General features: G+C 39.7%; 1 protein-coding gene across 2 annotated transcripts; it reads left to right on the top strand.

Annotated features, from left to right (window-relative positions):
* The first annotated feature begins 12462 nt into the window (after positions 1-12462).
* Positions 12463-45407, top strand: LOC137284671 (uncharacterized). Of its 2 annotated transcripts, none has more exons than XM_067816617.1 (2): positions 12463-12530; positions 40779-45407. In XM_067816617.1, exon 2 carries the CDS (start codon positions 40842-40844, stop codon positions 42063-42065), a length of 1224 nt encoding a protein of 407 aa, XP_067672718.1. In that variant the 5' UTR covers positions 12463-12530; positions 40779-40841; the 3' UTR covers positions 42066-45407. The 2 variants fall into 2 exon arrangements, with proteins under 2 accessions (XP_067672718.1, XP_067672800.1); XM_067816699.1 differs by lacking the exon at positions 12463-12530 and adding an exon at positions 13129-13190 and having other exon boundaries at positions 40779-45401.
* The last annotated feature ends 26682 nt before the right edge of the window (positions 45408-72089 follow it).

Below are 72089 nucleotides of genomic sequence, written 5' to 3'. Positions count from 1 at the left end.
TACGCATGAATATCTTTTGAAAGGTGAGGATCCTCCGTTCTGCGTCCCTTGTGATGAAATAATCACGGTGAAGCATGTCTTGCTTGACTGTGTTGAATATTCCATCACAAGGGACAATTATTTTAAATCAAGAACTATGAAGGACCTTTTTAGTAATGTAAGTTCTCATTTAATTATTGCATTTTTAAACGAATTGAATTTATTGACTGACATGTAAATAAATAAGTATTTTATGATTGGAAGTTGAATTAGCAACTAAGATTGTTAGTGGCTGTATCCTCGAAGGGGGTTGAAGTACCGTAAAATTATTGTCCTCCTGAGAGGGTACGTAAGTCCCAAAAGGATTTAAGTCAGATTCAATCTTCCACTTTTTTAATCGTAGAATATGTGTCATTTTAATTTGTGGCTAATCGAGCATACAGTCGCCAACAGCTGAGGGGATGGTGTAAATCCAGCCAGGGATCATGCAGGTAGCAGAGGTACTGTAAGTCCCCATGGTCCCTGGTATGGTGATCTACCCTCTTTTGTTGGCGATCCATGGCCTGTTTTCATATTGTACTGTCCAAATAGTTATACTATAATTTTTTAAGTTTCCACGCTAGTTTTAATACTAACTGTGATAATCTAGTGGTTTTACTGTCCTTCGTAGACAGGGTGTTCATAATATGCATATATATTCTTTTTTGTCATGTATATTCTCGTCACGATATGGCTGCAATATTGCCGATGTGACGTTAAATAGTAACTCACTCACTCACTCACTAACAGTAATTCAAGCACGTTGATTTCATGGTCTGGAGTCAAACATACACTGTAAGTCGAACTATACATTGTCTAACAGTAATTCAAGCACGTTGTTTTCATGGTCTGGAGTCAAACAAGTATTAGTTTAGAGCATAATAATGTGTTAATTCAAGCTGGGAGTATTTTGTATATCCCTAGTCAAACTAATGTTTACTCTTTAGTGTTTAGCGTATGTTCGTTTATTGTTGGGGTTTATTTTTTGTTTTTTTGTTTTGGGGGGTTTTTGTTTGTTTGGTTGGGGTTTTTTTTGTCTTTTTGTTTTTCTTTTTCTTTTTCATTTTTGGTGTCAGCATTCGTAAGTATTGTTTAAAGAAATGATTGCTGAACGTGTGAACGACCATATCACGAATTCTGAAAGCATCGGTGGTCTAGATGCACCGAACAGAGACTTGCCACTAACAGGTGCTTCCCTTGGCTATTTTGAGGTACGTCATTCCTCAAATCAATTAAAAAAAAGAGGTCGTACTATTCAGCTGGCATTTCAATGTTTAAAAATGTAATTTCTAAAATCATTGATATTTTATCATTGGAAGTTTGAATTAATCAGTTTGATTGTTAGTGGCTGTGTCCTCAAGGGAGGTTGAAGTACTGTAAAATCTTCCACTTTTTAGCTGTGGTATTGTAGTACAATTACCAGGAGTAAATCCAGCTAGGGACCATACAGGTGACAGAAGCACTGTAAGTCCCCATGGCCCCTAGTTTGGTGATCTACCTTCAGTTGTTGGCAATCTATAGCCCATTTTTATATTGTATTGTCCCCCAAAATACTTATACCTTTTTAGTTCTACTTACTAGTTTTAAATTCCTCTCTGTAATATCCTAGTTAGTTTTACTGTCCTTCGCTGACAGTTTTAAATGTGTGCCATTAATTACTATGTATCTTTATAATAACCTTCAGTTGTTGGCACGCAATAGCCCATTTCTACATGGTATTGTCTAAATACTTTTCTGGGGTTTTAAAAACATCCTACCTAGTTTTATCTCTTTTTGAGATACTCTAATTATGTTACAGTCCTTTGATGGCTGGTTCTTTAACTACTTGTATTTATTGTGTATCTAAAACATTTTTTGTCAGTATGTGGCGGCAATGTGCACATGTGGCGTTAAATATTTATGCATTCTTAGCATCCAGCTTAAGTCGTATTCTGTTAGGTGGTGGTAAAGTAATACCTATCAGTACGACCTGCATACACAGACAACATTATTTTAGTAATTGATAACACATGGTACATGCTTTCTGAAGACTTGCCTCACTGTATTCTACACGTATATTACAGTTACGCTACTTCACGTGTATTTTGTTTTCCAATCTAAAAAAACGTCTTCCCTTCCGTGTTTCCTTTGTAATTGTTTATTGTAAACGTATCCTTGATTCATCATGCTCAGTATATATTCATTTCCAAGCTTGTAATATAACATTTTTTATTAAATGTCATTTTTTATGCTTACCCGGTAGAACGCCAGTATTGCCCACTTGAGTGGCGCTTACTCAATTTCTCACAGTCTATACCAAGTAGAGACGCGAGGTCAACATACAGGCGGTAGGTCACGAGATGACCTATACACGTCAGCCCCTTACCCAGCGAGGCAGGCAAGAGGATTGGAGAGGAGGCTGGGAAATCCCTACTGTTGGCTTTCTACCAGGTAAGTATAAAAAAAATTACATTTACTCAAAAAAATGTTTTGTTTTTCACATACTTATCAGGTACGAAAGCCAACGTTGCCCAGAATGGCACAGAGACGGAGGGCGGATAGCGTGGACGCCCGTGCATCTACGGAAAGAAGAACCAAGAAACCTGAGGTGGACATCATGGCGGGCTCCTTCTGGAAGACGGGCTTGGTGTTCGCCAACCACTATTTCTCTCTCGTCCTAACGAGGTACCCAATTCACAGCTGGGTGGACTGGGACGCATAGTCACAGTACTTTGTCCAAGTTTACTGCACGTTGCTGTATCCGCAACTAGGTGTATGCACGTATTCATGCGGCCACCATCTGGTCATCTACTAACGGATTCGTGGGTTCTTTTAAGTGCACAGGGTTGTGTACAGAATCGCCAACTCGCGTTTCTTTACAAACAATGCAAACAAGGGAGGTAACTGTGCAAGTTAAAATTATAAACAACATAATAATGGTTCTATAACGTTCGTGTCTCGAAGCACTTGTACATGGAGGTGAATGACATAGTGAATATTCTACACGGGCCTCTGAGGACTCCTACACACATGTGTCACGAGAATCCAAAAGCGCACTTATCAATACTAATAGCGTCAGCTGCATATCTCATACCTTCTACGACGTAATCTGGTAACGAACTGTTGCACCCGCGGAAATATCGTCTAGTGAATGAAAGAAAAGTTAATGCATATTGTTGATTGTGTTTCTAAAATAACAGATCAATGGGTGATAGGAAGGTGGATGGGAACAGTATTGGAGCTTGTTTGAAGCTTGACCTATATTTTGTACTGAATTACCTTTTTCCATTACTTTTCACCAACTGACTGAACACACATATCCCTATAGATTAATACACGCTGGGGACTTCCCATCACATTGCATATGTGTAGGAGTTGTCTTAAGAGGCCCATGTAGAATATTCACTACACGTGCGCTGCACCCCATTCCTACAAAATTACTTCCAAGGTGTCTAGATATACTTTTGCCTGTAGTCACAATGATCGTGAATACCACTCTAGCCACTGGTACATTCCCAGATATATACAATCTGGCACTGATAAGACCACACATCAAAAAGAAGTCTTTAGATGTGCACAGCCTTGCAAACTATCGCCCAGTCTCAAACCTGACCTTTATGTCTAAAATCCTGGAGAGGGTTTTTAACCTTCAATTGGCAAAGCATATTCATAAGTACAACCCGGTGAATAAGTTCCAGTCAGCCTATCGTTTGAACCACAGCACAGAGACTGCACTCCTCAAGGGTTACGAATGACCTACGAGACTATGTGGACAAAGGTTTCATTGAATCTTTTATCCTACTAGATCTGTTGGCAGCCTTTGATACTGTGGACCATGCATGATATACGTACGCCAGTCAGTTATGATTGGTGATAATAAATCTGGAAATACCATGATACCTTGTGGGGTTCCCCAAGGATCTGTGTTAGGCTCAGTCCTGTTTGTGCTGTATACAGGTAGTCTCACCTCCTGTATCAGGCAGTATGGGATGAACCACCATGCTTATGCTGATGACACTCGGCTACATCAAGGTTTAAAAGCAAGTGAAGCAGTCAATACACTCGCAAGAACAACCGTTTGCACTAAAAACATGGATGACATCAAACAAACTAAAACTGGCAGATGGAAAAACGGAAGCCTCCTTACTCATTGGACCCAGACAGCGTGGTAATTACTCAATTAGTATTCAAATTACTAATCTTGTTTTATATTTTATATTAGTCTGTTTATATATTATTTTGGTGAAATTTGGTGCATTTCAAGTTACATGCACAACACAACACATTCTGTCACTTTACGATTTACGCAGACATTCATGAACTGATCACAGGATAAATCGTTATAAACTGGACACATTAGCGGAGTTGCAAATTTTCGCGTCCATGACAAACAGTCTGAGAAGTTGAATTTCTTGCTCAATTTTTATGTCAACTCTACAACATATAGAGCACAATAATATGCACTCATACCCACTCATATACACATATACTGGACAAAAATAATTGGGGATATATGTAAATTTTGAAATTGTGAATAATGGCGTACTTATTCATTGACATACTGTTAAAATATCAGTCAAAGAAATACCAGTACCCCTAACTTATTTTGTCCAGCATATTTATACATATATACATGCACACATGCATCAATAGGTAAAAAGTTGTATTCTTTTTCCCTTTGACTGAAACCGATGGGTGGATTCTTAATGCCGGCAATCATACACATGGCTAATACAATCCCGTGTAACGGAGTATATATAATTTTAGCATCCACTGGAAGGAGGGTTACAGATAGATATAGTGATTTCATTTATTCGTGCACAAAGGTCAAGCATTCGCATATAAAAATGTACATGTGTTTCATTTTGCTTGGAAGGTATGTTTACAGGAAGAGAGATCAGGTTTGTCAATTGTGCACATAAACAATGCAGTCATAAATATAAGTAAATTTATAATTTGAATTCAGTAGAAATATCCTAGTTCACCTAGTCGTATACTCGTATAATACAGCATATAAAATGCACATATTTTCCCCTTCTGCTGAAGGCATATTTTCCCACAGTTAGTTCAAATTCACCTAGTCGTGTGAACAGATACTACAGTCATATTACGACATATGAAGATTTTCCTTTCTGCTGGGAGGTATGCGTTTTAGATGGGTAATCAATGGTCACCATTTGGGTACACAAATATTTGTCGTATTTGTAAAGATGAACCTTTATAATCATAATGTCCTCCTTAACCATATATCTCGTAGAACCAGGGATAATCGTAGATGTTTTCTAATCGTGAGAAACTCATTACTCCATATTGTTCTCTTAGGGAGAGATATGAAGAAGATTATAATCATCTGATTTCCTTTCAAATAATTTGTGAAAGGATGAACAAAAGGAGACAAAAAAGTGCCATTAGAGCAGGTTGAAGAAAAGCTGTATGTCTGTGGGTTCATAATATTTTATCATTGTTCTTTGTGCGGGGTTAAAATGTATAGTTTTACTTTTCATGCATTGGTTTAAAATCGTCTGTTTTACTATCAGTCACACAGTCACACATTTAGTGGGTTATTATGTTTTTCGTGAAATACTAGGAGTATGTTTTCTGCATTGAATGTCATTTCCCCTTCTGCAGTTTTTTTTTTCAGCCAAGTAGTAGACGTCCATATTAGCAAGGTTAAACAAAACATACACACAGTGTACTCCTCCATCATACTGTCTAAAAAATAATAAGACTCTCTGGTCTCCAGTTTCGAAAAGATTGATGAAGCATAACGATTGATTCAGCAAATCCTTAATTTCCAGCTGTTTATTTTCCATTCAGCATTGTCTTCTCGTAGTCGTTTTATCCAAGATATTTTTAAGCACAATTTACTTCCTTTATAGCAGGTACATTCGGTCGTCCATACTTTGGTGGGATGCTTAGGGCTTCTCTTTTGATTCTATCTGGTTTACCTCTCCACGTGAATATAAACATTTTGCATGAAATGATTTGAGTATCTTACCAGGAGGTCAATGTATGGAGTGAGTGAGTGAGTTAATATTTTACGTCACATCGGCAATATCTCAGCCATATCGTGACGAGAACAACTAATATCAAAATCAATTATATGTCTACTATAAAACCTGTCAACGACGGACAGTAAAACAACTAGAATATCACAAATGGAATTAAAACTAGCATGGAAAGTTAAAAATAACATCATCATTTGGACAATACACTATAAAATCAGGCTATAGATCGCCAACAACTGAAGGTAGATCACCATACTAGGACCATGGGGACTTACAGTATCTTTGCTACCTACATGGACCCTAGTTGGATTTACACCATCCCTTCAACCGCTGGCGAGTGTACAATATGCTAGCCACAATTAAAACAACAGGAATACTACGATTAAAAACAGTGGTAGACTTAAATTTACTATCAATGTTTTTGGACTTACGTACCCTCTCAGGAGGACAATAATTTTACAATACTTCAACCCCCTTTGAGGGTACAGCCACTAACAATTCTAGTTACTAATCCAAACTACCAATTATTAAAATACATCTTTTACAGAAACATATTGCTCAAAGTTCAGTCAAAAAATCAATTTCTTTTAAAAAACCAAGAATTAAATGAAAACTAACGCTGCTAAAAAGATCCTTCATTGTTGTAACTGAAAAATACATATCCCTTGTGATGGAGAATTCAACACAGTCAAGCAGAATATGCTTGACTGTAACTCTCTCATCACAAGGGATACAGAAAGGAGGATCCTCACCTTTTAACAGGTACGCATGAGTATATCGAGTGTGTCCAATACGACATCGTCGTAGAATAACCTCTTCAAATCTGGACTGACAACCCAAGTGGGTATAACCAATGTAAGGTTTTATATCATGTAATTTATTCATACCCACTTGGGTGTCCCACTTCTTCTGCATCAGATCACGGATATAACATCTAATCGTGGCTTTGTAATCACTGTAAGGAATAAGCAGTGATGTCACAGATTTGTTGAGTGCTGCTTTAGCAGCAAGGTCAGCCAATGTGTTACCAGAGATCCCTACATGGCTGGGTAACCAACAGAAGACGATGTCGTATTGGCCAGTAGCAAGATCATTATACAATTCAATAATTTCTCTTAAAAGTGGATGTTTACAAGAAATATTTTTAATAGCCTGAAGGCAAGAAAGAGAGTCGGAATAAATTATATATTGTTTGCGTTTAGGGTGTCTTTGAATATATTTAAGGGCTGTTAATATGGCGTTAGCCTCTGCGGTAAAAATAGAACTATTATCGGGTAATCTAGAAGATATTGTTCTGGATCTAATGACAGTGGCACAAGCTACTGCGCCACCGTCCTTGGATCCATCTGTAAATAAGGATTTATAACTGCTATATTTATGTTTCAATTGATGATATTCTTGTTTATACTGTAATTCATTAGTTTCTGATTTTTTAAACCTCGTCAATGTTAGGTCCACTGCGGGCCTAACCAACTGCCAAGGAGGAGAAGAAAGAAGACGGGAAGGAGCTATATTTTCCAGCTCAATGCCGGCAGCAGCAAGAAATGGTTTAATTCGTAAACCAAGAGGCGGTACAAGCGAAGATTTCATATTGTATAAGTCCTCACACAGAGGACTGAAAACACAGTTATATGCAGGGTTTGACTCACTGGAATATAATTTTGTTACATACTGTAAAGCTAATTTGATACGTCGCTGCTCAAGAGATAGCTCATCGGCCTCAACGTACATGCTGTCAACAGGTGAAGTTCGAAAGGAGCCAAGACAAAGTCTTAGACCTTGATGGTGAACAGAATCTAAAAGTTTCAGGTTGCTTTTACAGGCTCCACCATATACAATGGAGCCATAATCAAGTTTTGACCGGATCAGTGATCGATAAAGTTGCAGGTCCCCTCCCCATTTAGAATTTGAAACGACTTTCAACAAGTCAAGTGCCTTCAGGCATTTAGTTTTGAGGGATTTGATATGTTGTAGAAACGTTAAATGTGAGTCAAAAATTAATCCCAAGAACTTGGCCTCCTTTACAACTTTGATGGGAGTGCCATCTAGAGATAGTTCAGGGTCCTTATGGGGCTTATATGTTCTGCAAAAATGTATACAATTAGTTTTGGACTTCGAAAATTTAAAGCCGTTTTCAAGACACCATTTATTTATTTTGTTTAAACACAACTGCAGTTGCCGTTCAATAGCATGCATATTTTTACCTCGGCAACAAATATTAAAATCATCCACGAAAAGCGATCCATCAATTGAATCGTTTAAAACTTTTGATAAACTGTTGATCTTGATGCTAAAAAGAGTGACAGACAAAATACTGCCTTGTGGAACACCCTGATCCTGATTGTAATGATCAGACAGGGTAGAACCCATGCGGACCTGGAATTGTCTGTCGTTTAAAAAGTTGGCAATAAATTGAGGCAAACGACCTCGCAATCCAAAGTCATGTAAATCCTTCAAAATACCATGTTTCCAGGTTGTGTCATAGGCTTTTTCAAGATCAAAAAAGATAGACACAGCATGTTGTTTATTAATTAGTGCGTTTTTAACAAATGACTCCAGTCTCACTAAGTGATCGACAGTACTTCTGGTTTTACGGAAACCACACTGTATATCTGTGATAAGATTATTTGATTCCAAGTACCAAACAAGTCGATTATTTATCATGCGTTCCATGGTCTTGCAAACACAGCTAGTTAGTGAAATAGGTCGATAATTGGACGGATCCGTATGATCACGTCCAGGTTTAGGTATTGGTACTACTAGGGCGTCACGCCATGACGGAGGAAAGTTACCCGATGTCCAAATAATATCAAAAATATTGAGAAGCGTTTCTAGGCAGGATTCTGGTAAGTGCTTCAGGAGTTGATAATGTATGTTATCAGCTCCTGTAGCAGTGTCATGAGCTTGATCAAGAGCAGTATGGAGTTCATGAATAGAAAACGTTTCATTATAATCTTCCCCATTATCAGAATTGAAATTAATAGTTTTCTTTTCTTCTTGTTTATGATACTGCTGGAATTTAGGTAAATAATTAGAGGAGGAAGAGTGTTTAGCAAGGGTTTCGCCCAGTTTATTAGATGATGGACAGTAGATTTAGTACCTTTACCTTTGATTTTCTGGACCATGTTCCATACCTTGGACATGGGTGTCCGAGAATTTATTTTGGATACATAATTTTGCCAAGATTGGCGTTTGTTCTGTTTAAAAGTACGCCGTGCTTTAGCATTTAAAATCTTAAATTTATTTAAATTATGCACCATAGGATGGCGACGGAAATAATGTTCTGCTTTTTTCCTTGCCTTCCTAGCTTGTTTGCACTCATCGTTGAACCATGGTTTTCTTATGTGTGGAACTACAGAGGACTTTGGTATACACTCATCAGCTATGGAATTCAGTTCATCAGAAAAAGATTTGATAGCATCAGGAACGTCAATAAAACGTTCGGGTTTAAGTTTTTCAGCACACAGTGTTTCATACAAAGCCCAGTTAGCCTTTTTAAAATTCCGCCTTGATGATGGAGGAACATCAGATGGAGTTACAGCTTTTAATATAGTAGGAAAATGGTCACTTCCACAGAGGTCATCGTGGACTGACCATTCGAATTCATTTAATAGTTCGGAATTCTGTCAATGACAAGTCGAGAGCAGAATAAGTCCCTGTACCAGGGTGTAAATATGTGTTGGAACCATCATTATAAATACATAAGTCATTGTCAGAACAAAAGTCCTCCAACAACTTACCTTTAGTGTTTATATTTACACTACCCCAGAGAGGGTTGTGCCCATTTAAATCTCCCATTATAATACAGGGCTTCGGGAGTTGGTCATAGAGAGCTTGCAGATCAGTTTTGGCAAACGTCGAAGACGGCGAAATATACAGCGAGCATAGCGTAAACGCTACATGTAAAGTAATTCTCACAGCAACAGCCTGCATATTAGTATTAAGTGATACAGGGCTTTGAATAACGTTTTGTCTGACTAGAACGGATGACCCGCCAGTGGCTCTATCACCCGGAGGTGAAAAAGAATGATATGCATTAAAATGACGAAGGTCAAATGTATCTGTTTGTTTTAAATATGTCTCTTGGAGACATATCGCTGAAGGTGTAAACTCTTGGACTAATAGCTGTAATTCATGTAAATTAGTCCTCAATCCTCTGCAGTTCCACTGTACAATATTACTGGAATATACTATCTTTTGGGGGGATTTATTGGGGATCTACCCTGCACTCTTTTGGAGGGCGACAAGCTATGTGCCCTAGAATGGACGTTTTCAGAAACGTCCATGTCTTCATGAGACCCATATTTATTAGGCAATTGAATTTTATTTTGTGACCCTTTAGGAGCTCTGCCACTTGTTGTTTTGAAACATCAGGCTTAGGCTTAGATTTACCTTTAGCAGTTTGTTGTCTATCGGCTGAAGATTGAGACTCAGTGCGTGACTGCGAAGATGAGTTATGATCAGAAGAAGACTTTGAAGTTCCAGGAAGTGATTCCTCAGTCTGGGATGACATAGCTGGGTATAGAAGTTGTGGAGAGTCGCTGTTGACCCAAGTCAAGGTAGTTTGGCAGCTTGTAGATGTTTTTGTTATTTTAGGGCTACGCACAGATGCGTTTGCTACTGTAGCATAACTTTCTGTAAGGTCAGATCTCTTCACCAGTTTTTTTGCTTCAGAAAAAGAGATATTTTGTGTATACTTTATTCTGTTTATTTCCATTTGCTCTCTCCAGATTGGACACTGTTTCGATGAAGATGAATGGTCGCCTGAGCAGTTGGTGCATTTTTTGTAATCACTGTCACAATCTTCTGTTGTGTGTGTCTTCTCACCACAGTGAGCACACACAACAGACAATGTACAGGTAGATACACCGTGTCCATATTTCTGGCATTTAAAACACCTTAGAGGGTTGGGGATGTATGTCTCAACTTGGATGTTACAGTAACCTGCCTTCACTGACTTGGGAGCATTTGGAGAAGAAAAGGAAAACAGATAGGTATTTGTTTGGATTGTTTCATTACTTTTCCGTGTTGAAAAACGCTTTACATAAAGCACACCCTGATCTTTCATTTCGGATGCTATGTCAAGTTCTGACATATCAGCAAGCAACCGATCACGATCTCTGACAATACCTTTACTTGTGTTCAGGGTCTTGTGAGCAGAGACCGTGACCGGAATGCCCACAAAAGAATCAATACCCATCAGATTGGTTGCTTGCTGCTTTTTCCCACACTCAACGAGCAGGGCACCCGAACGTAAGCGTCTAAGATTCTTCACATCTCCAGCGATACCTTGAATACCCTTAGATACTGCAAAAGGGTTCAATTTTAATGGTGTCTTGTCAGGAGTTTCAATTACAAGGAAACGTGGCCAGTACTCAATCGATAAAGACGGTCTATGGTCAATATCAACAGGATCAATTTCAAGTTGACGTTTTGATTTCTTGGGGGGGGGATTTCATAAGCCATGGGTAATGTAAATTGGTTCATCATCCGAGCTCCCCACCCACCACGGAGTATCACAAAGGACAATGCTAAAGCAAGCGGGCTTCCAGCTTGCAACACCAAGGATACTCGGATGACATACTCAAGTAGAATAATCATAAAGTAATTACTCTACCAGATTGGCCCATGAGCCACCGCCCTCTGGGCATACGACTCTAGGCAAATTACAAAACAACATAATTCAAAATCAAAGATGTTTCAGAAGCCAATAAATCCAAGACCAAAATTTCAATTTCAAATCATATTTGTGCAATGATATATTTATAATCTATGCACAGGGCTTGGCATGACCAGCCGATTGGTTGAACCGGGCCCATTCAACCTCCCGTCTAGGTGAAGTAAGGGTCGAAGGGGTGTGTTGAGCAAAGGGAACGCAGTCACAGGTCCCCAGTGCCCTCAACCCCCAGACTCCCGTCCTCCACCGACACAGGGCCGCAACCCACGGCAAACGGGTTGGTGGACCAAATATCCCCCCGGGTCCACTACGGGGGTGTCGGCGAGCTCTTGGCGTTACCCAGCACCCACCACGAGGAGGTGGCTCGCCACGGGTGCCAGAATGTATGGATGCAAAAAGGATGGTTAAATGTAGAAAGTAAAGGTGATTTCAAAAATATATTTATTCCTGTTTAATTTCGAACTGGGTGCGAATTGACTTTAGATTCATTTGGCATACTATATTTTTAAATTTTTCATAGTTATACAGTTCAATCATGTGTTGCAGGCCCACGTCAAATTGTATTCCTACTAGTCTAAAATTGCTTTGCGACCTGTTCAAATTCCAATCCATACACAGCTTGTGTCGACTCCGTTTCTTTGAGCCTATCCATAACAACCTTGTTCTTATTTCTGCAGTAATTTTCAGAGAAGCTGAATGTTGTAGTGTGCCTTTAATAAGGGCATGCTGACACTGATAAACGTACACCCTGACATGATTACACCGTATCACGTCACTTGCACCCCTTGAACTGGTGACGAACTGCAACTTGCATGGACATATCGCCTGGTGAATGTAACTTTTAATATGTAAGTACGCTTTTAATGCATATAGAGAGGCTACTAAGTGACCTTCCATGTAATAACATTTTTATTAAAAGAGTAAAATGGTATTTTTCAAAAGCAAGTTTAGAATTCTGTTTATTACTCTCCAACAAAAAGTGAGAGAAATTGCCGCGACATTGACTACAGTGTGATGACGCCCATCTTGCCACGAGTCAAGCATGGTCCAGTACCACTGTGACAGCGGCATTAGCATTGTGACGTCATGACTGTAAGCCAGTAATACGTCTAGCGGTATTACACTAGTGAAATGTTGACAAATAACTATGACACTGCAGTATATTCCACGGGTGAGCAATAATACTCAACATGTTACACAGGTATACTTGCAACGCCTTGATATGCACGTCAGGTGACTGCAAGTTTGCAGATAACAATAATTATGGCTGTCAGTGGACAATTGACAAACAGGGTTATGGGGATTTGACACACAGTTTGAGGTGTAGGATGACAGAGAATACATGCCACACGGGCCTATTATGACAGACACACCAGCCACTCCTTGACATACATGTCACGTGACTTCAAAAGTGCAGCCATCAATGCAGTGTCTGCTGCAAATAGCATACCTCGCATGACTTGCGCTAGTAACGAAGGGTTACATGCACGGAAATATCGTCTGGTGAAGTAAGTAATGTTAAATTAAATGCATATTATTACCTTTCTAAAACGACAACCCAACGTGTGTCGGTAAGTTGGATGTTGGATGCAAACAGAATTGGAAAGTTTGAGATATATCTTTTATTGTATTCTATATTCTAAACACAATATTGTAGTTGTATGCTTTTGCAAATAGTTCACAAGGTGAATTTCAGTGAATCTCAACTAGGGTCCGGACCAAGAAAACAGGTGCTCTTAGAAAGTTAAATGTTCTTAACACATATTAACACATATTTGCCACATGTAACTACTTAGCCTTTACTAAGCACGATATTATATCAGGGACCAGGAGCACCCGTGGCGAGCCACCTCCTCGTTGAGCTAACGACTCTTACCTCATCAGAGTAACTAGCCCGGTTCTATCAATCGGCTGGTCACGCCAAGCCTTGAGCTACAACTATGTGAGAATGAAGATTTTTATGGATATCAACTTCTTTGTTATGAGAACACAACGTTTCGGAGTTAATGCTTACTCCTTCATCAGGTGAATGAGAATGGGGTACAAGGAATGTATCTACCAAGTGCCTGGGACTTATTGATAAATTAATATTGTCTATCTGTGTACATTCTATCTATGTAATTCCTTAGTGTTTACACAACAGTGTGCTAATGTATAGCCGATCTCGTGTACATCCTTATCAACGTGTGTTTGTACATCATCAGCCCTCATGTAATCATGTTCATCAACCGTCATGTAATCATGCACATCCCCAATCATGTGTTATGTAAACATCATCCAGTCATGCGTAATGTATCACCATTGGCTTCCATCCTTATCCCCAATCATGTACATCGACCTTATCCCCTATCTGTGTTATGTAAACATATCCTATCAACTGTAATGTTTTGCCATTGGCTTCCGTCATTGTTATCATAACTGTCGGTTTCCTGTCAGTGCTTGTTTATACTGGCTTCCAGCTTTCGTTAATTCATTCCACTTGTTACTTTGTTATTGTTTTACCTGCACATATAAATATAGCTCTGCACCTCATTCTCATTCACCTGATGAAGGAGTAAGCATAACTCCGAAACGTTGTGTTCTCATAATGAAGAATTTGATATCCATAAAAATCTTCATTCTTATGCATTTCACTTCTAAATGCCCTTCAAAGACATGTTACAACTATGTGATACTAAAAATCTATCAAACTGTTAACTTAATTTTTCCACGTTTCCCCAAACTATTTTGACATTGTAATTTCAAAAGCACGATTTCAAGTATGTTTTTGCCTTGAGTCGTATGTCCAGGAGGTGGTGGCTCATGGGACAATCTGGTGGAATTATTAACCTTTAATAACATATCTAAAATAACTAACCATGGCTTACGAAACACCACACCCAACACACCACTTTGGCCCTGACTTCACCTAGACGGGTGGTAGAATGGGCCCGGTTCAACCAATCGGCTGCATTGTATTTGATATTGCACACATTTGATTTAAATATATTATCCTGATAAAGGTATTGATCAAATACTTCACTGAATTTCTATTGATTTACAACTTCAACAAATATATATAACACGTCACAATTTAATTCTGGACTCACAAAAGTCCAGACATTCTCTGCACTGTGGCTACTCTCTCACACGGGATTTGGCAAAAATAAACAGCTGTTATGTATGTGTGCTAAGGATGAAAAAATGAAAACAAATTCGAAAACTCAAAATATAAACTCGCTCACCCATGGACATGTCCATGGGCGAACAGTGGCTCATGGGCAGGCCCATGGGCGAGAAAGTTTAATTTCGTCCAGAATAAATGTTTCGGGGGCTGTAAATGAATGAAACAGTGTTAATAAGAATTATGACGCAAAATTCAACTCGTTGTGACTTAATTCTGCTTCAAATCAAGAACTATGAAGGACCATTTTAGTAACGTTAGTTCTCATTTAATTATTGCTTTTTTAAAAGAATTAGATTTGTTGAGTGACTTGTAAACAAATATTAAGTATTTTATGATTGGAAGTTGAATTAGTAACTGAGATTGTTAGTGGCTGTATCCTCGAGGGGAGTTAAAATTATTGTTCTCCTGAGAGTAAATTTAATCTTCCTTCTTTTTAGCAGTGGTATTTCTGTCATTTTAATTTTGGCTAATCTTGCATACAATCGCCAGCAGCTGGGGTGATGGTGTAAATCCAACTAGGGACCATGCAGGTAGCAGAAGTACTGTAAGTCCCCATGGCCCCTAGTGTGGTGATCTACCTTCAGGTGTTGGTGATCTATAGCCTGTTTTTATATTGCATTGTCCGAATAGTGATATTAGTTTTAACTTCGTACGCTGGTTTTAATTCGGATTGTGATATTCTAGTTGTTTTACTGTCCTTCGTTGACAGGATTTACCATATACATGTATTCCTTTTCATTGTTAAATGTTCTCGTCAGGATATGGCTGAATTATTGCCGATGTGACGTTAAATATTAACTCACTCACTTAATTCTTCTAATTTAGTGCGAGTTAAAAACATCTCGCCCATGGGAGAAAAACATTTGGCCCATGGGTGAGAATATTTACTTTTACTCAAAATACATCTTCTTCCACGTTTTGGAGGTTGTAAATGGGTGAAAGTATGTTCATAAGTTCCATGACACAAATTTCAACGCATTTGGACTTAATTCCGTTAATTTAGAGCGATTTAACAAAATCTCACCCATGGGCGAAAAACATTTTGACCAATGGGCGATATTGTTTCCTTTTACTCCATTTATATCTTTTCACATGTTTTGGGGGATGTAAATGAATGCGCGTAGAATTATGAGTATCATGACAGAAATGTCAACGCATTTAGACTTCGCTAACTGAGAGCGATTTTAAAAAGTCTCGCCTCTGAGTGAAAAACATTTTGGCCCATGGGCGAGACTATTTCCTTTTACGCCAAATATATCTTTTCACATGTTTTGGGGGGGATGTAAATGAATGAAAGTACATTTATGAGTATCATGACAGAAATTTCAACTTGTTTTGACATAATTCTGCTGACTCATTTGACTTAATTCCGCTAACTGAGAGTGATTTTCAAAAAATCTCGCCCAAAACATTTTCGCCCATGGGCGAGAAAATTTATCTTCACTCAAAATACATTTTCTTTTCATGTTTTGCAGGTTAGAAATGAATGCAAGTATATTTATGAGTGTCATGACACGAAATCCAACTCATTTTGAATTAATTCTGCTAATTTAGAGCGATTTTTAAAAAACTCTCGTCCATGGGCGAAAAACATTGTCGCCCATGGGCGAGAATATTTCCTTTTACTTTACATTCCTTTTACTGCCTTTATGAGTATCATGACACAAAATTCAAATGTTTTTACTTAATTTTGCGAATTCAGCGCGATTTCTTAAAAAAATGCCAGAATAAATACTTTTACTTCAAAATACATATTTTCCTGTGTTTTTGAGGTTGTAAATGAATGAAGATATATTCATAAGTATCATGGCACAAAATTCAACTCATTTTGACTTCATTCTGCTAATTTCTAACAAGTGCAAGAATCTACACTTCCACTCAAAATTCATAGTATTTTTATTGTCGTGGAGGTTGTAAATGAATGAAAATGTGTTTATAAGTATCATGACAAAAATATATGAACACATTCCGGTCTTAATTCGACTAATCTCGCTCCTGGACGAAACTTTATATTTGCTTGTTTTCTTTATTTTGCAAACATTAGTCGCCTCTAACGACAAGTTATTGTACAAATATAACGAAATTCAAGCTCTACCTATGAACTTGAAGTTACTTGTGAAACCCCTGATCAAGAGTGACCAAACTCCAGTGACATACGGGATCGGGTGGTTAGGCTCGCTGACTTGGTTAACACTTGTCATCGGTCCCCTGTTGTTCAGATCTATGCTCCTGCTCTTGATCACCGGATTGTCTGATCCAAACTCGATTATCTACAAACCGCCATATTGCTGGAATATTGCTGAGTGCGACATAAAACTAAACTCACTAAATTAAACTGAAATTATTCGTCATTATAATTAGATCTATTTTTAAACCACATGTTTGCAAAATAAAGAAAACAAGCAAATGAAAAGTTTCGTCCACGAGCGAGATTAATCGAATTAAGACCGGAATGAGTTCATACTTTTTTGTCATGATACTTATAAACACATTTTAATACATTAACAACCTCCAAGACATTCATTTGCGTCCCCCAAAACATGTGAAAAGATATAAATGAAGTAAAAAGAAATAGTCTCGCCCACTGGTGAACATTTTTGTTTGCCCATGGGTGAGATTTTGTTAAATCGCTCTAAATTAAGTCCAAATGCGTTGAAATTTGTGTCATGGAACTTATGAACATACTTTCACCCATTTACAACCTCCAAAACGTGGAAGAAGATGTATTTTGAGTAAAAGTAAATATTCTCACCCATGGGCCAAATGTTTTTCTCCCATGGGCGAGATGTTTTTAAATCGCTCTAAATTAGCGGAGTTATGTCAAAATAAGCTGAATTTCGTGTCAGGACACTAATAAATATACTTTCATTCATTTAAAAACTGCAAAACAGGGGAAAACATGTATTTTCGGTGAAAGTAATTAGTCTCGTCCACGGGCCAGTGTGTTTTTTACCCATGGGCGAGATTCTTGAAAATCGCTGTCAGTTAGCGGAGTCAAGTCACAACGAGCTGAAATGTGTGTCATGATACATTTTTTCATTCATTTACAACCTATAAAACATTTATTCTGCACGAAACATTCTCTCCCATGGGCATGCCCATGGGCGAGCGAGTTTTAATTTTGAGTTTTCGACAAAAAGTTTTGTTTTTTTTTCATTTTTTCATCCTTAGCACATATACATAAAAGCTCCATGTTTATTTTTGCCAAATCCCTCGTGGGAGTGAGTGAGTGAGTGAGTTAATATTTAACGTCACATCGGCAATGTTGCAGCCATATTGTGACGAGAACATACGTGACATAAAAAAGAAATATATGTGCATATTATGAAGAAGCTGTCGATTAAAGACAGTAAAACCACTAGACTATCACAGTTAGTATTAAAACTAGCGTAGAATAGTATCACTATTTGGACAGCACAATATAAAACAGGCCATAGTTTCACAACAACAGAGGGTAGATCACTATACTATGGGGGCCATGGGAACTTACAGTACCTCTGCTACCTGCATGGTCCCTAGCTAGATTTACACCACCCCCTCCACCGCTGGCGACTGTATGCAAAACTAGCCACAAATACAATGACACATATTCTACAGCTAAAAAAGTGGAAGATTAAATCTAATTCCAAATGTTTTGGGACTTACGTACCCTCTCAGGAGGACAATATTTTTACGGTACTTCAACCCCCTTCGAGGATACAGCCACTAACAATGTTATCTGCTAATTCAACTTCCAGTCATAAAATACTTATCTATTTATAAGTCCTGAAACAGATCTAATTCTTTTTAAAACGCAATGATTAAATGATAACTAACATTACTAAAACGATCCTCCATAGTTCTTGATTTAAAATAGTTATCCCTTGTGATGGATTATTCAACACAGTCAAGCAGAATATGCTTGACTATAATTCTTTCATCACAAGGGATACAAAACGGAGGATCCTCACCTTTTAACAAGTACTCATGTGTCTAATTCAAAATGTTTTGGGACTTACGTGTCCTCTCAGGAGGACAATAATTTTTCAATACTTCAACCCCCTTTGAGGGTACAGCCACCAACAATTCAAGATACCAATCCAAACTTCCAATGATTAAAATACATCTATTTACACAACATATTTTCAAAATTCAAGCAAAAAGTCAATTTTTAAAAAAACAACAACAATAATTAAATGAGACCTAATGCTGTTAAAAAGATCCTTAATTGTTTTAACTGTAAAATACTGATCCCTTGTGATGGAGCATTCAACGCAGTCTGTGACTCTCTCATCACAAGGGATGCAAAAGATCCACGCCTTTTAAAAGGTGTGAATGAGTATATCTAGTATGGCCAATACGACATCGTCGCAAAATGACCTCCTCAAATCTGGACTGACAACCCAAGCAGGTGTAACCAATATACGGTTTTATTTCGTGTAATTTATTGATACCTACCTATTGTAGCTTTATAATCTGAATATTGAATAAGAAATGGAGTCACAGATTTGTTGAGTGCTGCCTTGGCAGCAAGATCAGCCAGTGTATTTCCTGAAATGCCGATGTGACTGGGTAACCAACAAATGACGATGTCGTATTGGCCAGTAGCAAGATCATTATGCAGTTCAATAATTTCAATTAAAAGTTGATGTTTATAAAACAAAATTTCAGTAGCCTGAAGGCAAGAAAGAGAGTCCAAATAGATTATATACTGTTTGTGTTTAAGGTGTCTTTGAATATATTTAAGAGTCGTTAGTATGGCGTTTCCTTCTGCAGTAAAAATATAGCAGTAATCTGGAATTCTAGAAGATATTGCTCTCTGTCCAATGACAGTGCCACAAGCTATTGCATCGCCGTCCTTGGATCCATCTGTAAATAAGGGTTTGTGATTGCTATATTTACTTTTTAATTGATTATATTCCTGTTTATATTGTAATTCATTAGTTTCGGATTTTTTAAATGTAGTTAACGTTAGATCGACTTGTGGCCTAACCAACTGCCAAGGGTGAGAGGAAAGAAGACGGGAGGGAGCTATGTTTTCCAGCTCAATGCCGGCCGAAGAAAGTAATTCTGTGCCCTAGAGGTGGACCAAGAGAAGACTTCATATTGTACAAATCCCCATAAAGTGGACTGAACACACAGTTATATGCAGGGTTAGATTCATAAGAGTATAATTTAGTAATGAACTGTAAGGTTAATTTTTTACGACGTTGTGTAAGAGACGGTTCATTGGCCTCAACGCAAAGACTGTCAATGGGTGAAGTTCGGAAAGACCCAAGACAAAATCTTAAGCCTTGGTGGTGGACAGTGTCAAGAAGGTTAAGGTTGTTTTATAGGTTCCACCGTATACGATGGATCCATAATCAAGTTTCGAACGGGCTAACAATCGATAAAGTTGTAGGAGGGTAGCTTGGTCCCCTCCCCACTTACAATTAGAGATGACTTTCAACAAGTCAAGTGCCTTCAGGCATTTAGTTTTGAGGGATTTGATATGGGGGAGAAACGTTAAATGAGCGTCAAAAATCAATCCCAAGAATGGCCTCTTTTACAACTGTAATAGCAGTGCCATTCAGAAACACTTCAGGGTCTTTATGGGGTTTGTATCGTCTACAGAAATGTAGGTTTCGATTTAGAAAATTTGACACCATTTATTAATTTTGTTTAAACTCAACTGCAGTTGCCTGTCAATTGTATGCATATTTTCACCACAACAAGAAATGTTAAAATCATCCACAAAAAGTGATCCGTCAATCGAAACATTTAAAACTTTGGATAAACTGTTGATTGTAATGCCAAATAAAGTAACAGACAAAATACTCCATTGTGTAACACCCTGATAATGATTATAATTATTAGACAGGGTAGAACCCACTTGCCTGTCATTTAAATAGTTGGATATAAATTGAGGCAATCGGCCTCGCAATCCAAAGCCATATAAATTGTTTAAAATACCGTATTTGCATGTAGTGCCATACGCTTTTTCTAAATAAAAACAGATAGACACTGCATGTTGTTGATTAATTATAGCGTTTTTGACAAATGATTCTAAACGCACTAAGTGATCAAGGGTACTTCTGTTTTTACGAAAGCCACACTGGATATCTGTTGTGAGGTTATTGGTTTCTAAGTACCAAATTGGTCTACTGTGTATCATGGGTTCCATGGTTTTGCAAACGCAGCTTGTGAGAGAAACTGGGCGATAATTTGAAGGATCGGTATGGTCACGTCCAGGTTTAGGTATTTGGACTACTATAGCATCTCGCCATGATGACGGAAATTTCCCCAACGTCCAAATATCATCAAAAATATTTAAAAGAGTTTCTAAACAGGATACTGGTAAAGGCTTCAGAAGTTGATAATGTATGTTATTAGCTCCTGTAGCGGTGTCGTGGGACTGGTCAAGAGGTGTATCGAGCTCATGAACTGACAATACCTCGTTATAATCTTCCCCATTATCTGAAGTGAAATTTGTAGATTTCTTTTCTTGCTGCTGTTGATTTCTTTGGAACTGAGGTACTAAATTTGTGGAAGAACAATGTTGTGCCAGTGTTTCACCAAGCTTATTAGCAATATCAGATTTATTAGTTAATAACTGGTCTCCGTCTTCGAGATGGTGAATGCTAGATCTAGAGCCCTTACCTTTGATTTTCTGAATCATATTCCATACTTTATTTAGATGTCGGCGTGCGTGAATTGATTTTAGATACACAGTTTTGCAAAGACTGACGTTTATTTTGTTCAAAAGTACGACGTGCTTTTGCGTTTAAGATTTTACATTTGTTCAAGTTATGGACCATAGGATGACGACGTTAATATGTTCAGCTTTAGTCCGTGCCTTGCGAGCCTGTTTGCATTCAACATTAAATCATGGTTTTCGTATGTGCGGAATTACTGAGGACTTTTGGATACACTGATCAGCTATGTCGTTCAGTTAATCAGAGAAACAGTTAATAGCATCAGGAACTTTAATGAAAAGTTCTGGTTTAAGTTTGTCAATGCAGTGAGTTTCATATAAACTCCAGTTGTCTTTTTTATAAATTCCATCTAGATGATGGAGGGACATCAGATGGGTTCAGGGGTTTTAAGATTGTTGGGAAATGGTCACTTCCACAAAGGTCGTCGTGGACTGACCATTCAAACTCACTCAATAAACCAGAATCAGTAATTGACAAATCAAGAGCTGAATAGGTTCCTGAATAGGGTGTAAATGTGTATTTGAACAATCATTATATGTGCATAAATCATTGTTTGTAATAAACTCCTCCAGTACTTTCCCTTTAGCATTTATAGTTGTACCACCCCACAGTGGGTTGTGGCCATTAAAATCACGCATAACAATTCAGGGTTTCGGGAGTTGATTGTAAAGGGTTTGAATATCAGCCTGCTGAAGAGCTGAAGATGGTGGAATATATAGCGAGCAGAGAGTGAAAGTAACATGCAAAGTAGGTCGTACAGCAACGGCTTGAAGATTAGTTTTAAGGGCAACAGGGCTTTGGAGTACATTATGCCTCACAAGGATGGAAGATCCTCCCATGGCCCTATCACCCGGAGGAGAAAAAGAATGATATGCATTGAAGTGACGCAAACTGAAATTATCTGTCTGCTTTAGATATGTTTCTTGCAGACAGAATGCTGACTAGTGTCCTGAACCAATAGCAGTAAGTCATTAAGGTTGGTCTTCAGTGCTCGGCAATTCCACTGTATGACATTGTTTTGAGAAGCTATGGTTTGGGAGGTATGATTGGGGATCTACCCCGTACCTTTTCAGAGGGCGATACGCCTTGCGCCCGTGGCTGGATGTTTTCAGCTACATCCATTCTTTCAAGAGATCCAAACCTATTAAATAGTTGGATCGAATTATCTGACCCCTTTGAAATCCTATCACTTTGATGTCCTTTCGAAGATTCAGTTCTTGATTTACTTTGTTTCACATTTCTTTGCGATATTTGTGGGTTTTGTGCTTGAGACTTCTTCTGAGTGAGAGATGATGATTGACCTTCAGAAAGAGTCTGTATGTCAGAGCGTGAATCAGATGTTTGAGTTGATTGTTCATTTGAATATATTTGAGGCGCTTCAGAGTTCAGCCATGTCAAGTCTGTCTAGCAGTCAACAGATAGTGTTGTGACTTTAATGGTTATTTCAGGAGTTGTCTGGAGGACAGACATATAAGTGTCTCTGCCTTCCTCAGACTGAACAAGTTTCTTTCCTTCAGAAAAGCTGATGTTTCTTGAAAATATAATTCTATTTATTTTCATGTGGTGTTTCCAGACAGGACAGTCTTTACAGTATGAAGGGTGACTCCCTGAACAGTTGGTACATTTTTTAGCATCACTGTCACAGTCTTCAGTTGCATGAGTGTGATCACCGCAATGAGCACATGTGACAGGTCTTGTGCATGTATTGACGCCATGACCAAATCTTTGACATTTGAAACACCTTAATGGGTTTGGAATAAAGGTGTCAACTTTGATATTCCTGTAACCTGCTCTTATTGATGTTGGGGCAGTCGGCGTTGAAAATGAAAAAAGTACGTGTTAGTTGGTTGTGTTTGTGAGTTCTTTCGTGTTGAGAACCGTTTAACAAACATAACGCCTTGATATCTCATCACAAACACTATGTCAGCTTCCGTCATATCAGCAAACAACTGATCCCTGTCTCGTACAATTCCTTTACTGGTATTGAGCGTTCTATGTGCTGTAACTGAAACAAGAATGCCGACAAACGAAACTGTTGACATAAGATTGGTAGATTGCTGTTTCCTGTTGCATTCTATCAGCAAAGAACCTGATCGTAATCTTCGGACGTTTTTAACTTCACCAGCTATGCCTTGAATACCCTTAGATATGGTAAAAGGGTTTGAGCGGTTTGAGCATTGTTTTGTCAACAGTCTCAAGGACTAAAAATCGTGGCCAGTGTTCTACAGATTTTAATGGTCCTTGCTCATCTTCATTATCCAGTGGACGTGTTGTGTTATTTTTGGAAGGTGTTTGGTATTCCATGTTTGTTGGTTATATGGTTCATCATCCGAGCTCCCCATCCACCACGGAGTATCACAAGTACACTGTTAAATACAAGTGGGTCTCCAACTTGCAGCACCAAGGATACCCGGATGATATACTCCAGCAGAAACATTAAAAGATTAACAATTCTACCAGATTGGCCCATGAGTCACCGCCTTCTGGGCATAAGACTCTAGGCAAAGTTCAAAACATTATATTGAAAAATCGTTTACATCTGATATAAAAAAATGTGCCAAGTCCAAAAGTAAACATTTTTCAAATTAAATTTGTGTAATGACATACAAGTCCTAACACAGGGCTTGGCGTTACCAGCCGATTGATAGAATCGGACCGATTCTACCCTCCGTCTAGGTGAAGTAAGGGCCGAAGGGGTGTGTTGAGCAACAGGAACACGGTTCAGGCTCCTACTGACCTGAACCACTAGACTACCGTCCTCCAACGATACGGGACGCAACCCACGGCAAACAGGTTGCCCAATCCGGTCGCTCCTTGCAACCAGCAATGAGGTGCTATGGACCTAGTTGACCCGGGTCCCCACGGGGGTTTGAACGGCTCTTGACGTTACCCAGCACTCACCACGAGGAGGTGGCCGTTCACAGGTGCCCCCTTGTAAGAGAGTGGCCACAGTGCGGAGAGTTTCAGGACTTTTGTAAGTCCAGAATTACATTGTGACCTGTGATATATACTTTGCCTAGAGTCAAAATGCCCAGAAGGTGGCTCATGGACCAATCTGGTGGATCAATTATTTATGATTCTTCTGCTGGAGTATATCATCTGAATATCCTTGGTGGTGCATGTTCGAGGCCCACTTGTTGTTAGCATTGTCCTTGTGATACCCCGTGGTGGGTAAGGAGCTCAGATTATGAACCATTTTAAACTAACTATGGCTTACACAATCCCTATTAAAAGAAACGTCGACTCGACAATGATGATGGTGAACTACGGCCGTCTAATTCGACCGACTGGCCACGAGTTTTCGTGATCGAGACTCTTGACAAGTCACCTATCAAATAAAACCCGTTTGCAGTATCAAAAGGTATACATGGTATCGCAGGTGTGGTACGAAATATCAAACGACTGTGTTCAGGTTCCAGCAATCAAACAGCCTGTTGTCAACTGAGTTGTTTCTTGGAGTTCAGGTTTCAGTTACTTCACACATGACTGAACATTAGCAAAGGGATTGTCAGAGACTGACATCAGTTGTTCGCTGATATGACTGAACTTGACATCGTGTCAGATCAGAAATGAAAGATCAAGGAGTGACTTTCGTTAGAAGATTTACAACTCGGATAAACTCAGAAACTAAACCTTCTCCAAGTATTCCAAAAACAGTAAGAACGGGATAGTGTAATATCATACTTATATTCCCAATCCACTGAAATGTTTCAGATACCAAAGGTACGGGCGCTGTGTCACTACCTATACTAACTCGGTAACATGCGCTCATTGTAGTGAGAAAACTCATGTTGTTGAGGACTGCACTAATACTATTAAAATGCGTCTAATACAATTTAAAAATGTGTCAACTTCTCTGGGACATATTCTGCTTTTTCTAAACAATGTCCAATCTGGAAGCAACAAATGGAGATTAACTAGAATAAATTTACAAAGAATATCAGTTTTGCTGAAGCTAAGAAACTTCTTGTTTCCACACCAGACACAGTTACATCTTATCAATCAGTTGCGAAAGCACCCTCTGCTATCAGCCAACAAACAGCTGTGTCCGGTTCATCAACACTGTACCAAACTGATCTGACATGAGTGGATACAGATAAACCTGAAGCGTACTCAGCCAATCAGTCCACTCAGACTGCTGAGTCCCTTCAGATTGCTAAATTCCTTCTAACAACACTATTTCAAGTTCAGTCACGGTCATATCAGGAACAGTCATCGATGTCATCATCATCATCATCATCATCATCATCATCATCATCAGATTCCAAGGCGAAATATCTATCTCAAAATAATGGAAAACATCTTACTAACCAAAACCCGAAATGACTTGCAAAAATGTCAAAGTAGCAGATCCTCAAAGGGTTCAAATGACAAAATCGGAATGGCAAGCTCGGATTTTTAGAGGACTTGGATGTGTCCGAAAACATCCAAATTAGGAGACAGAGCTTGTCGGCCTCAAGGAAAGCAAGGAGTACATCCCCAGTGAACCCTCCTAAGAAATAGTTTCTTCACAAATGTTTCAATGTAACTGCAGGGGCCTGAAGACTAATCTGAATGAACCACACCCGTGAGTCCATGACTTTATACCTGCTGCATTCTGTTTGCAAGAAACGTATTTAAAACAGATGGATACTTTTAATCTACGTAACTCATTATCTTTTCTCCATCAGGTGATAGAGCCACAGGAGAATCGCCAATACTTGTAAGGCATGGTGTTATCCATGGACCTGTAACACTCAAAACTAATCTTCAAGCAGTTGCAGGGCGAATTACTTTGAACATTACGCTTACTTTGTTCTCATTGTACATTCCACCTTCATCAACTCTTATGCAGGCTAACCTACAAACTCTCTATGATCAATTTCCCAAACCGTGTATACCCATGGGTGGTTTAAATGGGCACAACCCACTTTGAGGTGGTGTGAACAGAAACACAAACATCAGGTTCTCAAGGATTTCATTTCGAATAATAATTTACGTATATGTAATGATGGTACAAATACATATTTACATCCTGGCACAGGAACATATATAGCTTTTGATTTGTCACTGACTCCAACTTAGTAACTGAACCGGAATCGTCAGTCCACAATGACCTCTGTGGAAGTGACCATTTTCCTACTACACTAAAATCTGTAACCCCATCTGATGTTCCTCCATCATCAAACGTATTTTAAAAAGGCTAAATGGCTTTATATGACACGTCGCGTGCTGCCAAGCTTCAACCTTAATATTTTATTCATGTTCCTGACGCTATCTAATGTTTTTCCAAATGAACTGAAATCTATAGCTGATGAATATATACCAAAGTCCTCTGCAGTTCCACATATTTTAAAACCGTGGTTCAACGATGAATGCAAACGAGCTAGGAAGGCACGGAAAAAAGCAGAACATTATTTCCGCCACCATCGCATGGTGCAGAATTTAAATAAACTTAAAATTTTAAGTGCTAAAGCGCGGAAATGAAACAGAATAAACGCCAATCTTGGTAAAATTATGTATCCAAAATACATTCTAGGACACCAATGTCCAAGGTTTGGAACTTGGTCCAGAAAATTAAAGGTAAAGGTACTAAATCTAGTTTCCATCATCTTACCGATAAATCAGATATTGCAAACAAACTGGCTGAAACTCTCGCCAAACACTCAGTCTGATAATTGGGAAGACTATAATGAACTATTGTCTATTCATGAGCTCCATACATCTTTTGACCAAGCCCACGATACTCCTACAGGAGCTGACGAGTTACATTATCAACTCCTGAAGCACTTACCAGAATCCTGTATTCAAGCTCTGTTGAATATGTTTGATGATATTTGGTAGCTTCCCTCCCTCGTGGCGTGACGCTATAGTAATACCAATACCTAGACTTGGACGTAATCATACGGATCCGTCCAATTATCGACCAGTTTTACAAACCATCTGTGCAAATCCATGGAACACATGATAAATAATCGACGTGTTTGTTACTTGGAAACAAATAACCTTATAACCGATATACAGTGTGCTTTCCGTTAAAATTGAAGTACTGTCGATCACTTAGTGCGTTTGGAATCATTTGTTTTAACAAATTATATATACGCTCTAATCAATCAACAACAAGCTGTGTCTATCTTTCTTGATCTTGAGAAGGCATATGTTACAACTTGGAAATATGGCATTTTAAGAGATTTACATGACTTCTGTTTGCGAAGTCGTTTGCCGCAATTTATAGCCAACGTTTTTAAGGACAGACAATTTCAGGTCCGAGTGGGTTCTACCCTGTCTGATCATTGCAGTCAGGATCAGAGCGTTTCTCAAGGCAGTATTTTGTCTGTCACACTTTTTCGTATAAAGGTCAACAGTTTATCAACAGTTTTAATTTAATGGAGGCATCATTATTTGTAGATGATTTAATTATTTCTTAAGGTGGGTAAAATATGCATACTGTTGAACGGCAACTTCAGTTGTGTTTAAATAAAATAGATAAATGGTGTCTTGAAAACGGCTTTAAATTAACTAAATGAAAAATCAGTTGCATACATATTTGCCGTAAATGTAAACCCTATAAAGACCCAAAACTCTTTTGAAATGGCACTCCCATCAAAGTTGTCAAGGAGGCCAAGTTCTTGGGACTTATTTTCGATTCACATTTGACCTTTTTCCCTGCACATTAAATCCCTTAATACCTGAAGTGATTACTCGATGCCATGTAGAAAGTGGTCAAATGCAACACATGTCATATTTGGGATTCCAATACTAGCACAATTTTGGTTGAGTCAATCCGGGATTCGAACCCGGATACAGAGTCAGGCACCTAATCGCCAGCACACAAAGTCAGCCGCCTAGCCCGCTCAGCCACCGCTACTTACACAAAGTACGCAATCTCTAGTAGACTACCAGTTGTCCGCAGTCTAGACTACCAGTGCGGGTTCGAATCCAGGATTGACTCAACCCAAAAAGTACGAGATTTTGTACTTTACTAAGAAAGTGAAATCCAATATATGACATATGTTGAAAATACCCGAAGGCACTCGATTTATTGAAACTCGTGTCTAATTCAAAGTGAGGAGGTGATCAAGCTACCCTTCTACATCTATATAGATCACTTGTCCGTTCGAAGCCTGACAATGGATCAATTGTATATGGTGGATCGTGCAAAAACAACTTAAAACTATTAGATTCTATTGATCGTTAAGGTCTAAGACTCTGTCTTGGCTCCTTTCGAACTTCACCTGTTGACAGCCTGTATGTCGAGGCTGATGAACCATCACATGAGCAGCGACGTATAAAGTTAGCTTTACAGTATATACCAAAACTATATTCCAGTGAGTCAAACCCGGCATATACGAGTAACTGTGTTCTCAATCCTCTGTATGAGGATATATACAATTAGAAAGCTTTCTTTTTTTGGCCTCTTGGTTTAAGAATAAAACCACGTATTTCAGCTTCCAGCATTGAGCTAGATAATATCGTCCCATCCCATCTTCTTTCTTCTCCTTGGCAATTGGTTAGGCCCCAAGTGGACCTAACACTGATCACATTTAAACACTCAGAAACGAATGAATTACAAATATAAACAAGGATATAATCAATTAAAACATAAATATAGCAATTATAAATCCTTATTTACAGATGGATCCAAGGACGGTGGCGCAGTGGCTTGTGCCACTGTCATTTGATCCAGAACAATTCTAGATTACCAGGTAACAGTTCTATTTTTACAGCTGAAGCTAACGCAATATCAACGGCTCTTAAATATATTCAAAGACACGCTAAACATAAACAGTATTTGGAAATTTTAACTATAAATTGTATATTTATAAACTTATCCTATCTCACGATTTGCACTTCTCTCTCTTGCTTCGACGCTGAGTGGAACGAATTAGAACTTTCCTGTAGGCTTCTCTTGTCCATATGCCCGTGTTCCCCAGGCTGCTCTCCTTACAGGACGGGTCCCTTAGCCCATGCAGAGCATGCAGCATGCTCCCCTATCTACCCACGTGACTACCTCAGAGAGATCATTCTTTCTTGGAGCCCACGTCTAAATCTGTGTAGTGGGGAGGCTGGGTGGGCATAAATCGCGTGAGATAGGATAAGTATATAAATATACAATTTATAGTTAAAATTTCCAAATTTTTAAACTTATCCTATCTCACGATTTGTACTTATCCCACGGTTGGACGGCGGGTAGCAGATTACCCTATGTCTCAAAGCACTGACGGTATTACTGTATAGGCTAATGACAACCGTAGGTAGCAATGAACAAGAGAGGTCGCATCCAACTAGCATAGAACCTATCCTAGTGGTGGGTTCTCCTGAACCCCTTGGCTTACTAGGCGCCATCGCTCCCAAGGAGTGGGTACTCCTGAGCAATGTGGTGTTCGGCCGCAACCCTCGCATATGCAAGGAGACGCAACTAGGCGAGTCATGTCACTTCGTTGCGATTTATCAGAGTACCCCCGTAATTAAAGTCTTATGACTAGTAATCGGGCCCGTACCTGCTTCGAGACAGCCCCCCAGACCCCATCACAAAGAGGGGAAAAGGAAACTGAATCGGAAAGCTCACAAGTTTAACGTTCAGTACCAAAGCAACACCACATGGCTTCCACTACTTACCACAGTAAGACCACAAAGGTGTGCTAAGGAACTTAGGAGCTATGAACGCTACGAAATCCGTAAAGGAAATCGGGAAGGACTCACTACACTGACGTGATTGCTCCGAGGAGTAGAGGTCAGCAAGCGAGATTGTTGAACTCTTCTACATCGAAAAAACAGGATCTAGCTACTAGAGATCCGTATAGACACTAATAGCAATCACCCAATAAATTGAGTAAAGAGTTCAATTCCCAGAAGAATTCAGAACAAAACTCAGAAACAAAGTTCAAAATTTTATTCAGTATGTACACGAGAAAGAAAGCATAAACGCACTCTTCCTCATCTGCGTTGACGGGCCAATGACAGCAGCTGGGCCAAGACAAGGGGTCCGAACTGGTGAAGACCTTGGGCATCAGTGACCGACAAATCCCTCAGATAATGCGAAGAAAACACTGTATCAGAGCGCCAAAAGCAACCCTCCATGATGGACGTCAAGGAACAGTTGCTGTGTAGAGCCATCGTAGAGGCTGCTGGGGGTGGCAGTGCAGCAAAAGCATACGCCCTCAGTATAGTAGCACGCATCCAAAAAGATAAGGTTGTCCGTGAAACCTCAGCCTTGGATGTAGATGACAGCGGGATGAATAGCCTCTTACGAAGACTCGTAGTTCGTAAATGCTGTAGAAATTCTGCAACGACTTGAGGTGATGCAGTGGTGGGAGAAATTATTCCCCTAATACCAAATAATGTTCAAATTTCTTCCACTTATTGTCATACAATGATCGAGTTGAAGTCCTGTGGGCAGAAGTTATAGCTGCAGCTACTCTCTGAGAGTAACCCTTGGCTCTCAGAGATTTCTGTAAATGCGCCATACGTGCAGATCCAGGGTCTGAGGTGACCCGTGGTACACGTCTGAATGAGGATGACGAAGTAAGTCGTTGCGGGCGGGTAGCGGTACTGGATTCGGTTCTGCTAATTGCTTTAGATCGACGAACCAACTTCTTGCTGGCCAAAAGGGTGCAACCAAGACCAGACGAATCTTGCTGGTTGTAAGTAACTTCTGAACAACTTTGGGAAGTAGAGCCGGGGAAGGAAACGCGTAGGCGTTCAGTCCCTCCCAAGATATTGCTATTGCATCGTCGTCCCACGCCTGAGGATCCGGAATAGGTGATACGAACCTTGGAAGCTGATGGTTGTACCGAGTGGCGAATAGATCTACTTCTGGTTGAGATATGGGGTAGATCATTGACTGAAACATCAGAGGTAGTAACATCCACTCTGTTGGTGACGGCCGTTTGGGACGAGACATTCCTCACTCCGGGAATGTGTCGGGCTCTTGCCACAATGTGAAGAGAATCGATTAGGTGGTAAAACTGACCCTGTCGAGCCTTGATGGTTGATGTACCATACCACTGTTGAATTGTCAGATTGAATCAGTAGATGGGACGACTGGAGTTCTGCTGCCCAGTGTTGAATGGCTAGAATGACCGGACTGAATTCAGAACAAAACTCAGAAACAAAGTTCAAAATTTTATTCAGTATGTACACGAGAAAGAAAGCATAAACGCACTCTTCCTCATCTGCGTTGACGGGCCAATGACAGCAGCTGGGCCAAGACAAGGGGTCCGAACTGGTGAAGACCTTGGGCATCAGTGACCGACAAATCCCTCAGATAATGCGAAGAAAACACTGTATCAGAGCGCCAAAAGCAACCCTCCATGATGGACGTCAAGGAACAGTTGCTGTGTAGAGCCATCGTAGAGGCTGCTGGGGGTGGCAGTGCAGCAAAAGCATACGCCCTCAGTATAGTAGCACGCATCCAAAAAGATAAGGTTGTCCGTGAAACCTCAGCCTTGGATGTAGATGACAGCGGGATGAATAGCCTCTTACGAAGACCGTAGAGCTCTGACAGGGCAGAGAGATGAATCTTCCACATCATCAGGCCCAAGAATCGTTGACAAAGGAGGGATAGTTAAACGTCTATCTGGTTGTCTTGGTAACCGGTTTGTTGCGACAAAGTCCCAACGCAATCCCAGAAATACTCTGCCATGCCGTTTTCGTTCAAACTGCACACGATTCACATCAAGTGCATGCAACTCTGAAATACGAGCCGCAGTAGCCAATGCTAATAAAATGAAAGTTTTGAACGTTATCTGTTCAAACGCCTTATCATGTAATGGTTCATAGTCAGTGGACACTAAATGACGGAGGACAACTGACAAATCCCATGCAGGAAGTCTGAACTTCCTGGACTGGTCAGCAAGCCTGAACGAGCGAAGCAGAGACTGGAGCTCGGGAGTAGTAGACACCTTTGTTCCAGTAGTTGTAGCAAGAACCAAATTAATGGCAGCCAAACAGGTTGACAATGTAGTACCTTTAAGCTTCCTCGTAGTTCGTAAATGCTGTAGAAATTCTGCAACGACTTGAGGTGATGCAGTGGTGAGAGAAATTATTCCCCTAATACCAAATAATGTTCAAATTTCTTCCACTTATTGTCATACAATGATCGAGTTGAAGTCCTGTGGGCAGAAGTTATAGCTGCAGCTACTCTCTGAGAGTAACCCTTGGCTCTCAGAGATTTCTGTAAATGCGCCATACGTGCAGATCCAGGGTCTGAGGTGACCCGTGGTACACGTCTGAATGAGGATGACGGAGTAAGTCGTTGCGGGCGGGTAGCGGTACTGGATTCGGTTCTGCTAATTGCTTTAGATCGACGAACCAACTTCTTGCTGGCCAAAAGGGTGCAACCAAGACCAGACGAATCTTGCTGGTTGTAAGTAACTTCTGAACAACTTTGGGAAGTAGAGCCGGGGAAGGAAACGCGTAGGCGTTCAGTCCCTCCCAAGATATTGCTATTGCATCGTCGTCCCACGCCTGAGGATCCGGAATAGGTGATACGAACCTTGGAAGCTGATGGTTGTACCGAGTGGCGAATAGATCTACTTCTGGTTGAGATATGGGGTAGATCATTGACTGAAACATCAGAGGTAGTAACATCCACTCTGTTGGTGACGGCCGTTTGGGACGAGACATTCCTCACTCCGGGAATGTGTCGGGCTCTTGCCACAATGTGAAGAGAATCGATTAGGTGGTAAAACTGACCCTGTCGAGCCTTGATGGTTGATGTACCATACCACTGTTGAATTGTCAGATTGAATCAGTAGATGGGACGACTGGAGTTCTGCTGCCCAGTGTTGAATGGCTAGAATGACCGGACTGAATTCAGAACAAAACTCAGAAACAAAGTTCAAAATTTTATTCAGTATGTACACGAGAAAGAAAGCATAAACGCACTCTTCCTCATCTGCGTTGACGGGCCAATGACAGCAGCTGGGCCAAGACAAGGGGTCCGAACTGGTGAAGACCTTGGGCATCAGTGACCGACAAATCCCTCAGATAATGCGAAGAAAACACTGTATCAGAGCGCCAAAAGCAACCCTCCATGATGGACGTCAAGGAACAGTTGCTGTGTAGAGCCATCGTAGAGGCTGCTGGGGGTGGCAGTGCAGCAAAAGCATACGCCCTCAGTATAGTAGCACGCATCCAAAAAGATAAGGTTGTCCGTGAAACCTCAGCCTTGGATGTAGATGACAGCGGGATGAATAGCCTCTTACGAAGACCGTAGAGCTCTGACAGGGCAGAGAGATGAATCTTCCACATCATCAGGCCCAAGAATCGTTGACAAAGGAGGGATAGTAAAACGTCTATCTGGTTGTCTTGGTAACCGGTTTGTTGCGACAAAGTCCCAACGCAATCCCAGAAATACTCTGCCATGCCGTTTTCGTTCAAACTGCACACGATTCACATCAAGTGCATGCAACTCTGAAATACGAGCCGCAGTAGCCAATGCTAATAAAATGAAAGTTTTGAACGTTATCTGTTCAAACGCCTTATCATGTAATGGTTCATAGTCAGTGGACACTAAATGACGGAGGACAACTGACAAATCCCATGCAGGAAGTCTGAACTTCCTGGACTGGTCAGCAAGCCTGAACGAGCGAAGCAGAGACTGGAGCTCGGGAGTAGTAGACACCTTTGTTCCAGTAGTTGTAGCAAGAACCAAATTAATGGCAGCCAAACAGGTTGACAATGTAGTACCTTTAAGCTTCCTCGTAGTTCGTAAATGCTGTAGAAATTCTGCAACGACTTGAGGTGATGCAGTGGTGGGAGAAATTATTCCCCTAATACCAAATAATGTTCAAATTTCTTCCACTTATTGTCATACAATGATCGAGTTGAAGTCCTGTGGGCAGAAGTTATAGCTGCAGCTACTCTCTGAGAGTAACCCTTGGCTCTCAGAGATTTCTGTAAATGCGCCATACGTGCAGATCCAGGGTCTGAGGTGACCCGTGGTACACGTCTGAATGAGGATGACGAAGTAAGTCGTTGCGGGCGGGTAGCGGTACTGGATTCGGTTCTGCTAATTGCTTTAGATCGACGAACCAACTTCTTGCTGGCCAAAAGGGTGCAACCAAGACCAGACGAATCTTGCTGGTTGTAAGTAACTTCTGAACAACTTTGGGAAGTAGAGCCGGGGAAGGAAACGCGTAGGCGTTCAGTCCCTCCCAAGATATTGCTATTGCATCGTCGTCCCACGCCTGAGGATCCGGAATAGGTGATACGAACCTTGGAAGCTGATGGTTGTACCGAGTGGCGAATAGATCTACTTCTGGTTGAGATATGGGGTAGATCATTGACTGAAACATCAGAGGTAGTAACATCCACTCTGTTGGTGACGGCCGTTTGGGACGAGACATTCCTCACTCCGGGAATGTGTCGGGCTCTTGCCACAATGTGAAGAGAATCGATTAGGTGGTAAAACTGACCCTGTCGAGCCTTGATGGTTGATGTACCATACCACTGTTGAATTGTCAGATTGAATCAGTAGATGGGACGACTGGAGTTCTGCTGCCCAGTGTTGAATGGCTAGAATGACCGGACTGAATTCCAACTCGTTGATGTGAAGGGTCTTTTCTGAGGATGACCACTGCCCGGCCATTCAATGATGGAGAAAGTGGGCACCCCAACCCTCGAGGGATGCGTCGACGAACAGGTGAAGAGTCGGTGTGAATGGCACCATAGAGACTCCAGCGCAAACATTCTGTTCGTTGAACCACCAACGAATAACTGGCCGTAGCTGCTCTGGAAGACGAATCATCTCCCTGGGGTTGTCGTTCCGGATGAATGGGCACAAAAACATTTGGAGAGGGCGAAGTTGTAGTTGGCCCCTGCAAGTCAGTGCTTGTGCCGACGTTAACAACCCTAGTAACTCTTGCCATTGGCGTAGGGTTCTGGTTGAATTCAGTGCTAGGGGTAGACTGCGCCGAATCTTGTCCCATCTGTCCTGAGGTACAAATAACATGCCCTGAATGTTGCGTGTCCAATATCGCCCTTATGAATTGTAATCTCCGAGTCGGTATTAATTCCGACTTCTCGTAATTCAGGAGCCACCCTAATTGCGTTAGCAACTTGATGGTGAACTGCCTGTGGAGATGAAGGACAACTGGATCCTGCTGAGCTTAAACACAGTCGTCGATGTAGCTCTCGAAAGTGATTCCCTGACAATGCAGGTAGCTTGTTATCGGTTTGGTTACCCGAGTAAAAAGCCATGGGGCCGTAGATATTCCAAATGGTAGTACCATCCACTGGTAATGACGTCCTTGGAACGTGAACCGAAGATACTTCCGGTGATCTGGATGTATTGGTATGTGAAAATAGGCATCTTGCAGGTCGAGGGAAATCAGATAGTCCCCTTTCTTCAAAATGGTTCGACTGACACCATCCGAAAGTGGGGTGGTGGTGACAGAAACCGGGCATTGAACTGTTTCATGTTGAATATCAAACGAAGTTTGTTTGAATTCCTTTTTGGGACCAGAAATATTGGGAAGTAGAACCCTGGAGTAACAATGAGTGGGTGGAGCTGTTCTACAGCATGCTTGTCCAGAAGTGTCTCTATGGTGGCCCGAAGAAGCAAATTTAGATCAGGAGGATAAGCTCGTTGAAGGGGAGTGACTGTGAGATGGGGATTCCCGACAAGCGGCATCTGATATCCGTGAGTGAGAATCGCCGAAACATATGGATCTCGGAGAATCTCCCAGTTGGGTGCAAACTTTCCTAATCTTCCGCCTACCGGTGAGTCGAAGATCGGTACGACTGGGGACGGTAGGACCAAGTCGGGCAGCAATCTCTGTGAGTCACTGCTTAGAGGTGCCACTTCCAGTGTCGGGACCTGTCTTGGTGGAAGGACGAGAGGCGCCACCCTGGGAAGGTTTTCTACTCCTGTTCCGTGTTTGGATAAAGGGTTTGTCACGAAAGCAGTCTTTCAAATCTGGGTTGGTTGGAGAGAAACGAGGCGTTCCGCTTTGTTTCAATGAACTTTGCAGCTGAGATTTCTGCATTTTCAGTAATTCAACAGAGACCTGAAAATGAGTGTCCTGATGCACCTTGTTTGAAACTTCTCCAATGTTACCACCAAAAAGCATATCTGAGGAAAAAGGCTGTCTAAACAATTCAGCCTTGAAGCGTTCATCCCAAGATGAAATGTTGAGGGGGCCTCTCCTGCGCACTGCAAGTACGTACCCGAAAAAATGGGATAATTGGTCTAGAATGACCTGAAGCTGGTCTAAGACCAACGCCATGCATCCCCTGATATAAGCATCTTGGTCAGTATATCCGTGATCAACAGCTACAGCAACGGCATCCACTGCCGAAATAGCACAATTGATAAAGGGTAGTGTGCGACGAATAGTCATATCCATATGTGCCAATTCCCTATCTTCCACAAAGAAGGGTGAAGCAGCGCGTTTGCCACATAGGGTAGAAATATCCTCGTCAACTGATGGAGACGAAGCCAATCCAGAAAACCCATGACCGTGAGCAATGGATGGCATAAACTTGGGTTTAACTCCATCTGGCGATCTGGATCGATTAGTAGAGCCTGGCCTACCATCCCGATGGGATGATCTTGAGCGAGCAGGTGAACCTGAACGCTGAAGTGATCTAGTCCGGGAAACAACCCCAGAACGCTGATGCGAATCACATAAGTGGCATGAATCGGGATGAGCTGACGAATCAAATTGATGAGGCAAACCAGTTCGTGTACTTGAAATCAATTCGATTCCATCACACACTTTGTCTAGAAGCCGTGATTCGAGAAACTGCCTCAGTATGATTAAGTGAAGCCGAACGGTGCACTGAACTGGTGAACCCGTTCATGCAAACCTGTACATGGTGAATTGAAACGGCCATGTGAATTGATTCTATCTGGTGAATTGATTCGACCATGTGAACTGATTCGATCTGGTGAATTGATTCGGCCTGGTGAATTGATTCGATCTGGTGAATTGATTCGGCCTGGTGAATCAGTTTGGCGACGTGAATCCAAACGGGAGGAAGTTCCGATACCACCATTTGAATCAATACGTGTTTTAGTATGACCAATAGAAACAGACTGACGACCAACGCCACTCTGCTATGGTGAACATGACCGCTCAGTCGATCTCCGAGATGGCTTCGCCTTGAATGACTTGGAGAAACGGAATTATTTGGTAATGCAGGTGATGCAGATCGGTGAACCGAAGCGACTGTTCTCACGTTTTGAGATGAACCAGATGCCCTAGAAACCAAGAGAGTAGACCGCAGACCGGGGGAGACAGTAGATACTAAAGGTTTATCCATAACAACTACCCTAGAGCCGGCCTGAGACGTCGAGCCAGGTGAAGAATGCGTCCCCAAAAACTTCCGAACATCTTCCGAAAGGTAAGAATCTCGGAGAGCGGGGATTTCAAACGACGAGGGGTGAGGGTAGGACGATCCTGGCGTGGTTTCTTGGTAGGAGTGGGGCCTTGGTCAGCAGATGCATTCCTAGCTCTATCTGCAATCCTACGGCACAAACCCGCTTATAAGCCTTGAAATCTTCTGTTGATGAAAACCTGCACACTTCTCACAACGTTTCTCCCAAGAACATTGACCCACACAATCAACACACGATATGTGTGGGTCCAAAGTCGAAAACATAGTTTTACACTGAGCGCAAAACTTACGCTTCTTGTTTGGAGGATCTGTTTTCCTCATAATACAAAACAACTCAAACCCTATACAAGATCTAAGATACGTCCACTCTGTCGTGCGACAAGAAGAAGAATGATCTCTCTGAGGTAGTCACGTGGGTAGATAGGGGAGCATGCTGCATGCTCTGCATGGGCTAAGGGACCCGTCCTGTAAGGAGAGCAGCCTGGGGAACACGGGCATATGGACAAGAGAGGCCTACAGGAAAGTTCTAATTCGTTCCACTCAGCGTCGAAGCAAGAGAGAGAAGTGCAAATCGTGAGATAGGATAAGTTTAAAAATACAATCTATTCAGACTCTTTTTCTTGCCTTCAGGCTATAAAACATATTTCTTCCAAATATCCACTTTCAATTCAAATCATTGAATTGTATAATGATCTTGCTACTGGCCAGTACGACATCGTCTCTCTGGTAACACAATGCCAATGCAGCACTCAACAAATCTGTGACACCACATCTTATTCCATACTCTGATCGCAAAGCTAGCATTAGAACTTACATCCGTGATCTGATGCAGATGAAGTGGGACACCCAAGTAGGTATAAATTACATGAAATTAAACCATATATTGATTACACCTACTTGGGCTGTCAGTCCAGATTTGAAGAGGTTATTTTACGACGATGTCGTATTGGCCACACACTAAAGACTCATGCATGCCTACCTGTTAAAAGGTGAGGATCCTCCGATTTGTATCCCGTGTGATGAGAGAGTCACGGTCAAGCATATCCTACTTAACTATGTAGAATTCTCCATCATAAGGGATAAGTATTTTACAGTTAAAACAATTAAGGACCTTTTTAACACAGATAGCTATCATTTAATTAATGTTTTTAAAGGCAATTGATTTCTTGGTTGAATTATAAGTAATATGTTCTGTAAATAGATGTGACTGGTAGTTTAGATTAGTAATTGCTAGTGGCTGTACCCTCAAAGGGGATTGAAGTATTGTATAATTATTGTCCTCCTGAGAGGGTACGTAAGTCAATCTAAACTTACGAGGATTTTTAAGCATAGCATTTTTGTTATTTTAATTTTGGCTAAAATTTGTTACAATCGCCAGCGGATGAGGGGATGGTGTAAATCCAACTAGGGTCCATGCAGGTAGCAAAGGTACTGTAAGTCCCCATAGTCCCTAGTATGGTGATGTGCCTTCTGTTAGCGATCTATGGCCTGTTTTTATATTGTATTTTCTAAATAGTGATATTAGTTTTAACTTTCCTTGCTAGTTTTAATGCTACTTGTGATATTCTACTTGTTTTACTATCCTTCGTTGACAGATTTTTACAATATGCATATATATTTCATTTAAGTGTTAAATGTTCTCGTCACGATATGGCTGAGATATTACCGATGTGACGTTAAATATTAACTCACTCACTCATTTAGATCTTATATCCGTCATCTGATGCAGAAGTGGGATTCCCAAGTAGGTATAAATATATTACATGTGATAAAACCTGATAATGTTTATACCTATTTGCGTTCTCAGTCCAGATCTCACGATGTCGCATTGGCCACACAAGATACACTGACGAATATACACTAAAAGGTGAAGGTCCTCCGTTTTGTATCCCGTGTGATGAAAGAATCACGCCTACGGTCAAGCATATTTTGCTTGACTGTGTTGAGCATTCCATCACAAGGGACAACTACTATTTCATCAAAGATCTTCTATCAATACTAGTTCTCACTTAATTATTAGCATTTTTTAAAGAATTGGATCTGTTAACTGATTTGTAAATAGATAAATATTTTATAACTGGAAGTTAAAATTAGTAACTCAAATTGTTAGTGGCTGTACCCTTAAAGTAATGTAAAATTATTGTCCCCCTGAGAGAGTACGTCAGTCCCAAAACAGTTGATATAATTTTAAGTTTTGAAGGTTTTTCATTATAGTATTTTGTCATTTTAATGTATGGCTAATTCCCTGCATAAAAGCCAATAGCTGAGGGGATTATGTAAATTCAGCTAGGGCCCATGCAAGTACCAAAAGTCCTAAAGGTCCCTTGTATGGTGATCTACCTTCAGTTGTTGACAATCTATGGCCCATTTATATATTGTATTCTCCTCTATTGTTAAACTGTTTTCATTTAATTACTTGTCTGAAATGGGTATCTGTGATATATACTTGTGGTTTTACCGTTCTTCGTCAACAGGGGGTTAGTTTCTAATATTCTTGATCTGCAAAGCCATTATTACTTGTTCTCATCACGATATGGCTACAATATTGCCGATGTGACGATAAATATTTACTCACTCACTCATTCAAGTGTGTGAAGGATCTTACCACTATCTTGAAGCGATTCAGACAGCTCATTGTATATGGGGTTAGGGCACTGCCTTACAAACATTTGTTAGAGTAAACAGAAACTGGATACAAGTGATCAGTCCTTAGATTATGGTGCAAATGCTTGTGTTGTTCAAAGTTTCTGGCAAAACCAATTACGCATGTGATAGCTGATTATTATGGAGAAGGAGGGTGATCAAAATACATAGAAAATAGATTTTCATACGGAAATCTTTCTGCTAAGCATAATTGTTTTGTTATGAATTCCTTGTTAATAAGATTTGTCACAACGATATAAATAATATAGGATTTGTCTTTTCTTCAGACAAAACTTTCCACACCAGAACTGCTTACAACGCATTACAAGGAGAAAACCACTACATCAATTATGTCCATTCGGATACTCTGTTCAGGAATCAGAGGACACTTACAAATTCGTAAGAGAATAACGTCTGTCCCCGTGAGACACTTTGCAAATATTCCAGGCATATATCGCCCATATGGAAAAACGGGTGACGGAAATTATGGATCAACACTCGGAAAGCAAAATGTTGGATACGTTGAACCAGTTCGAGAAAAGATTCTCAGCTTGGCCAAAACCATTCCCTTTACTGACAAAGACTCGGCGTTCAACATTGCCGACTACGGTGCAGCTGATGGTTCCACTGCCATGGCCATTTTCCGTGAGTTGTTGGCAACACTAAAAGATCATCATGGCCCCGATACCCAATTCCAAGTGATCTATGAAGACTTGGAAACGAATGATTTCAATTCCCTTTTCAAACGTATGGCAGGAATCATCCCTGATCCACCGTCCTACCTCCTGGAAATGGACAATGTCTACGTTCTTGCCTCGGGGACAAACTTCTACAAGCAGTGTGTTCCTTTAAACTCAATCCATTTCATGATGTCGATGACGTCTGTCCATTGGCTGTCAAGGACACCAACCACCTCCAAATTCTCTATTTACAAAGATGCCCAAAGTAGTGCTGAGGAGTTGACTGCACTACACAAGCAGGCTGAGTTGGACTGGGAAACCTTTTTACTAGGAAGAAGTAGAGAACTGAAACTAGGAGGCTTACTCGTCGTAAGTGCCTGTGCTGAGTTTGATGACAGAAACACTGGAGAAAACAGATACACTGTGCAAACGTTTGTAGGTCTGCTGAATGAGGTATGGAAAGAATACTGTATCGCTGGTAAAATCACAAAAGAAGAGTTCACGAATACACAGTTTTGCTTTTGTTTTCGTAACATGGAGCAGGTCAGAAAGCCATTCGATGACAAAACGTCACCAGTTTCCAGGTCAGGATTAACCCTCTTGTCAGCTGAAGCTGTAGTGACCCCTGATATATTTTACATCGATTGGAGAGAGAAGAAAGACATAGAAGGAATCGATGATAGGGAGAGGTTTGCCAGGATGTACACATCTGCGCACAGGAACTGGAACAACAGTACATTCATGAATGGCCTCTCAGATTCCCGGTCACTAGATGAGAAGGAGCAGATAGTTGATGGTCTTTATGGCGACGTTGAGAAACGCATGTCTAGGATGAACCCTGAAATATTCAAGGATGATTTGAGATTTATATATCTCGTTATCAGAAAAGAATAATCATGCAAGCAGTTAGAAGAGAAGACTTGAAGCTTCCTCAACATGAAAACAAGAATACTAACAATGAAGCGAACTGATTGGGTATGATGGGGAACGTGGCCTTGGAAACTATATGAAATGAACCACTGAATATAACTGATGACACCAGGTGTTCACATAAATGTTCAGCATGTCCTGACTTACAGGTAGCACCGTGGATACCACACAGGAGTTAAGGTGCATAGGGCATCTAACAGTCCTACCTGGGCATAATACCACCCTGGATATTTAATAATAAGAAGGAGACGTTTTCACTTATGTAGCGCCTAGTATACATCTGACAAGTTGCTCGCTGGACACTGTAATTAGAATCTGCTTTGTACTACCCCGGATGACCCAAGCGGCCTGTCAGGTGCTACAAGGATATAGTCAGATTCGTCTTATCTCATCGAGTACCCATTTTCTGCTGGAGGAACAGAGGCAATGTTGAACAAGCTCACCTGCTTGAGGTGAAACCACATGTTTTCCATGTGCTTCGTGAAATATCTGAAACTCTCAGGAGTCAAGCTTCCACACACGGTCACCCATCCCAGGACTGTCCGAGCTCGACGATCCTTAACTTTAACTGATTTGTAACCCCAGCTCTACGCACAGGACCAGTGTCTCCGAGGAGTACTAAAACTAGCTGTAGGCCTCTTTGTAAGTGTCACTAGAGCCGAGCGAGGGATGACACACACATCAGACCGTATCACCCGAGGGAGAGGAGTACAGCCTAATTATCTTACCGCCATGTGAACTGTACAAAATATTATTTTATCTTTATTCTGAAGATTGCTACCGACCATATGACATGTAAAGAAAGTGGCATCTGCAGTTCAATGGATTTTTAACATCGATAAAGCATGTTCTGACAAGCTTAAAACTGCTACAAAAATAGTTATTACGGCTAAGTTGAGTGTGCAAAATTCAACATATAAAATAGTTTAAACAAAACAGTGAAAGTGAACTCAAATATAGATAATCAAACGGTTTTCGAACTCCGGGCACTGCATGCGTCATATTACCACATCATGCAATAGTTATGATTGACGGAACGTTTGATGACCACCCTGGCAGCGTATGATATTTTTTCCAGTTGTCACCATCCTGGAAGTGGTGGTGACACGGAAACGTATTAAAGCTTAAGTATTTTAAATGAAGTTTAAACGCAATATTTTCTCATGGACAAACGGTGGCATTGTAACCAGGGTATAGTGCATCTTGCAGTCTGGTGACCAATTGTGATAATATTTATCGTCGGCAATATTTCAGCCATGTGCAAGTCAAGAACCTGTGTTCCGATATGTATTGCCATCTCTTGGCAGCTTCAGTGTTTCACAGTGAGTCACATTGATTGTACTGTATGTATTCGTCTTACCTAGTGTAACAATGAGACGCTAGGTCCAACGTGTTTAACTGAGACACTGAATGGGATGTGTTCAGCGGGACTCGGTTGGCGGTTGACAGGCACATCCGGGTAGGTGCCAGTCCCACTCACCTGGCTAAGTGTACATTTAGACTGTGGGCAAGTCTTTTATCATTTCATCTTCTCTCTCAAGTATGAAACATTTCCAAACGGCGGAGAACCATCTGAAACATCTAACATGGCTAACCGTATATAACAGGATCAACATTGTCATATTTTACTTCCAGTTTTCACTAAAATGCGAAACATATTCAACTATGTATATTTGACTTTATTTTACTCTAACTCTACTTGCACCTGAAAGCTGGCACATTATCACGTATTACCTCAGGATACAAGGTGTCACAACTGGTCACACAGTATACTACATACAATCACAACCAGTCAAGCAACACTACATACAATTAAATGTTAGGTCACTTTGTATCTTAATCGTAACACAGAGCTTTGTCAACGCAGGAAGTCTGATAGTGTAGTGAAGAAACCAGCACGAACTGTGACATTAAAGCGGCAGTGTTAGTGGTTGTCTAACTTTCACTATTTCAGTATTCAGCGCTAGCATCTGTCATCAAACTTGCGTAAGGTAACCAACATGTCACATATCTTATTATCAAAACTGACAATTAAACTTGCGCGTACGGACTGGCTTTCCAATTCTGACATGAGGCCAGGTATATATACAGGACGGTTGCACATTAGAATGATTCCTACTTTGCACCAGATCCTCACTGTTTGTTTCTGAAGGTAAGTCGCTTTTGCTTGGTCATTTTTGTCAGACTCCATATACCCCTAATCAGGCTTCTCTACTACACTACCTGAACAATGAATTTAAGTAACTGTTACATTTAGTCAAAATTAAACATAATACAATTTGGTATTAAAAGTAGACGTATTGTAGAGGTTGTCACGTTAAACTAGCCTATTCTTGTACGGGGTCGTGGATGCTAAAATAGTCTGTGTACAACACATTCGACATGTACAACGTCAGTGAAGTGTTCCACATTGATGCAACTGTATCTTTGTCATGTACACTACTTGTATGTTACATGCACGATTTTTATTGCTCATGTTAGCGCTAGAAGCACATATATGTTTGTAATTTACTTTCATGATATCCAGTTTCTGACTGCAAATGTTCTAATATACAATAATACTTCATGTAAACTTATCTAGCTGAACTCACATTCTGGCAATGTCTTATAAATATATGTCTATGTAATGTACACGCTTTATCATGACGCTGCGGCGATGTAGTACTGGTCTAAAATAGTTCAAGATATACAGGCATTTTTCTTTAATATCAGTCTCATTTTGAAATAATCAGAAAGTATCTACTTTTCGTTATTAGACATGTATTATTTTAATCATTACGCCGTTACGGTCAGGCACACGCACTGACTTCAGGGCAGAGTGTACAATGTGGAGCAGACTCAATGTCTGTTTTCATCAGAGAAAAGAACTGGCAGCTGTTAGCTTGAAATTGAACCGCTTCGTTGGCTATTGCCATGTTTGCCAGTTATCGTTTCCTTTAAATTCAAAAATGAATGTTTCAAATATATTATCACGAATATTTACTTAACATTGATTTCCATTTACTGCATTTACTCCAATATTCGACAATGATAAAATTGTAATAGTTTTCATTATTCAAGCAAGTATTCGAATTACCTTTATTCTTAAAGCAAAAAAGTTAATTACTAACCCTTTAGGGTCGCCATTAAAATATATGAAGTCATTTACAGGTATTTACACCTATAATGTGGTGTCATCAAATATTTCATTACTCAATTATTCCGATTGACCTGATTCATTGACTGTTCTGTTTATTGATTGACTGGCTGATTGACTGGTTTTATATTGATTGTCTAAAGAATAAAGCAATCATGCTTTGTCTGAGATCCCTCTCTGTTTGCTTTTGAAGGCGTGGAGATCCCCAAGTAAACTCTCGCAATATTTCTAGGCATAAACAGGCCAACATAAAGCCTGTTTCGCATACAACAATCAATGTACTCCCAGTCTCAGGGGTGGCTTGGACACACGGCAATATCTTGACACAATCGGCGACGGAGACATCACAGACACAGGTGACATCACAGATGGGGGAGACGGACTCGACAGCGATAGAGTTGTACCATCAGCGATTCCACCACTCTTCACCGGTTCCGAGGTCCATCAAAGTAGACCACCATTATCAGCCTGAACACTGTAAGATCTTGGGTCATCGGCCTGAATGACTGTACTCCGTTGTGACCTATCACGTCGTTGATGACCACAGTGTAGCCTCCCCAAGGGCTTAGTACACCTGTCGTAATAGCGCTTCTGTTGTAGTTTCTGATTCTGATTTAACAACTTTACGAGACCTGGAAACGCGAAAAAGTCGCTCCTGAATAGGGGGATTAGCGCGAATACGCCTGCCCATTATAATCTCTTCACTTGATTGCCCACTATCCAAAGGAGAGCTTCTATAAGCAAGCGATCCCATATAAGGATTCTGATTTTCCTTACACAAAATGTTTTTCACAAAGCCGAGCTGTTTTTTTCTGCCAAACCATTCGATTTGAGGATACTTTGGACTAGACGTGGCATGCTCTAATTGCCACTCATGTGCAAACTATCTAAATTCATGACTACGAAACTGGAAACCACTGTCTGTAAACACCTAGTCTGGGATATCATGGCGAGCAAGCACTGTTTCCATGGCGGCGATGACTCGATGAGACGGTGTATCTGTCAAGGAGTATACTTCCGGATAGCTGGAGAGATGATCAACAATCACCAAATTATCCTTTCCATCACAGTAAAAGAGATCTGATGCAACTTTCTGCCAAGGGCGAGAAACTGTCTGATGAGGATGCAAAGGTTCAGACTTATGTCTGTTCCTGTAGGTTTGACACACAGAACAGTTAGACACAGTATCGTCAATGTCATGATTGAGTTTTGATCAATGTAGGGTTTTCTGGATCTATATTTATATTTTCCAAGCTAAGATGCCTAGCATGACTTTTGTCTATCATGTACTTTCTGAGGGAGGTAGGTATTATAACTCTAACACCTTTGAAGATTATATCATCGACAGCCGTCAAATCATGTCTTTAGTTCCAATACTCCTGAAGATTCACGGGACATGAAGTTCTATGCATTGGTCAAACGGATTCAATAACTTCCATCAAAGCAAAATAGCTCTGGATTCTTGCTTGTCTCTTGGGGTGTCTCCGCACAGCGAGAGACGAGACGATTATGTCCACATAGGCTTGAACACATTCTTCAGATGACGAAACAGATCCGGGCTTTGACGAAGGGCATTTGCGTGACAATGTATCAGCTGAAACATGAACTTTCCTGAGGTATGTTCCACTCGAAAATCATGCTGTTGCATTCTTAACATGAAGCTCTGTATTCGGAGTGGGCATCCATTGAGAGACTTGTTGAAGATTGAAACTAATGGCTTTGATCCGTTTCAACAAGTATGGACTGTTGATATATGTACTGAGAGAAATGAAGTAGTATAAACAATGCTGGTTCTGGCTCAACCTATAAAATCCCTAATATAATAACCTACCCTTCCCTCACCCATCTTAATTTATAAACCCCATAACAGGACTTTTTTTCATCTTCCATGTAAAAGTTTACGATTAGTGATAAAAAGGCATTATGACTGTTTCTGGATCACCCTATATAACTCATAATATATATAAGATCAATTTAAATATTCATTATCAGTGACTTTCTCTTCTGTTTCATCATTTAGGAATTCATCTAAATTATGTTTATGTTTATCTTCACCCTTTGCTACAACGCAGTTTGTAACTTAACACCAAGGAAGTACCAGTACTATTAATACATAAAGAACTAACATCAACCACCCCTGAATATTTTTACCTTTACGAAGAGGTCTATGAATACTATTTTGATCAGGATCTTTATAATTTTCCCTTAATGGATAATAACGAGATATTTTACCATTTACCATTATTGGTTTACTTTCATCGTATAATTTTACCCATTCAGCAAATTGAGATGAATTAGGTAATTCCTGTATTTTATTTCTTAAAATAGGATTATCTAAAGGGGTGCCATTGTAACAGTTTGAATTTGTTTGAAAAGTTGACCATTTTCTATTTTTATTCCATTCCGTGGTAAGTCAGTATCCTTTTCTTTGTGTGGAAAATATAAAGTTTTATCTATCACTTGTTTTGTAAGCTCTTTTCTGACTACCCTAGAAATATACGAAATAGCTTTAAATAATGAAGACTCACGTGTTTTTTTTCATCTGAATCTGGAATTGTGTGTGTTTTTGTTAGTGAGATAGTCAAACCATAAGGTCTGTCATTTTTGGTAAAATTCTGTTTGCTTGAATTTCATTTTTGAACCTAAGTCTGAGTAGTTTATTTTTTAAATAATTTTTTACATAACTTGTCTCATTCCTTGTTATTGCTCTATCCCAATCAAATGTTAACAAGTAAGGTGAAGTATGATTTTCAATTGCCTTTTCACAAGCGATAACAAAATCGTCCACATGTGTTGTCATGGTATACTAATTAAAAACACAAAAGTCTAAATGTGAATTTATAGGTTAAGAACAATATACAGCTCAACTGTGTGCCCTGAAACCTATAAGCTTATAGTATCAGATTACACAATCAACCATTTAGAGAACTGTTTCACACATAGTATAAACACTGTGCATGCAACATGTTTACAGTAAATGAATTAAAAAAACAAGCATGTGAACGTGGTCTTAAAGGTTATTCTCGCACGGGGAAACAGGAGTTATTAGATTTGTTAGGTTTAAAGAATCAAAAAACACCTACTGTGAAATAGCTAAAAAAACAAGCTCATGAACAAGGAATGCAGGGTTACTCTCGTATGAGGAAATCTGAGCTCATTCATTTACTGCAGGAGCAAAAACCTATAGAATTACAATTCACGCCTACTGGACATGCTGTAGGAAAATATTTGAGAGGTTGGAAGATGGAAATTCAACGAAACATAGACGTTGAAGATACAAACAAACAACTGGTATTTGATAAAGTAAACCAAGAAATGAAAGATTTAATAGGTATTAAATTTCAACTCGCATTAAAGATGGCACTTGAAAAACAACAGGCAAATGAAGCAACTGAATACACCAATGTTTACTTCACAGGTAATCAAGAAGTTTGACACTATCAACTCTTCTATTGACAGATCCCTTGAGAAAATTCGAGAAACACTGGAACGTTACACTAACAGGGGGTCTGCATGGGTTGTTCATAAGATTAACATGGTTTATCTGGACATAGCAAACTATGTACCATTGAGAGGTGGAAAGTACTTACCATTGCCTGAATATTTTACGAAAAAACATGCTGTGGTTAACATTAAAAACCCTGTGATAATTGTATGAGGATAGCGATAAGATCAGCTAAATTTCCAGCTAAAACAAATTCTGACAGACTTTCTAGTTACCCAGAAGATGATGGTATCATTTGGGAAGGTATGGATGAACCCACCCCTGTCTCTCAGGTCCCAAAAATAGAAAAACAAAATCCAGACTTAGCCATAAACGTATTTGGGCACGAAGGTAAAAACACAGGATAAGTACACAGGATAAGTCCTTTAATGTATAAGGATGATCATAAAATACTTAAGTTACTTATGGTACAACAAGGTGAAAAATATCACTATACATGGATAAAGAATTTGAGCCGGCTGTTGTACAATCAGTCGAAACACGGGGAAAGAAACACTTTTGTGAAAGGTGTCTTCTAGGTGAAAGGGTTTTCTAGGTCATATCTACTTGATTCACATAGGGATGATTGCCTAGGTGTAGTGGAGACAGCCCTATGAATAGATATCCCAAAAGAAAATAATAGTATTTTAGAATTTACTAACCACAGAAATAAAATGCCAGTACCTTATATTATTTACTCTGACTTCAAAGCTATCATTAATCCAATTGATACAGTAGCACAATCCCCTGATAATTCACTCAAAAGTACAGGAACACGAAGCATGTGCGTTTGGATATGTTGTTGTATGTTGCGATGGACAAACTAACCCTCCCGTTATTTATAGAGGGCCAGGTGCAGCTGAAGAATTTCTGAAATGTTCACAAGAAGAAGAGAAAAAGATTATGAAAAAATTATACAACAAAATTCCAATGCGAATGACGCAAGACGTAAATACAGAGGTGCAGCTCACAATGAGTGTAACTTGAAGCTAAGGATAAACCCGAAACTTATTCACATTCCAGTCGTATGTCATAATTTATGAGGGTATGATTCACACTTGATTATGCAAGCTATTTCAAAAGTCAAAAGTAACATATCATGTATCCCAAACAACATGGAAAGATATATATCCTTTTCACTAAACAGGTTGAGATTCAAGGATAGTGTTCAGTTCTATTGTCTTCTCTAGGCAGCTTGGTCAAAGCAAATAACCCAAACGAATTGGCTATAACTATTCGGTAAACAGAAGAGGAAACTAGATCTTTAATGTTACATAAGGGAATCCACCCGTATGAATACATGGATGACTGGTCTAATCTTAATGAAACACAATTGCCTCCAATTCATCGATTCTACAGTAAGCTTTCTGATGCATCTGTTTCACAAGATGATTATGAACACGCTAAAAACGTATGGGAAAAACTAAACTGTACGAATATGGGTGATTACCATGATTTATATTTGAAAACAGATGTGCTATTGTTAGCTCATGTTTTTACGATATTTAGGAAAATGTGTTTGAAACAATATGAGTTGGATCCAGCATGGTATTATTCAAGTCCTGGACTACCGTGGGATGCTTTACTGAAGAAAACCGGTATTGAATTAAAATTATTTACTGATTACGACATGCATCTGTTTATTGAGAAATTGGTATTTCCATGGTATCAAAACGTTACGCTAAAGCCAATAATCAGTATGTAACAGGCTCAACCTTAACTCATTAAGGCCGAGAGACGCGTATGTGGGGCAAATTAATTAGCTTCTCACTGTGAGAGCCGTGTATTTGGGGTTGTAAAAAGCACCTCTCATTCAGTGAGAGCCGCGTATTGGGGGTGATAAAAAGCACCTCCCATTCAGCGAGAGCCGCGTATTGGGGTTTTATTTTTTTAAATTCGTATTGTACCTGTTATTTCAATCAATTTAGCAGTAATGATCAAAGATTAACTTTCTTACGAGACAGGTTACTTTCCGTGTTAATCAGAAGAACTATTAATGTGTTTTGATAACAATTGCTTGCAATGTCGGGGGCTTATACTAGCAAATGAACACGTCTGAGAGAAAGGGGATTATGAGATGTTGTTACAGGAGGTAACTGTTTGTTACTCGTCATTGGGAGTGAATACTACGATACTATATTTGCACATTGATTGAATTAACGGTGACAAGGTTACAAAACCTTCTAAATTAAATCATTCATTCATTCGTTGTAATAGTTCATATAATGACTCGTAGACATAAATAGCAATACTGTATTACACCCATGTTCGTGTAGATTTGAAATAAACCAAGTTACTAATTTAGACCTAACTCTTTTGCGACTATTGATTTTTAAAGCTGACAATAATACATAATCGAATATGAAGTGATAACTCTTGCATCTACTCATAATATACACATATAGTACACAAAAACCATACAAAGGTATCTGGAGCATTTTGTTCAAGCTGTTTCCTGTTGAGTTGAAATGTAATTTGTCAATGCAGTTTACATAAGCATTGTGTAAGAAACGTTTGTGTTTGATCTCTATAATTATCTTATTCAGTGTAATGATCACGTGTATCAGATCCATCGTCAATAAAAGGAGGATAATATATCAGTTACGGAATTGATGCGTATAATCATTCAATCAGACAACACTAATGAGATATATGAACACCTCTTTCAACCTCAAAATAACAGCCTCTGTCCAAATGCATGTCCAGGTAAAGTTTTGTCCCGTGACAAGTGTAAAACAAACTAATGCGCTGTTATGTCACTGGACAACCTGTTTTGTGGAGTCCACTGTCAATCTTCTGAAATTCGTTTGCTTTCAAATAAATATAAGTATGCCCATCTTCATACATATTTGGGGAGATTCAGTTGCAAGTGTATACATCACAATAAATCAGTATCGTGTAACTTTTTTGAATTCTATGATACATGTACTTGAATTGTGATGTTTATTCGTAACAACGTGCAGATTATATTGAAATGTTCAACAAGCCGTTATGTTTGATGTACAAGTAGTGTGCGCAAAATGTGCAAATAAATACCGTCACTACTCAGTGGTTGGATTTGGGTTATCCGGGATAAAAGTAATCGGATAGTAGTGCTTTGAGCGCTTTAAAGAAAAACAACTCGTCAAAGTGCTTGTTAGTCCTAAATGTACATTTCAGGCATCCTTACGATTATGTATGTTCACGATACACAAAGTTTTTCATGATAGCTAGAGTTGATAAAACCGAAATCCAGGATATCGATTAGTCAACGATCAAACCAATAGTCAATCTGTATCCAAGCTGTCTAGTGACCGAACCGGATTCTAATAAGAGGTATATACTGGAAGTGGACTTAGAGTACCGGAGGAATTGCATAGATCTCAGCTGCCCCCGAGTTAACCAAGACTGGATGGATGAATCCACTAGCGAATGTAGAAAAACTGGTTCCTAATTTGATGACAAAAACCCAAAGTATATCGTTCACTACTGTAACTTACAGTTGTATCTGTCATTAGGTATGAAGCTTAGTAAAGTACATAGAAAGTTGTATCTGTCATTAGGTATGAAGCTTACTAAAGTACATAGAAAGTTGTATCTGTCATTAGGTATGAAGCTTACTAAAGTACATAGAATACTGAAGTTTAATCAGAGTCCTTGGATGGAACCCTGTATTACAATGAACACAGATCTGAGAAAGATAGCTGCTAGCGACTTTGAGAAAAACCTGTATAAACTCATGAACAACTCTGTTTTCGGAAAAACGATGGAGAATTTAAGAAAACGAGTTAATGTCAAGCTAGTTCGGTCAAGCGAGGAAGACAAGCTCAGGAAACTGACAGCTAGCCCTGCGTACAATAGAAGTACTATTTTTGACGATGGCTTGGCCGCTATACATATGAAAAAGAGCCACATAAAACTTAATCGCCCTGTTTACGTAGGTATGAGCATTCTAGACTTATCCAAACATCTGACGTACGACTTCTACTATAACATGCTTAAGAAGCAGTATGGAAACAGATGTGAAGTGTTGTACACGGATACCGATTCATTATTAATGGAGATTCAAACAGAGGATGTGTATGAGGATATGAATACCAATATAAACCTGTATGATACCAGCGACTACCCGAGAGACCATCCTATGTACAGTCAAGTCAAACTGTGCATATTGTGAAAATAGAAAATTACTCCCAGAAATTGCTAGTGCATTGACAAGAGCCCCCACCAGCTATCATTGCTACCGAAGCCATATTATATTTAAGACTTTAAAATATTTTCAGGTATAATACCTTGCTTTGCCAGAACGTCCTTAGTGGTCATCGCCATACCAATATTCATAGTAAGCATAAACATATCTTGCAGATCAAAGTCGAGTTTTATAGTCGGTTGTTTTATTATCATTTTAGTCAACCAAGCGTATCCTACTGTCAAACCGGAAGCCACTAATGCTTGGTATGCATCGTTAACAAATGTTTTTCCCTCAGACATAATATGTATTAAGGAAAATATATAATTTTAATTATAACATAATATGAGGGTCGATGGTGGAACTTGCAGTCGGCTGTCCGCAGGACCCCACACCCCCTCGGATGTGCACAACTGACTATGGTGGGTGAGGTTTGCCCCACCACATATATAATGAAACAGTAGCAGTGGCTACTACGCCACCTACAACCACCCACGTAGGGACTTGAAGTCGGCTGTCCGCAGGACCCCACGTGCAATTATGTTTATTATGCCTTGCTAAAGCGTTTTTCTACCAGCTTCAACTCTTTTCTGGTTCTTGTTCTTGGTGACTTGCGTCACTGGTTCCTGGGGACTGTCCACAGGACTCGGCTTCGGTGTTTCCTCTTTGGTTATCTCTTGGGCAACATCCATTTTGTATATTATTATATTTTGTTTTATCAAATTTACAATGCTTTGCTGTGATGATTGCTTCCGTCATAGGGACCAGATACATACCGTATTTGTGATACAAAGCACAACTGATACAGCTCAAGGCATTGTCAATAAACGGGTTCTTCTCTAAGTCCTCCCACACACAGAGTCAGCGTTCAGGTGGTTGACTCTATGCCGGTGTAAATCTGGGTAATAGTAGAACCTATAACTTTTGTCATCTCAGCCCCGAGTTGTGCCTCATACCTGGCGTATAATTTATTGATGTCCTCATCTGGCATTTTATGAATATTGTCAGCAGTGATGTTATCTCCTAAATAGTGAATCTGCCTGTCCTTTTGTTCATCTGAAACTAACATCTGTTCTAGTAATTAATCACACTCCAATTTATATTGTAGTAATCTAGTTTTTATTTTTAAAAAATAATAACCAACATACACTAAATACATAGAGATAAAGGTTAGGTTACATACGACTAGAACTTCGAAAACCAACATGTATACTAGACTTTACTAACAATTACTAAAACATTACTAAAATTTACTAAAACGTTACTAAAATTAGTAAAACATTACTAAAATTTACTAAAACATTACTAAAACATTACTAAAAATTACGAAAACAAAGGCCGTCCACCAGGTAATTACTAACATTACTAACCAAAGCTTGCCGCAGGTCACCGCTGGGTCATTACTTGGTAATCCACTGGCTGGTCGGTTTTCAACACGAGCTTGGCATGTTTAGTATCAGCCAGCATTTTCTTCACCCGTTCCCGTTCTGTTTTACTCATTACATCATTCTCTCTCAAACACTCCTCGAACGAATCCCTGTCCTTGCAGTGAAATAATACCACCCATCGTGTCTGCTCCCTCGAATCTTTCAACACTGAGTTGAATTTTTGTGTCAACACCCAGATAATGTGATTTGCATGACAGCCTGAAAATGCTAGGTACGATAGCATGTCTCTCTATTTTTGTCATCTCCCTATTAGCGCTGCAGTCATCCAGGATGAACAACGTCGGTATCCCTTTAAATTGATTGTGAAAAAATTATAACCACTCTAGTAAACGTGTACCCGGGTAGACATTATGTACGTCTGTGTGTGTCATTACCCAAGATCTATCCTTGTAAGTCTTGTTCATGTTTATAGTAGGACATAATATAACTATTTTATCAAATATGTTTTTATAGTATCCCTCCAACAAATCCAGTACGAAAACTGTCTTACGACAACCTGTCTGCCTATATTTTATGGCGCAGTGTGGAGTACATGGTAAATTAACACTGAGGAATACCCCAATTAAAGCTATACAAACAACCGACCGCAAGTCAGTAGATTGTCTATATTAAGTTGCGCGTCCATAATTACATATAAATATAAATTTAATATACCAGATTGCTGAGCCTTCTTCATTATTTGAATTGTTATCCCCTCGCTTCCGTTGTCGATATGACGACCACTACCGTGTAGAGTGTCATCATCCGTCGATCTCAAATCCAACCATAACGCATACTTTGTGGATAAGTAATCACCTATATTCACGGAGTATAAATCCAGGTCATTGACCACGTTGTCAACTAGTGAGTTTCGTTTTATCGTTGGTGACTTCTTTATTTCATCCCACTGCTTGTATGCTCTCATTCCATAGCTAAATAACTGATAAGGCACTCCCTCTATGGTCACTTCTACTTTGGTGATTTCTCGCTGTCTCTTTTGAATGGTTTGTATTCCTTCACGGGTATGATTAAAATACCTTTCATCGATTGAGCTGGAATGTTGTGTTTAAATCCTATCGTAGAGGATAGTCATTTTTACAGAGTAGTGGTTTCGAATCTGCCTGGCAAGATCCGGACTAGTCACTTTATCGAACTCTAATGATATGTTGTTTATCTCATAACTACCCTCATAACTACTATCAATACTGTTTGGTAAACACACGACTTTGTTGTAATCATTGAACGTGAGTTCGTACTCCAACCTGTCACCCAATGCGGCTTGATAAAACGGTGCATGCCCAGTTAGTAACTCAAAGTCTAGAGGGATACAAAACCTGTTCCCATACGCTTCATAAATTGCTTGTTCACTAACCGATATTTTAGGTAATTCTTCTGGCGTGAAAATGTACCCGATAACCTATTCGATGTTTTATTACCGAGCCCCTGATATGCACCAGTATCGCGTTCACTTTTACTTTTCCATAGGTCTGTGTAATAGTAATACACATCGCTGTCGTCTGTACTAAGCACCTTGGTACCGCTAACTTTTATGGTGGTCTTCTTAACTACAGCATGACCCGCACTATTCACGAGATCACGTTTGTTACTTTCTGAAGTCAACATGATATTAAACGCTAATCGTGTCGTCAATGGTACTATGACGTCGTTCTCACCCAAGTTTGGGAATCTAACCACAAGTAATTGGCTCTGGTCTATCTTGCTGGGGTTATTTGTAATAGTAACCGACTGATTCCGGCTTTGATATCTAGTGGTTCTCTTAATCTTCAGAAAGGATTTAACTTTCTATCTTATGACATTATTATATGTTTATATTAATATAATATAATTTCAAAAATATTGACGATTTTGTGATGGATGATTTTGGAGCTACTGCTCTTCCTGATATTTATTATGATGAAGATACTTCGTTTGCTAGTTTGTCACTGAGTAACCAACAATTAAACACAACAGTACATGATTATTATGATGGATTAAAAAACGCTAAAAACTACGTCGAGCCTCAGGGTCGAGACTATTCGAATTTTACCATAGATGATAAGGGCATTCTACGTCTTAAGGAAAACCCGGAGATTGATAGACAGACGAACTAGAAAAACACATGCCTTCTCAACTCTAGCCAGTCGCCTGGTACCAATTTTACCCGCGATAAACTAAACATGCAAGATTACGGTGGTACAAAACCTAAAATGGGGGTTTCCCCCATACCCCCTAAGGTTGTACAAGATTTGTAAACCATACGATCCGAACTTGTGGGTGATACTCCCACTGGGGGTGTGGGGGATACCCCCACTGACATAACACAGCGTGCTACAGAAGTGTCTGACAGTATCGAAAAACTGTTGAGTAGACACTGGGATAAACCATTACCAGGATTTGAATTTCCAGTGAAGGAACTGTACGGCCTAGACGAAGCCTTGAAACACGTAGCCTTGACGTGACGTCAAAGACTGGATAAAAAACCCATCTCAAATCACTCGGGGAATCCCTGGCTAAACTCGCTGGTAAGGCCACAGAAGCTCTGTGCGGTATACTAGGAAGTATTGTATCGTGGCTGCCCACCACACTGAGTAAAACCGCCACGTGGCTTCGTCAAAATCTGTGGGCATTCATCGTCGCTGTGAGTGGTCTGGTGTACGTTACAGCTAAGGAATTTTTAACCAAATAAGACACAAGCCGACAGCGATAACTCCGACAGCCAGCGCTGTCTTACTATCTGCTGCTGATTGGACGCCTGCACGGTGGGGGGTACTGTGGGGGATACCCCTGGTTTATCTCTTGGCTCTGGTGGTGATATCACTATACCCGTTTCACCAGTATGCGTTGATGGTTGTACGTGAGACGTTGATGTCGGTATTAACACCCACTTTTTGGTCGGTCGTGGCGATGATTATTTGATTGTTGTATCCCGTTATTTTATTGATTCTCAGACGCATTTCACTCGGGGCCATGTATATTCCCACACTGAACACTTAGTCGACTTTTGACCTGGCATATTGTAACGTGTTTTGATATCATTTTATTGCACTAGGTAGATCTACTGGTGATGCCATCGCATCCTCAGTATTAGCCACGAATTGTTTCTGCATGTCGTAAGCGGTTCCACTACCTATGATACTGGAGCGTGCCTGCAATTGAGCCCCGAGTATAACCCATACGTACGTTATATTCGAATCGTTTAAACGGATAATACCAGTCCGAGTGTATCCTTTCGATGTATCCAGCATGAATATTCTCCAATCATCTTCCGAACCGAGAGGCTGCTCCACTTTTTGGACGGTGAAAGCAACACCGCCTTTAAAATTCATACGATCATCTTTCCATTCATTACTCGACTGAGCAAAGTCCTGTCCATGTATACCTCGTTTCAGTAAATCATCACTGGCATCTTTAACTGGTTTTGATCCATATTTGGTAGGTTTGGGAACGATATCATCTAAGGCATGGAAATCAATGTTCTGTACTAAACATTTTTCGTTTCATAAAGTTTGTTAGTAAATCTTTTTAAATGCTTTTACTGAGAGCCCATTGCTGTAAGGAATTCCTAAACCATGGTTTATTCCTGGTAAACGCCAATCGGTCTTAGGGTCAATTCTGAATTTATTACAAGTCCTTTCGTAAGCACGTCTATCATACAGGTTGTTCGTTACATTCCACGCCCTGTCCTGTGGAAGTGGAGCGCTGATCGCTTTGAGGGTATGCCTAATCTGGTAGTATACATGAAACCTGAAAACTGATTTACTCAATGCATCAGGCCTAGTATCTGTCGACGTCAGACCGCACCCAGTCGTACCGCACCATATCGCGAAATTGAGTTGTTTCTGCCAAAACTGCATCGGGTTATTATTTTTCAGCCTCAACTTTAGCTTTTCTTCATATTCGGGTTTCGGCATTTGAATCCCGAATCTGAAAAAAATATTCTGAAAAACATATTCAGATTCGGGATTCAAATGCCGAAACCCGAATATGAAGAAAAGTCAAAGTTGAGGCTGAAATATGGGAAAATGTTAGTTTGGGTGTTCATGTTTTTACGAAACCCAGGTTTACTAGCGGCCCCTAGTGCCCTAGAAGGGGTGAGATAATGTATATTGACACTGTTGTTCATAACTCCGAATCTGAACAAAATATTCAGATTCGGGATTCAAATGCCGAAAGCCGAATCTGAAGAAAAGTCAATGTTGAGGCTGAAATACAGAAACATGTAGGTTTGGGTGTTCATGGTTTTAAGATTTTAATCCCGAATCTGAAAATAAAATATTCATAGATACATACATAGATACATAGATACATAGATACATAGACACATACAAAGATACACACATAAATACATAGATACATAAAGAAGTATAAAGATACATAGATAGATACATAGATAGATACACAGATACATACATAGATATATAGATACAGAGATACATAGATAGATACATAGATACATACATAGAAACACAGATACATACATGATACATAGATACATATATAGGTACATACATAGATACAAACAAAAATACGTACATAGACACATGCATATATATATAGATATATAGTTACATATATACATACATATATATATCAATACATACATACATAGATGCATACATAAATATATACATACATAGATGCATAGATACATGGACAGATATATAGATAAATAGATAGATACAGAGATGCATACATAGATACATAGATAGATTTATACATACATAAATAGATAGATACATGCCTACATAGATACAGGCATAGATACACAGATGGATACAAAGATACATACATACATAGATACATACATACATAGATACATACATACATGATACATACATACATAGATACATACATACATGATACATACATACATGATACATACATACATGATACATAGATGCACACATACATACATACATACATACAGACAGACAGACAGACAGACAGACAGACAGACATGCCTACATAGATACAGGCATAGATACACAGATGGATACAAAGATACATACATACATAGATACATACATACATAGATACATACATACATGATACATACATACATAGATACATACATACATGATACATACATACATGATACATAGATGCACACATACATACATACATACATACATACATACATACATACAGACAGACAGACAGACAGACAGACATACACACATACATACAGACATACATACATACAGATATACAGACAGACAGACAGACAGACAGACAGACATACATTCAAATCAGGATTTAAATCCCGAATGTGAACAAAAAAAAATTCAGATTCGGGATTGAAAAAAATATTCAGAATCCCGAATCCGTTTATAACTTCATGTTCCTAGGGGAGTGTAGAGGGCTTTTGATTGAAACAAATATGTGAAATAGAACGACAGCTAGAACAAGATCGTGATATTCGAGCATCACTACATACAAAATACAATAGAGCTTTAAGCTGCACAGATGGAGCTGATAACACACTAATAACTAGCATGGGATTAGGAGCAGTAGGAGTTGGGTTGTTGACAGCCATTGTAGCCACTCCGGTGGTGTTAGGCCTTGAGTTAACAGAACAACCATTAATAATACGACTAATGATCACATGCAAAGGTTATTGACAACATTTCCTTTTCAATTTGCCGTACTTTGTTTCAGCACTGGTAAAAGTTCTGGAAGTATAAGCTACATGAAACTAATTGGAATCATTCTTCTGCAGTAGGACAGCACCAAAACCACTCTGTATAACTTGCATCAGAGACAACCATGTTTATTCCTGTTGAGGCAGCCACTAAAATCAATATCTTTATCCAACAATTGTTTGAGAAAAATGAGGAATGAATTTACATAGGTATTTTATCATACCCTAATAGCTTCTTTCTTACAGGTAGGTCTCTGCATAGTCTGTATTGCTTCAGCCTTCCGGACATCTGGCTTCACCCCATCATTGCTGATCAAATAGCCATGAAATGTCAACCTGGTGACCCCCAAAACACATGTGTCTGGGTTACACTTCAAGTTATTCTGACATGCAATATCAAGAATCTGAGAAGCATGTTTATCATGATCATCAGGCGTTGAACCTGACATAATAATGTCATCCATGGAGATATCTACACCTTCCACTGAATCGAACAAGGATTGTATTGTCTTGTAATATACTTCTAGAGCAGAAGACACGCTAAAAGGGAGCCATAGGAATCTATATCTTCCAAGGTGTGTTATGAATTAACAGAGCTTAGAATTCTCCATATCCAGCTTAAGTTGCCAAAATCCAGCTGATGCATCAAGTTTGCAACATGCAACATGCAACATGCATTCGAGTTTGCAGTGATTCTTCACCTTTAATGGCCTTGTTTAAGTCTTTAGGGCCGAGACAGACTCAGAGAATTGTTTGGTAGGCTTTTCAACAATTACAAGAGGACTCACCCAGTTCGTTGGCTCATTCACCTTGGTTATCACTATCCAAACTTTGCCAGAACGGCATCTGTATCAACTGAATCCACAAAGAGTTAAGCTTCGGTTTCTTCAACAAATTGAACTTTACTTTTCAATGACTGATTTTTGGAGCAAAGTGATTATGTTTCCCACAATTATGACATGATTTTCCAGATGCAGGACATCTTCTGAGAGCGTGTGTACATCTACAGTGGCCACATGTATCGGATTGCTCAGACGAACGGGAACTAGAACTATAGGACATATCTACAGTGCCGACTTGGAGTCTAGTTCCATAAGGTGGACTTTACTAGCTCCAGCAGCTCTGCACATAGTAACAGTTTTATCTAAAGTCATGCCATCTTCACGCAAGAGCCTTCCCTTTAATGCATCACTTGCAATGCCACAAATTACCCTATCTCGGTTGTGAGAATCAAGTAAGTCTCCAAATCACGCTTTTGCTCTGTTCTTTAACTCTGTAACATATTGGTCTATTTTCTCTCCTTCCCTCTCTCTACAGGTAAAACATCACTGCCTCTCAAAGGTAGTGCTTCATTTGGGAATCCAATAAGCTTCAAATTTATCCAAAATTGAGTAAGTTTACATCCATGCAATTATGCAAATGAAATACGTTACTCCAGTGCATCTTCTCCAATAGTAGACAACAAAATGGAACACTTTACCCTGTCAGTCTTCCCGTCCTTGTCAGAGGCAGTCAAAAACAGCTGGAAGCCTTGCTTGAACGTATGCCAGTTCTGAGGACAAGATTACCAGTCGAAAGCAAAGGTGAGGGTGGATGCAGCTTGGCCATTCTCTGACGAAACGACTCCTGGCACCATGTAAGAACGTGAGGCTATTCCTTGACAAGTATTAGATGAACCAGGACCTGACAAATGACCCCAATCTGCATCCATGAGAACGCCCTCAGAACATTCAAATTGAACAAGAGGGAAACATGTTGTTGTCTAAATATTGTAAAGTTCAATTTCCTCTTGCGGATCGTGTTTTAATGGTATTTTGATGAATTAAATCGCTCTACGAGGCACGTTTTAAACAGTGGCTGTATTGGTTTTACGCCATGGACAGCATGTATTACATGTGCTTAATCGCCATTCTACCTGTAGCATCCAAGCTTATTCGTCCAGATTACTTACTAGTGTGCGTATTTGAAGCAAAATATTCCACTTACCTTTTTGAACTGTTACGTATGTAATGAAGGAAGTATGAAAGCACGCTGGGTTGATGTGTACACCACTAAACTATGATTATGTGTCGTGTGCATAATCTACTTTGGTCACTCATTCGATTGTTAATATGTTCTATTAATTAATTGTAAGCTTTAGCATATTATTTTTTGATTATCTACACAGATCATTCTGTGATTGTTGTGTAATAAACACCTTGTACATTTACTATTGTGTGGTGTGGCTTTTGCTATATAGTCGGAACAGTTGATTCTCCAACTCGCATTTTTAACATTTTTGCTCTCAAAAATGAGAGTGATTATGCGTACTATATTAAACGTGGGTCAGACATTCCTCTGCACAATCACAACGTCTTATCAGCAACTTTCGGAGAACGCTTGAGGGACTCGGACATATTTGTTGGAGATAGTAACTACCAAAGAGTGTGCGATATGCTAGAGATCACGCAAATATAGTACGTTGAAAATTTTAAGCCTTCTTTTATACCGTTTTGTCCTTGTGCGTCCCTATCAGACAGAAAGGTGTACTTCATGCGGTCACGAAGTCAAGGACACATCCATGTTGACACAATAAGTGACATCAGAGAACCTTTCTGGTTGAACTACTTTTTTCCTTTTTTACTCGGGTGGTGACGAACGCGACTTGATCATAGGGTTAGGAAGTAGATCACCCAAACTGCTACTCAACAATGTTGTCCATAAGTTTGATTTCTAGGTTGGTGATAGTGGTCTTAAGTTTGTGGTTTTATGTATATGTCAACATATTGACATTTAGTAAGGTTTGGCATTCATTCATCTGAAACGTTTCTATTGCATTTGTGATTCAGAAAACTGCTGGATCAAGAGTATTGTCTCACTTTGAAATATTGTTTATCACCTGACCCTAATTTATAGCTCCCAGTTAGCTAATTCAAAAATTCCTATGCACCAATCTTCGCGTTCACCTTGGCGTTTTGACGATAACTCCAATGTTTTCTAACGTCATCCTCTCTGCACTCTGACACTACAAATTATTTCCTTCAATAAATGCTTGTCATCTAGATCATCTGACAGTGCACACATCTTATTCAACACCTGTAACAGAATGGGGTTTGTTTTCACTGAGAGAATATCTTAAAAGGTCTACCAATTGTTCGTTTGGAACAAGCGATACTGTCAGATTGACACATAAACATGTATTCCCAAAACGTCCTTGCTGCAGAAGAATACCTAAAACCTGGATTGCATTTGCCACGGGCACCGTACGGTAAAGTAATCTACGATTTTCCATATGATGTGTTAGGAATGTTTTAGACAACTGTGTTTATATTGTCTCCGGGTTCATTGGGGAACCCGCATGGACATTACACGGAAATCATACGGAAATCGTACGGAGATTTTACGGAAATCGTGTGGTTTTCATGCGTTCTCCTCAGCTACGGATATCGTACGGAGTCCGAGCGACGTCCGTGCAGAGGCTGAACGGAAATCGTACGGCGATAGTGCAGCTGCCGTGCGATGCGACCTACGTGCATTATGATTAGTTTATGATTTTTCAGACTTCGCTGTTGAGCGGTTAAGCGGAAGGGAAAATAACGTGGTCAGTGAGAGAGACTTAGCACAATTCTTCCAAGCGAAGCTGAAGACTCCTGGACGTTCAGCAGATGTGTCTGATAAAAAATTCCTTTTTTGTCAATGTGAAATAATGTTTTAAATGGTGTGTCTTTTAGGCCTTATGAGTCCTGGTTCTTGCATATGGTTTTCGTCTTGTATTTTGAAACGACGTGACACAGAAATAAACTATTATATTATTATTATCATTATTATATCAGCCCATCATTGACATCAAAGTCCACGTCCTCCAGCACGAATCTACCCATATCGGCTGTGCATGGTATCAGTGTCCTCAGATGGGTCAAGAGACAGTTGTGCAAACAGAGGAGAGGAAGCTGTTCGTACACGCTGCAGGACACGTCGCCCTACGTTCCGACTGCAGACGCTATTGAGAGTCGTCGCAGCAATGTGACGTCGTCGCTACGGAGACTATCGTTGTATCACTTATCGTTGATTCCGACTGGAATTAACTATACTGACGTGCGAAAGAAAGTATACATCTATGTATTATACTGACTAAAGATGAAAAATACTGTTAATTGTCTCGCCCCACCTTGCTTCACTCCATTTCACCTCAACCCAAACCACAACTTCAACCACCTAACTTAACTTAAACTCACCCCAACCAAAACTACACCTAACCTAACCTAAATATATCCATATCTTGCCCTGTCTCGCATTTTGTTAAGGCATAAAAAGCTACTTGACGAATTATCTGCAACCAGGGACAATCTACATGTACAGTCTTGTTACAGTCTCCCTGCTACAACGGCACAACCCAATACTAAACTGAAGGACGAATCCACAAGCCAGCCATTCGCTCCTAAATGAGCAATCTGTCACGAATGATATCAGAAAATTTAAAGGGTGTTATGGGCGGAGATAGAGTATTGCATACCTTACCGATCAGGTGTTAATACTTAATTAACTCTTTATCTTCTACCGCAAACGGGGCTTAGTGGGATAGACGCGTTGACTTCTTGTACTGGTGAACATCCTGGGACTAACCGGCGTAACATATAGAGAGAGAAAAGGAGAAAGTGTGCGTGCGCGCGTGCGTGCGTGTGTGTTTGGGGTGGGGGGTGGGTGGCTGTAAGCATTTACATGCCGTGAATATGACACCACTGCAGACTCAAAACCCCATTTAACTCTCTCACACACACACACAAACACACACACACACACGCGCGTGCGCGCACATACACACACATTATGCGCACACATTGTGCCCTTTTCTATATGACACTTCATACGGTTGAAAGATAAGAAGCTCTATTCAGCGTGAATTATGTTCTGATTGAATCAACTTCCGACCATCATCATCACCGTGTCACCAAGAAATTATGATAGATACATATATATCAGCGTCACGTTGCCCCACGAGAAATCAGGAAAGTTACTAATCCTGTTACAAAACTTCCTAAATATACATATTATCGACACTTTCTTCATCAATGACGTCACACCCGGAACCAGGGAGACAAGAACTGGTTTATCACAAACGTGTCTGAATCACGAATCATTCACTTCCGGCCAGTAATGCAATAGCATGCGGGGATCAATGCTTATAACTGAATGTTTAATTTGGGCGTGGCGTGGTGTGTTCATCGTCTTTGTAAATTTCAAACAATAGAGCCACGAGCTGGTCCAGAAGCCTGTCTAGAACACGCAGGCAATCATACATCTCTTAATTCACATGTTCTGGTAATTAAACGACAATATTTTTTTCCCCTCGTGCCAATGAAATGAAAAACTATTGTCTGCATTTTTAAGGATATAATTATCACAAAACAATTTAGTTAAATCTATTGCATTTTACAACGATGCTAATATTGTTGGAGCATTTAACATGTTTTTGTTTTTTCTGAATTGAAAAAACATATGCTCTGAGTCACGGCTGCAGAGGGAGCTGATTCATTGGTGATAATAATTAGTTCACTCCGTCGTTACATAAAACGTCTTTCAGGCAAAGCACAGGAACTGTGTTTTCTCCGGTAGTTGTTTCAGGATAGTACCCCGAAAAGCCGAATTCCAGACGCTTGTAAATCTTTTGTTATAGTTTTGGGATTTGGGTACAACTGAAATTATGCATCAAGCTTCGATAAACTAACCAAAATGTACACGGATGGTATACAAATGTTATTATGGAAATTTATATTTTTAATGTTGATTCGCTATGTTTTACTCCCGTCTTTCACATTTGACAAAACTAATAGTGTGCACAACAGTGTTGAACAGAGTAGCAACCTTGCCTATTGTTAAGACCTCAGCGCAATTATTTAAATTAGTCAAGGGTATCAGCGATTAGTCGTACTTGGTTCATTCTCCACTAAACGTGCATTTATGAGATTAGTGTGTGGCTTTTGAATAGATATAAAATGTATTGTTGTTAATGAACAATTTATGCTCCAAAATGTCCTGTATTTTATGACAGTTTGAAGATACAGTTACCATAAATTATAGAAATCGGGATTTAATTTCTTTAACGGTCTTACATGTGCCAGTTTCACAAAAATATGCATGTCGCTAGCCAAAAGAGCAGTTACAGTTATATATGTTGTATTCGTGATAGAGTACAAATCTTCTGAATATTAGCTCATAATGTTGTCTCGACAACATGAGAATATGTTGAGTATCATTCAAATACTTTAGGATGTCAGTGTTTTTCAAACCTGGCTCAGAGGTAGGCGTTGCCAAAATACTCGACAGATACGTTATCTAAAATCGTACTGCATTATGAAATCAACATTGAAGGTGTATTACATCAATTATAATGTTATCTCAACAGCAAATTAACACAAAAATCTTGAACAAATATTAACCGAAATATGCATGGTTTCACAATATTTTGATTTTTGTGAGAGTGCTTTGAACTGTAATGGGTACGCGAAAATATCAGCAGATACGTTGCGTATGTTATCTCCCATTTGGAATGAATCGTCTTATACTCCCCGACTCTCATACGTGACCAACTTGCATGGAATCTGGTGAGTAGTCTTGAGGTTATGGCATTTTCCTGGTTTTAATTGTTTCTATAACACATCTAAATACATTTTATGTCAAACAGATACGTTACGAGTACGTTGTCAGTATATGAAAACTTAAATTTTCTGCGTTAAGAACTCACGTTTGACGTGGTAGTGGTATGGATGAAATGAAATGTCATGGTAAAGGTCCGTCCGATGGGATGGGGGGGGGGGGGCATCGAAACGTATGGCTACACAGGCTATCAACCAGGGCAGAGTGACAATTTCGGATGGTCGTGATTAATATTATTACGTAAGGGCATCTGAGAATGAGAAAACAATCTAGTATATTTTCTACTCCCAGGATGATTATGATGCTGCAGCAGCCAAACTGAAATCTAGGACAGTCCCTGGAACTATGAAATCCAGATACAGTTTTCTGGAGACAGAGTTATCTATGTTTGAGGGACATCTTGATATTGTGATAACTGTCTGAACTGGAATTGACCATGTGACGGCTGGATTGCCCATGATCTGCCCAATACGACATCGTCGCCTAGGTTTAGGTAGCTTTGACAAGTTCCACCATAGATGATGGAGCCATAATCTAGTTTACATCGCACCTGCGATCTAAATGAGTGAAGGGAGGTAGTTTGATTCCCTCCCCACTTTGAATTAGAAGTTTACTGAAGTTTACTATGCACTTATACATCCATAAGAATATCGCTTAGAACCAGAAACCGACGAGCCTGAGTTCTAATCCAGTATTCGTCTTGATTTAATCTTATTGCGTCATATCGTGCTCGCAGATTACGCGATCATGGGGACGGCACGAGATCTGCACTACGTCTGGATTTCCTCTCTCACACACAATTATATCACTGATACTGTTCACATAAAACAAATACTCACCTGTTTCATTCACGTCTCTTTGGTACAGTTCGTCATCTCCTGCAAGGCCCCCATATGCTACCAGGATCGTCCCATGTTGTGTTCAGAGGACACGGAAGCTACAATAGTCATCTCAGCCGTCAAATGTACGTACTCTTCAACAGCTGAAAATGTTATACCCACGAATATCAGCAATGTCAGTGATCACATTCTTTGAACAAAATGCTGTAGGAATGATAATTTACGAAAGAAATGTGTGATATTAAAATCCAAAATGCAGATCTGGTCTTACATTTCATCAGATCAACACACCAGTACAACCTTTTACAGATCCTTTGCTAAACCCAGCCACACAAAGTCGGGTTGCTGGGAAGCATGATAGGGTCTTCACAACACCCGCTGCACAAGCTGACGTCTCAAATAAGCCTTCAATGAGAAGCCTTCAATTCATTCCGAAGATTCCCGCCCCAAAGGAGGCCGAGGAGGACGTGCTAAGCATCTTACCATCAGCTGGGGAGTTAGAAAATTCAGAACCTATGCCACCAGCACGCCTAGCAGGAAACCCTCCTCCAGCTAGTGGTCGGGACAGTCTACCCAGTGGCACGCTGCTTGTACATATGTCAGTCGTACTGGTGTATGCAGTTTTCATGTAGATGTGTCTTGTCTGTTCCATATAAACTACACAAAACAAGGTAGAGAGCATCCTTGCAAACATATGCCCCAATATGTTCATAATTCCGAATTATATATCGTCAGTTTAAGGAAGGATTCATATAAGGATTTTAAAAAACTGAAGCCTTAACCACTATCATGTATATATAACAAATGCACGGTAATTGTTTTGCAGTTGCAGAAATAAATACAAGGAATATATTTCTCTCAAAATGAAGTTATTTCTCTTGAAGATTCAGTATAATGACAAGTGGTTCATTCCCCAGTAAACGTGCACATAGGCTCTCCGTGGGTGCTGAGAAATGAAGTGTCTCATAGATAATTATTTGTTTAGCTAAACTGCAGGGTGACGTCAGGGGAACAATTTTCTGAGGTGGCTGGACTGTGCGATGCTTGTGCTGGTTGTTATGGTGGTCACCACTGATATACCCCTCTGTGTGTATGGATAGATACTGCACCACTTGTTAGATGAGGCAACTATAAAAAAAAAACCAAAAACATGCAGAGATCACATATGAATCTATTTCATCGAATTGTCGATACCTTTTAATTTGTAGTACACAACCCATATCCAGTAAGTGCATGTTGCACTTTGAAGTATACCAAACAGCGTTTGGGTGACACCTTCTTCAATTTATTCAGTGATTACAGATATATCCTTTTCTGCATAAAGAATGGGAACTGAACAAGATATGTATAATTTTCTCCACATGACACATTTGTCAGTGCACAAAATGATCAAAGAACAGAAAGACGGAAACATGCTAATTTAATCCCTGCAAGGAACGGTTTTCACAAAGAGACAAATTATCATGTCTGCCACTCCCATGTTACGTATATGGTTCATTATAATATGAACATATTTAAAGGAACAATCGTTTAACCTTTTAAACTAGTATGTGTCAGATCAACCCAGGATAATGCTGAACCAAAACCAAGGAACCCATAATGACACAACAGCAGTCAAAATAAGTAACGTATCTGTTCTCATAGTGGCCATGGCATTTGTGACTGACTGAACAAGATCTGGTGTCCCTGTGTAATATCGTTTGGAGCCTACAACTGTGTTTTCAATCCCCTTTACGAGGATTTATACAATAAAAAATCTTCTCTTGTCCCGCCTCTAGGACATAGAATTAAACCATTTCTTTCTTCGGCCGGTATTGAGCTGGGAAACATAGCTCCCTCTCCGTTTTCTTTCTTCTCCTTCTTGGCAGTTGGTTAGGCCCCAAGTGGACCTAACATTAACCACATTTAAAAATCAGAAACTAATGAATTAAAATATAAACAAGAATATAATCAATTAAAACATAAATATAGGAATTATAAATCCTTATTTGCAGACGGGTCCAAGGACGGTGGCGCAGTGGCTTGTGCCACTGTCATTGGATCCAGAACAATATCTTCTGGTTACCAGACAACAGTTCTATTTTTACAGCAGAAGGTAACGCCATACTAACGGCTCTTAAATATATTGAAAGACATCCTAAACATAAACAGTATATAATCTATTCAGACTCTCTTTCTTGACTTCAGGCTATTAAAATATTTATTTTAACCATCCACTTTTAATTGAAATTATTGAATTGTATAATAAACTTGCTACGACATCGTATTCGGTTGGCTACCCAGCCACGTTGGCATTTCTGGTAACGCAATGGCAGATCTTGCTGCCAATTGCAAGGCAGCACTCAACAAACCCGTGACACCACCTCTCTTTCCAGACACTGATTACAAAGCTAGCATTAGAACTTACATCCGTGATCTGATGCAGAAGAAGTGGGACACCCAAGTAGGTATAAATAAATTACATGAAATAAAACCCTATATTGGTTACACCTACTTGGGTTGTCAGTCCAGATTTGAAGAGGTTATTTTAAGGCGATGTCGTATTGGCATTCATACGTTTTACAAGGTGAGGATCCTCCATTTTGTATCCCTTGTGATGAGAGAGTTAAGGTCAAGCATATCCTGCTTGACTGTGTTGAATTCTCCATCACAAGGGATAAGTATTTTACAGTTAAAACAATGAAGGATCTTTTTACCAGTGTTAGGCCTCATTTTTTTTTTTAAAGAAATTGATTTTTTGATGGAATCTTGAAAATATGTCGTGTAAATAGATGTATTTTAATTATTGGAAGTTTGGATTGGTAACTGGAATTGTTGATGGCTGTACCCCCAAAGGCGGTTGAAGTATTGTAAAATTATTGTCCTCCTGAGAGGGTGCGTAAGTCCAAAAACATTCACAGTAAATTTAAATTTTCCACTGTTCTTAATCGTAGTATATGTGTATTTTTTAATACCTTCAGTTGCTGGCAATCTATAGCCTGACTTTATATTGTATTGTCCGAATAGTGATATTAGTTTTAACTTTCCACGCTAGTTTTAATCCCATTTGTGATATTCTAGTTGTTTTACTGTCCTTTGCTGACAGGTTTTTATACTACACATATATTTCATTTCAGAATTAAATGATCTCGTCACGATATGGCTGAGACATTGCCGATGTGGCGTTAAATATCAGCTCACTCACTCACTCACTCACTCACTCACTCACTCACTAATATCTTCTGGATCGCCCCAGGGACATTACTTCAACTGACATGATTATGTCTTGAATTGAACATCGTACAGCGTCACGATGTTCGGGCCACTGCGATCGGATCTTTCCTTGAACAGTTTTCTTTGTTATGAAGGATTCAAAACCATCTGCATCAACCTGGAAACCAATCATCATCATGCTTCACAGCTAGCACACACCCCACATTTGGACTGTGTAAGATAACCTTTATAGGTGTAGAATCTTTTGGTAGAAACCCAGGTGTGTCTGATGATGTGGGCTGCTGTAATCAGGTAATAGCTGAAGCGTCTGGTACAGTTACGCTGGTTCTTACTGATGTTAGATCATGGGCAATCCAGCCGTCACATGGTCGATTCCAGTTCAGACAGTTATCACAATATCAAGATAGATAACTCTGTCTCCAGAAAACTGTATCTGGATCTACATAGTCTTAGATTTCAGTGAGGCAAGATTGGCTGCTGCAGCATCATAACTGCTTCAGGTGATGATAATGTCAGCCCTTGTAGCAGAGTCGTGAGCTTGATCAAGAGCAGTATGGAGCTCATGAATAGAAAATAGTTCATTGTAGTCTTCACCATTATTTGAGTCGAAATTAATAGTTTTCTTAACTTGTTTTTTGATATTGTTGGAATTTAGGCACATAATTAGAAGAGGAAGAGTGTTTAGCAAGATTATCCCCCACTTTGTTTGCAATATCCAATAATTATTTATCAGTAAGTAATTTATCTCCATGTTTACGGTGATGGACGCTCTATTTAATAATAGCTTTATCTTTGATTTTCTGGACCATATTCCATACCTAGGACGTGAGTGTCCGAAAATTTATTTTGGATACATGATTTTGCCAAGACTGGCCTTTATTCTGTGTAAAGGTACACTATGCTTTAGAATTTAAAATTTTGAATTTATTTAAATTATGCACTACGTGATGGCGACGGAATAATGTTCTGCTTTATTCCATTCCTTCTTTGCCTGTTTGCATTCATTGTTGAACTATGGTTTCCGGATATATGGGACTGCAGAGGACTTTGATTAACTCTCATCAGTTATGGATCTCAATTCATCAGAAAAAATATTTAATTGCACCAGGAGCGTCAGTGAGCTGATTCAAGTTAGCCTTTATAAAATCGTTGATGGCGATACTTCTGACAGAGCTACTGGTCTTAGTATAGTAGTAAAATGGTCACTTCCACAGAGGTCATCGTGGACTGACCATTCGAATTCTGAATTTGTGGTGTGACAACATGAGAGAAGATGAGCATCCTGTACCAGGGTGTGAATATGTGTTGGAACCATCATCATTCCAAATACATACATCATTATTTGAACGAAAGCTCCTCCAGTAGTTTAACTTTAGCGTTTGCATTTGCACCACCCTGGAGTGGATTATGGCACTTTAGATCTCCCATGATAACACCGGCTTTGGAG

The sequence above is a fragment of the Haliotis asinina genome, chromosome 1, assembly GCF_037392515.1.
Source record: "Haliotis asinina isolate JCU_RB_2024 chromosome 1, JCU_Hal_asi_v2, whole genome shotgun sequence".
In the NCBI taxonomy this organism is placed as follows: Eukaryota; Metazoa; Mollusca; class Gastropoda; order Lepetellida; family Haliotidae; genus Haliotis; species Haliotis asinina.
This window is presented reverse-complemented; position numbering and strand designations above follow the sequence as displayed.

Excerpts from the sequence above, each read along its gene's own strand:
- LOC137284671 (XM_067816617.1), top strand. The coding sequence starts at position 40,842 with ATGTCCATTCGGATACTCTGTTCAGGAATCAGAGGACACTTACAAATT.